We start from the raw sequence: 52,182 nt of genomic DNA on the forward strand, positions 1-52,182 counted from the left end.
TGAGCCAAATTCAATGAGAATAAGGTTGACCCATTCCCTTTTGCCTTCCTATTCTTCCCTTCCATTGCAACCATTTTCCCTTTCCTCTTCTGTATGAGATAGTTTACCCCATTCTGTCTCTCCCAATCTCCTCTCATTATATTCCTATTTCACCTCTTTATTTCACCTTTTAGGTATCATTCCTTCCTATTAAATTGGTCCTGTGCCCTCTATCTATGTATACTTGTACACATATATACATATATTCACATATGTATTCATACACCCATATACCCTCCCATATATATATAGATATATATATATACACATATATTCCCTTCAACTATTTTCTTACTGAGAAAAGTTTCATCAGTTACAAAGATAGTTTTTCCATGTAGGAATGTTAATAGTTCAATTTTGATAAGTTCCTTATGATTTCTTTTCCCTATTTACCTTCTCATGCTTCTCTTGCTTGTTGTATCTGAATGTCAAATTTTCTATTCAACTCTGTGTTTTTTTCAGCAAGAATGTTTGAAAGTCCTCTATTCCACTGAATGACCATATTTTCCCCTGAAACATGATACTCAGTTTTGCAGAGTGGGTGATTCTTGGTTTTAATCCCAGCTCCTTTGCCTTCCAGAATATCATATTCCAAGCCCTTCAATCCCTCAGTGTAGAAGCTGCCAGATCCTGAGTTATCCTGATTGTGTTTCCACAGTATTCAAATTGTTTCTTCCTGGCTGCTTGTAATATTCTCTCCTTAATCTGGGAATTTTAGAACCTGGCTATAATATTCCTAGGAGTTTTCTTTTTTGGGATCTTTTTCAGGAGGTGATCAGTGGATTCTTTCAACCTCTATTTTGCCCTCTGGTTCTAAAACATCAGGGCAGTTTTCCTTGAGAATTTCTTAGAGGATGATTTCTAGGTTCTTTCTTAGATTATGGCTTTCAGGTAGTCTAATAATTTTTAAATTATCTCTCCTGGATCTATTTTCCAGGTCAGTGGTTTTTCCCATGAGATATTTCACATTGCCTTCTATTCTTTCATTTGTTTGGATCTGTTTAACAGCATCTTGATTTCTCATAGAGTCATTAGCTTCCATTTGCTCCTATTTAATTCTGAAGGAATGATTCTCCTCAGTGAGCTTTTGAGATTCTTTTTTTCCATCTGGCAAATTTGGCTTTTTAAGGCATTCTTCTCCTTGTTGCATCTTTGAGCCTCTTTTGCCATTTGAGTTAGTCTATTTTTTAGGGTGTTATTTTCCTCAGTCAGGCTGTTGATTCTCATTTCTTAATTTTCTTGCATTGTTCTCATTTCTCATCCCATTTTTTCCTCCACTTCTCTTATCTGCTTCTCAAGGTCTTCTATAACCTATAACCATCTCGTGTTTTCCTTTGAAGGTTTTGGTGCAGGAGTTCTGACTTCACTGTCTTCCTCCTGTTCCATGCTTTGATCTTTTTTGTCCCCAAAATAGGAGTCTAATATTGGATTCTTCTGTTTGTTTTGCTTCCTTTGCCTGGTCATGTTGCCACTCAATTACTTGACTTTTAGGCTTTTTGCCACAGTAGGACTCTTCTACCAGACAGGGGAGCTTCGTACCAAATGCTGGGGTTTTCTCAGCTGCCAGAGGTATTAGTTGGGTGCTCTCTCTGAAGCCTCCACATGCTCTGGCAAGCTGGTCGCACACCCCAGGACCTCCACCCTAGAGAGCAATCCAGATCTAAGCAGGTTAAAGCAAGAGTGATTACCCCTCAGACTGGTGCTTGGTCCCCCTACAGTCTGCAGGCCAGGAGCTGAAGCTGCCATGTGGTGGTGGCTGTGCCACCACCCTCCCCAGCTTCTCATTCCAGGGGCAAAAGCCACCACACTCCCAACTACAGGGTCCCAAAGTCCAGGCTGCACTGATCTCTCACTTTGTCCTTCGTATCTATGTGTTGATAATTCTGGAAAAGGCCACAGCTGCTGCTGATCTGAAGTCCCTCCAGCCAGCAGCTGGTCAGGCCCCCCCTGTGGCTAAAACCTCAGGGCGTGGAGCTGGGCTGGGCTCCCAGAGCCCTTCACTGGCTGCTTCCTGATGGCCTGCCGGGCTGTCCTCAGTGGGAGGTTAGTTTTTCTGTGTCATTTTGTGGGTTCTGTAGCTCCGAAGTTTGTTCAGAGTCCCCTTTTACATGGATTGGAGGTGGTGAGAGCCTGAGGTGTGGAGGTCTTGTTTCTACTGAGCAGGTATAAATTGTAAAGAGATTTACACTCAATGAATAGAAAAGGCAACTGTCTGATAATTAATAATGCTATCCCCCAGTAGGATAGTTGAGTTCAGGAGGTTATAAATTCCCCATCACTTGAGATATTTAAGCAGACCCTGAGTAACCCCTAATTAGGATGTTGTGGAAGGAATTTCTGTCTGGATGAGGGGTATATTAAATGTCCTCTCAGATCTCTTCTTCTTCTTGGCTTTCATGATTCTATGTTATGCCATATGTACTCCCTGCCTCTTCTATTTCTCCAGACTGAAATGTCTGTGTCCTTTTCTCTCTTGTCCAAATATTACCATTTCTTTAAGGTCCATCTCAAGTCCTTTCCCACCTAGTCCAGACACTCTGAACTCTACCTTCCCCAACCTTTTATTCCCTTCAGTGTCAACATCATCTAGCACCTAATTATATGCTGTCTTGTACTGTTCTAAACTACTTTGCATGCATGAGTTAGAGGCAGCTAGTATCAGAAAGTTATTGTTGTTGTTTAGTGAAGTACACTTTTTCATGACCCCATCCACCATATTGTCCATGGGATTTTCTTGGCAAGGATACCAGAATGGTTTGCCATTCCTCCATTAAAGCCATTAAAGCAATTTGCTATTAAAGCAAACAGAGGTTAAGTGACTTGCCCAGAGTAACACAATGAATAAGTAGTTGGGTCAGATTTGAACTCAGGTCTTCCTGACTTTAGACCTAGTGTCATCTCACTGCCCCTGAGTCCAGAAGACTTGAGGTCAAATTTGACTTTCTAGCAGTGTGACTCTGGGAGAGTCACCTAAGATCTGTCTAACTCAAATGGAAATAATATCACCCACCTCGCTGGGTTGTTGTGAGCACCAAATGAAGTTATATTTATCAAGTATTTCTCAAACTTTAAAGTGACACATTATTGTTATTCTTAATCTTGTTCACTCCAATCGTCTTGAAAACTGAGCCTGGGGCATATCCTCTCTGTTTCTCCTCCCCCATGCCTAGTATTGCACATGGTAGGCACTCAAATCAATACTTGTTGGCTTTGGTGGGGCCTGCTTAGGATGTTATCAAGTCGCAGACACAGTCTATCACACCATGCATCCTACAGGATGAAGCCCAGACTCCTCCAATGGGCACTGGAGGCTCTCCATTTAACTCTGACCTGTAGCAGTACTGCCTTTTACCAGGTACAGATGACCCCATACATAATTATTTCTCAATTTCCTCTATTCTTATTCCCAGCCTTTGTGACCACTATGAAAAAGGCAAGGCAGTCTGTGTAGCTGCTTCCAATAGTCCTAATGAGGACATCAGCCTCTCTCCCATTCCAAGGCTGCCCTGAAACCTGCCCTACTCCCTACTTTGCTAAGCTGGGTCCAGGTAACACAGGCTTCTGGGCTAGGCCTTATGCTGCATAGCTGCAAATGTTAACAGGAAGGCTAACAACAGATAACCAGGGTGAGGTTTCTATTAGGCAGGTTAGTTCAGCTCTAGGGAATCTTGTTATCTGGCTGTCTCTGGGTGTCCCTGAAGAGAGTGACTCCAGGCTTAAACAGCACTCCTCAGAGCAACAGGCAGCATTGAGTTGTGAGTACCAAACCTGAAACAGCAGCATCCTGAAAACTCCCTGTGAGTCCTTCCCCCATGGTCTTGGGTATACCTGGATCCAAGGTCACAGGCATCTGGCAATTAAGGGTCACAGAACCCTGGCAATTCCCTTACCAAGAAGGAGCTCCTAATAAATGGATGTTGAAACTTGGTACAGAACATCCTGGGTCATGGTAAAACAAAGCAAAACAAAAAACAAAACCAAATCACTTCTGCTCAAATCATGGTGCTAGAAATTTATTAAAAGAACACAGGAAACACAAACACACCCAAGGTGAATCTCCTTAAGAAAGCAACCCCCATTCTCACAGAATGAATATATCTTTTACTGTCCTTTAGGAATAATGGTTAGACTGTTGACCAGGGTCTAGCCAGTGAGTTAATCTATATTTCAGCCTTGCTGTAGACTCTGTCACTATAGACTAAAGCCAGGATTCTCTGTTACATTAGCCTGGGAGCAAAGATAAGCAGAGAAAGGTTTGAAAATGACAAGGATAAGGAACATGCCTCTTCCTTTTGGTTTTGGAGGATACTGTCTAAGATGAAATGATGTTAAAAGAGGAAGAGACAGGACTATTACTACCATCCCCTTCTATACCTTACACATATGATTACAACAAACAAGAAGACAGAGACCAACATCATATCTTTATGATAGCCTCTCATTGCCTTACTTTATGAATCTCTGTTGAATTAAAGGGAATTAAAATGACTTGTGCCTCATGACTTCCAGCACCTGATTGGAGATTTTCCCTGAGTTGGGCCATAACACACAGGAACAAAATAAGAGACCCACAGGGAAGCCACTCAGGTAACCAGTCTCACTAGAACTACTCATTTTTTATGCTCTCCCTGCTGTCCACACAGTCAACTCTTTAGTATAAAATCCAGTTTAGAAACACTTGCCTAGAAACCTGACTTTTTTTTTTGACTGGAACCAGAAGGCATTTATTCCTTATCAAAACAACTCAACTGAGTCAGATCATGCTTTCCTTCTGTACAGATAAATGTCAGGCAGACCCTTGACCAGGGTCCCTCAATGCCCCCGATGCATTGTACTATTAGTAGCAGAGGCAAAAACATTCTATTGATGAGTTTTCTTTGGAGCAGAAATAGCTTAACTGTAGCAGACACAAAAGGGCAGGAGGTCTCAGGACTGAGATGGTGAGAGGGTTCCTAGCCCAAGTACTGTGACACCTTCCCCCACAAAAAATGGTAGCCAGAGGCCTTGTTGCTCCAGACCAGTACAATTACGTATGTGAACCAACAGTGCGTCCTAACCTCTGAAGCAATAATTACACACAAGAAATCCCAGGGACTTCAATGTCAAGTACAAATTAGATATCCAGTGCTTTCTTGATTGCAAAGATGATGTCCTTAACTTGAGGTATGCAGTTTTCTTCCAGAATCTTTGCATAAGGCATAGGAACATCAGCCCCTGTGACTCAGACAGCAGGTGCATGGAGGAAGTTACATGTGGGACCTTCCATGATCCTCGCACAGATCTCAGCTCCCACCCCAAACTGGGGCCAGTCCCCTTCAACAGTCACCAGGTGATTGGTCTTCATCACACTGAGCTCAATGGTCTCAATGTCCATTGGTCTAATGGTACGCAGGTTGATCACCTCACATTCTACTCCCTCTTTAGACAGTATAGCAGCTGTTTCCAAACAATGGCCAACAGGTTGTGAGTGGGAAACCAGTGTAATATGGGTTCCTGCCCTTTCTAATTCAGCTTTTCCAATAGGAATCAGGAAATCTTTTGACTGAGCTTCCTCTGGAAATTCAAAAGGAACTCCATACATGAGTTCTCTTTCCAGTACCACAACTGGATCATCATCCCAGATTGCTGATTTCATAAATCCTTTTGAATCTTCTGCACTCCAAGGACTGATAACTTTTAATCCAGGACAGTGCCCATACCAAGCTGTAAAACACTGTGAATGTTGGGCAGCCACACCAGCAGAAGCACCATTAGGTCCCCTGAAGACAATGGGCACAGGCTGAAGTCCACCTGGCATATAGTAAGTCTTGGCAGCTGAGTTTATAACCTGGTCAATTGCTTGCATAGAAAAATTGAAGGTCATAAATTCACAAATAGGCCTCAATCCAGCCATGGCTGTCCCAACAGCAATCCCGGCAAAGCCCATCTCCAAAATGGGGGTGTTGATTATTCTCTTGTCTCCATACTTCTTCCACAGGCCTCTGCTGACCTTGTAGGCCCCATCATACTGAGCAACTTCTCCGGGCGAAAAGACCTTCTCATCCTGTTCCAATTCTTCCTCCATCGTCTGATTCAAAGCATCTCGAACCATCACCTCAGGGGGTCCTTGGCTGTCATTGTGCCCATTGCAGAGAGAAGCAGAAACCTGACTTTTAACACTATATATAGATTTGTTTGGGCAGCTAGGTGATACAATAGGAGGAAGACTTGAGTTCAAATTGGGCTTCACACAGTTACTTGTTGTATGACCTTGGGCAAGTCACTTAACCCTATTTGCCTCAGTTTTCTCATCTGTAAAATGAGCTGAAAAAGGAAATAGCAAACCACTACAGTATCTTTGCCATGAAAACCCAAAATGGGGTCACAAAGTAAAATATGGGGACACATAAGTAGAATAATTCAATAACAAAGATTTGTTCAGAGGGAGTAAAAAGCTCTTCCCCTTCTTATAATTATGAATAACTGCTGTTTCCTTAGGTCAATTGCCTCACCTTCCTCATTTAACTGATAATAATCATGCTCCTAACCCGGGGAACTATGGGACACCTGGAAGTGTTGCCTCATCTATAAAATGGGCATAATAAATACCTGATGTACCTTCTTGGGCTTTTTGTTGGGAAAATGCATTGCAAACCTTAAAACACAGGACAAGGATGAGTTCTAAAACCTCCAGGATGGGGCATTTTTTCTCAAGGGGGAGACACAATGTGTCTTAGGGACCCAAGAATTTAATAAAGAGCAAATTGTCTTTTTTGAGACTTAACTATAATTTCCTAATTGATTGAGTGACCTAACTGAACTAAGTTACAGTTGCTTCTCTCTTACTCAAATTATACATTTTTTAAAAATGAGCAACATCTCTGTTTATACTTTGTTTCAGTTCTTTCCCTCACTCTCCTTTTCTCTTAAGTATCTGATAATATACAGGGATTCCAGGAAAGTCAGGCTGATCTTTAAAAAACTGTTCTTTAGTCTCACACAGCATTTTTAAGGGTATCTTCTTATTTACTCTGGTTTCTCATTGTATTTTTTTGTTTCTTTGTTTGAATGCTAACCTGGCTTCTTCTACTTTTAACCTCAGAAAGACTGAGGAACCTGAACCTTCTAGAACCCAGGGACAACTCTCTATTCCTTTTTAAGGAAGAATAGCAGAGGACAGAAAAACTGTCTACTCGGTGGATGAAGGCTCAGGGTTATGTAATTCTTGCTTTACCCATGAGGCAATGGGGGAGGGTGTCACAAAGTTGTTTTATACCTTGACAAAGTGCTGACATTTTTGAAAGGGAGCCTCTCCTTTTGTGTTCTTTGTGTGAGTCTTATTGATGATGCTATCCCAGAAATTGATAGTTTACAGGGAGTAAAATGCAGAGAAAGGAAAGGGGTGTTAGTGTAGTGTGGTATGTTCTTCCTTCCCCTTTGCTTTCTCACCCTTACCCACAAACTAGGTATTAGCAACTGTGAGAACTTTGGGAAGTGCTACATCGTCTCTTTAGGTTTCTATTTCAGTGACTCCCCTTCAGGATCACTTCCTCAATGAAACTATGAGCTATCCTGTGCAGGGTTACCTAAAATGGAAGGTTAAAGTGGGAAGTTCAGACAAAAAGTGATCCTCTGCAGGAGATGGCAAAGCAATCCAGTATCTTTGCCAATACTGGCCTGATATGATATGATATGGTATGATATCAGAATGGCATACTATGTGTGGTCCATAGGGCCATGAAAAATCAGATACTGAACAACAATATTCAAGTTAAGTCTAAAGGTGTTTTTTTTTTTTTAAGGTGTGGTTGTTTTATCTAAAGGTGCTTGTCTTCACTTTAAGGTATTTGTTTTGTAAGTTTCCTGTTAATTTCCCCCCCTGCATTTTCTATTTCCATAATAATTTTTTGTTTTCTTATTATTTTGTTTCTGTAGCTTCTCTGAAAATTTGTTCTAGCTTACCTTTTTTTCATGCTTCATTTTTTTAATTTTTTAAATTTAATTTTATATATATATATATAAATATATAATTTTTTATTTATTAAATTTAAATTCACTAGTAATAGTGAATTTATCTTTTGTATTAAGGTCCTATGCTCTTTTTGATGGATCACCTAGTGGGGATATATTCTTGGAGATGGACTCATAAATTGCTGAAGATCCACATTTGGAAAACCACTTTTGCCCTTAAATGGTTATTAACTTTAGGTGTTGGTGGTGATACATTCAACTTCTACAATGCAAGTTTACCTAATTCTTTATAAAGGTGTCAAGGACAGAAGCTTTCTTTAGCTGCATAGGGTGCCAAGTTATTTTTTATATCTGAAAGGAATGTACAGAGCACCCATTAAGGAAAAATGAGAGTTTGAATTATATCTTCTATTGAATCACTTATCTAAAATACTGGAACACCACTGATTTTTGATAGCTCCCTCAGCATCTTTAGATAACTTTCTACTCTTCCCTCATCTCTCTCTCTCTCTTTTTTTTTTTTTTTTTGGTCTTTTTGGAGGGGAAGGAGGAAGGCAAGGCAATTGGGGTTAAGTGACTTGCCCAAGGTCACATAACTAGTAAGTGTTAAGTGTTTTGAGGTCAAATTTGAATTCAGGTCCTCCTGACATTAAGGCCTGTGCTCTTTTCACTGAACCACCTAGCTATCCTTTCCCTCATCTCTTTTGGAAGAATTGTTTCTTGGTGTAGTGTTCCTAGTCAGGAAACATGGATTTAGGTAATAATATTAACACCACCTGTAGCTGTCTTTACAGATATATTCCCTAAGGACAAGGAACAGTCACAACTACAGACATGAGAGGGGTTGGATGCCACAGAAATTTTATGGGATCAGAATGCTGGAGAGATGTGTGTGACTGGTATAGTACCTAGTCATTGCTGCTATATAAGAATCCACAAAATAAATAAGACAGTTTGGGAAGAAGAGGATTCCTAAGTGGTGGGGCTCAGGAAAGGTTTAATGGAGGGGGTACTTGAACTGAGTCTTGAAGGAAACCAAGAATTTTAAGAGGCAGAAGGGAGGAGGGTAGGAATGTGCTCTGGGCATGGGGGACAGCCAAAGCATAGAGATAGGAGAAGTATCATGTGTGAAAAGTAGTAAGGTGAGTGTGGTTGACCTGTCATCAAAAAGACAGTAATGTGTAGTGAGACTAGAGAGGTACAATGTGATCATGGTTTTAAATGTTACACAAAGGAGATGATTGTTGATAGTATAGTGAAGGACAGAGTCACTGGAGTAGAAGAATGACTTGTTTTTAGGAAAATCACTGACAGCTGTGTGGAGAATTTCCCAATTGGGAAATTATTGTGCAATAGTGTAGGGGAGATATGTTGAGAACCTGAACTGATTGGTGCTTCCCTGAATGCAAAATGTTTGTGATAAGGAGAAGTATTGGGGAGGTATAAATGACAAGATATGCCAACTAACTGAATAGGTGGTGTGTGTGTGTGTGTGTATGTGTGTGTGTGTGTGTGTGTGTGTAGGAAGGAGTCAAGAAAATGCTAGGGTTGCCTTCCAAGGAGATTGAAAGGATAGCATATTCACCCACATTGTCAGTAATATTTCTATTGAGTGAAGTCAGTAACAGACACTTAAGTATTCAAATACAGCCATTTATTTGTGCCAATCTTCACCTATCCTCATTCTTATTAAATTGTGTTTTAATAACTCTTGGATTTCCAGACTATTGTGTCTAATTTCATTAAGAATGTTCAGGGGGGCGGCTAGGTGGCACAGTGAATAGAGCATTGGCCCTGGAGTCAGGAGGACCTGAGTTTGTCTTTTTGGAGGAGGGAAGGCAGGGCAATTAGGGCTAAGTAACTTGCCCAAGGTCACACAGCTAGTAAGAGTTAAGAGTCTGAGGCTGGATTTGAATTCAGGTCCTTCTGACTCCAGGACCAGTGCTCTATTCACTGTACCACCTAGCTGTCCCTTGATTGACTTTTAAAAACTGATTACTACTGCTGTCAATTTGTCACTTGCATGATTACTTCTCTGCTATTGCCAAAGTATATTTGCTAATATATTACCTGATAATTACCTTGTATGTTAGGATGTGGAGCTGTTTTCTTTTTTCTTTTTTAATTTTTTTTCAAAGCAATCAGGGTTAAGTAACTTGCTCAAGTTTCCACGTCCAGTTATGTGTGTGTGTGTGTGTGTGTGTGTGTGTGTGTGTGTGTTAATGGAGCTGTTTTCAATAGGTATTGTCTTTATTTCACAGTTAATTTCTTCTGGTCCCTCCTGAAAGACCTGCTTGGTAGCACCCTTTGTTGTACCAGTTAGCTTATATTTCGTCTCTGGACCATCCATTTCTGTGGAACTTGCCTACCTTTGTCACCTGCTTACATCACCTGGATCTTCTTCCACCCTCTTCCCTTCAACATCCAGCCAGTCTTCTTTGAAGACTCTCTGACTTTGTTGGTAATCCTGCTTCTTGAATAGAGGATTCTGTTATTCAGTGGCTCCAAAGGAAAAGGAAAGGGGTCCAGTTAATAATTCCTTTGCTGAAAGGGAAGGACTCTTCCCTAGCTATTGAATCAGCTACTAATTTTTTTTTTTGGCTTTTTGGAGGGCAGTTGGGGTTAAATGACTTGCCCAAGGTCACATGGCTAGTAAGTTTCTGGGGCCAGATTTGAACTCAGGTCCTCCTGACTCCAGGGCCAGTGCTCTATTCACTGTGCCACCTAGCCACCCAAGCTACTAATTTTCAATGTCGTAACCTAGAGAAACAATACTGGACCAGAGAAGGTTAGGAGAGTCAAATGGTGATGTCAAACCAGACTACCAAAAACAAAAAAACCAAACGGGCTACTATTCTCTTCTCCCTCCCTCTGGAATTCTCAACCAGAAACTCAATGGAATGCATGCTCCTGTATTTATCAGCTCCCCAACTCCTTCTACCTGTTATTTCTTTTAATTCACTCAAGTTGAATTTTCCTTATTTCCTTAGATTTATTTCTCCCTTTCTCCCCTTTAGATCCTTCTATTTGTTCTCAGGTAAGTGAATTTTAATTGTAATATGTTATCAGAGGTGTATACCCTCACCAGCATACACATGGATTACTTTGGAGGCAGTTAGCAAATTATTTGGGATCAGTGACATGTGCTGTACTCTGGTTAACTCAGAAATGAATGGTTTGAATGAAGATTGTGTTGAGATTATCTATGGATTTTTCATACTGGTTTTACCCTAACTCTTAACACATATATCAGCATATGACAGAGTTGTCTTATACAATATCCTTTACTAGATAAACATTTTCATTGTTACAATGTGGTAAAGTGATTAAAATTGATTGCTGCAACGCAGCAGTCCTATAATCCAGTTTATAATGTATAGAATAATGGTATCTATTGAGGATTGTTGTCACTGCAAATACAGGCCTTCCTAATCTGGTTGGTATTTCATGGACATATGGCAATATTGTTCAATTTAGGGCTATTCTCTTTAATGTTCAAATTCGTGCCAAGTCCCTACCTACATTTGTATTTTCCTTATGTTGAGTGTGCTTTCGCCCCCCCATGAGATAGAAAGCTCTTTGAAAAAGGTACCATATTTCATATATCTTTGTATTATTCTCCCTTTTGTTTCTTTAGTGAGACTTGCTACTCTGGCTTCAATTTTTTTTCTATTCTTTCCATTATTTCTGCTGCAGAGGCCATGATTTATGTTTTCACCATGACTGTTTTTCTTTTAAACCATTCAGGAGCATCTTGTTTTTGTTCCATGCTCTCTGTTAAATCCATATGATCCTCTGTTTATCAAGTATTGGCTTTTTTTTCCTTTGTCTTGTGCTATTTATTCATCAATGTCTGGACTCCTTTGGCTGATCTTGAAGCCACCTTCCCCTCTCTTATTCATACAGTCACTGTTAGGACATCTACTTATCCTCTGGGTCTATAACTTAGTTTTCTTCCTCCTGGGATCTCTGGTCATTTCTCTTTCTTTTCATTATGTTCTATGGTACACTTTCTCTTTCCCTTTTGATTTCAGTCATATGGGGACTGGACCTCAAAGCCATATCAGACTCATCCCAGGATTCACTGGCCTCTGCCCCAGTTAACTTCTGGGAGACAGAATAGGCCCTAGTTAGATCCTGGGTCTTTTCCCTCAGGCTTAGTGGAGGGTGACAAATGTGTCCTGCCCCAGTTTTCTCCATTCCTCGGTTCTCTGGCTGATCTCCTTTGAAGGACATGGCACTACCATGCTGCTTTTTCAGCCAGGACAAATTCTTGCCTTTTGGTTTCTGCCTTAACTCTGAAGAGATAGGGGTAGAGCCTTCAAGTATACATTTGCAGCCCTGCTCTCTTGGGGAGTGGTGTATGTATATGTGGAGAGGGTGATGAGTGAGCAAATTAAGGGTTAGGGCAGATGTGGGGATCCTGCAGCCTTGAGGCCACATGTGACCTTTTATGTCCTCAAGTGCAGCCCTTTGATTGAGTCCGAGTTTTACAGAACAAATCCTTTTACTAAGTGGATTTGTTCTATGAAGTCTGCATTGAGCCAAAGGGCAGCACTTGAGGACCTAGAGGGCCATGTTTGGCCCCAAGGCTGCAGGTTGTCCAAACTTGGTTTAGGGATTATAGGCATGTCTTATTTTATTACATTTTGCTTTATTTAACTTCATAGATATTGTGGCTTTTTTTAAAATTGAAGATTTGTGGCAACCCTGCATCAAGCAAGTCTGTTGGCACCATTTTTCCTACATGTGCTCACATCATGTCTTTGTGTTACATTTTGGTAATTCTTACAATATTTAAAAGTTTTTCATTATAATTATCTCAGTTACAGTGATCTGTGATCTTTGGTGTTATTGTAATTGTTTTGGGGCACCATATAAGATAGTGAACTTAATAAATATTGTGTGTTCAGACTGCTCCAACTGACTGGCAGTTCCCTATCTTTCTCCCACTCCTGGGGCCTCCCTATTCCCTGAGACACAACAATGTTGAAGAATATTACACAAACTTAGTTGATAAAGTAGCAGTAGGGTTTGAGATGATCGACTCTGATTCTGAAAGAAGTTCTATTGTGGATAAAAATGCTACTAAAGAGTACTGTATTCTACAGAGAGGTCTTTTGTGAAAGGAAAAGTCAATCAATGTGGCAAAATTCATTGTCTTATTTTATGAAATTGCCACAACCACTGAGCCACCACCCCAATTGGTCAGCAGTCATCAGTGTCAAGACAAGGCCCTCCACCAGCAAAAAGATTATGACTTGATGAAGGCTCAGATGATGGTTAACACTTTTAGCAATAAAGCATTTTTTAAAATTAAGGTATATACATTTTTTAGACATAATACGACTTGCACATTTAATAGACTACAGTATAGTATAAATAGAACTTTTATTTGCATTAGGAAACCAAAAAATTCATGTGACTCAATTTGTTGCAAAATTTATTTCTTTGTAGTGTTCTGGAACTGAACCCACAAGATCCCCAAGGTATGCCTGCAACCTTCTCTGCAGTTAGTTAGTTCAATGGTTTTTTATCCTGTTTGGTTGCTTAGTGTCCTAGACAATGGAGAAAGTAGAAATTGCTTTATCTCTTGCATTACTGGTTTCATCTCGTAACCAAGAAATGTTTAATTATTTACTGTTCATAAGGATATTGAGCTACTATTCTTGTTAATTGTTTACTATTTATCCTGTTTATCTTGTTTTGTATAGACTTATTTATATGTTGTTTCCCCCATTAGATTGTAAGCTCCTTGAGGACAGGGACTATCTTGCCTCTTTTTGCATCCCCAGCACTTAACACAGTGGCTGGTGCATAATTGGCACTTAAAAGGTGTTTATGGATGATTGTTTTTATATCCTGTTTTTGTTAGATATTAAATATATGGTTTATTTCATTGGTAATTTCGAAAGAATAAAAATTTTGGATTTATATTATTGTAATATGGTGATAGTCATATATTTGCTTTTAAAAATATTAATTGTAAAAATTCTGCATAATACCTTTTCTTATCAGATTAATACTAGATAAGTTTTCTATGTGAAGACAATATATTAAAGGGAGTTTCAAAACAGGGAGATGTAATAGGGGCTTGTTCTCTCCACATGTCAATCTCAGTATCAAAGTACTTCTGGAAATGGTTTATCTCCCCCTGGGGAGTAAGTTTTCTGTTTAATAAGAAGATATGGCCTTCTTTTTTCAGGGCTTGTATCTCTCGGAAGCTCTGACTTTCCCATTAAGTATGCAAAAATATACTCTGTGCCTAGTGGAGGTGGGGAAGCAGAGGCCTTATGCCATCAGTATTTTAGGGAAAAGGGAGAAGGAAAGTTTTTGTTTTATATTGCCTATTGACTGATATTACATGTAGAGGGCTAGCTATTAAATACTGTTCAAATTTGCCCCAGAAGACATTTTTCAGCAAGTGGAAAAGACATGATAAGTTTGGTAGCCTTTGGTAGGGATAAATCTGATACACAGCATTTGCAAAATAAAACAAAACAAAACCTTCAAATAGGGATATCTGATTTTGTCTGAAGGGTGCAATAGGATATTAGTAATGCTATTTGCAGAGAAATCTGAAGAACAGGCTGGAAATACTAAATCCTGCAGAAGAAATTACTTTGTGGTGGTTGGTGAAGAGAACCCATTTTTGAGTTCTATGTTCTATCCTAGAATCAGGCTCAGACTGTTGTTGCTGCTGCTGTTGTCATTCAGTCACATCCAACTCTGTGACTCCATAAAACATAGTGTGTCAGTACTGTCCATAGGTTTTCTTGGCAAAGACACTGGAGTGATTTACCATTTCCTTCTCCAGTGGCTTAAGACCATCAGAGGTTAAATGACTTGCCCAGGGTCACACAGCTAGCGAGGCCAATTTTGAACTCGGGTCTTCCTGACTCCAGGTCCAGTGCCCTATCCACTTAACAACCTTGCTGCTTGCACACTGTTGTTAAGCAACTCTAAAGCTGAAAATTGATTTTAATTCTATTTTGATAAAACTTAAGTGTGGGTATTTTCAAAATTGTCCAATCTACAAGAAAAACCACTGAGGCAGAGCTCTGAGTCAATGGCACTTTATGAATGAATGGTTCCATTGTCTCTTCTAATGAAGTGGAACTCAGATCTTCCTCACAATCTGAGAAGCCCTCTTCCTCCAGGGCCTTAGTTTTATAGTGTTTCATACCTAGACAATACAGGTGAGGCTGACCAAAAATACAGAATCTCATTGGTTGGCAAATGGACTAGTGAGCAGACCATAACAGACCTATCTTGACCTTTCAGGAGGTCCTACCAAACTGAAGAGCAGGCTCATGGAGTTGGGCTGATAAGCAGATGTGAAAACATGTACATGGGCCAACAGATCCATAGAAGGGTAGGCCACAGGCCAGCAACCAGGGTCACTCACTGGCTATAATGCCCATGGTCATCTTTTCGTGTTGTGCAATAGAGGGATGACAAGGGATGGAGAGGCAACAAAAAATATCTAAGACTTTCCACAAAATAAAACCTTAGAATGTACTGCCAAAATATACTTGAAGCCTGAATTTTCATGCCAGATAAATATGGAAACCCACATATAGTTATTAGAGAAAATAGCCTGATCCTGTTGCTTTTCTCAAAATTTGCTATTGCTATTGATTCAAAAATTTTTTTTTTACATTATATCTTTGTCTTATTGCCTTCTTTAATTGCACCTAGGGAGCCTCCTCAGCCTGAAAGTTCACTCTGCTTCCAGATTTCTCACACTGGAAATATGCTCTGCCACAGAGGTCCATTTCCCACTGGCTGGTTCCTCCTAGAACCTCTGTTTTAAGGAAAGTGCCCCATCTTAATTCCTTTCCAGGACCCACTCCTAACTCCCTGGGCTTTCTCTACATGCCCCTTCACAGATACCCCTTCTCTCTTCCAACCCACCCTGGACTTTTCAGTTTCCTTTTATGTATTGTCTTGTCCATTAGGAAGTAAGATCCTTGAAGGCAGGGACTGTCTTCTTTGTCGTTGTATTTGTATTCCTAGCATTTAATCTAGTGCCAGAGTCACAGAACCATAGGAAGCATATAAATATAAATATAAATGCTTGTTCACTTGATCTGACTATATTTGGGCAATAGAAACTCTATCTACCAATAGAAACTCCAACTACCAATGATGACTTTTCCCTAAATATTGATATTTGCATAGACATTTTAAAATTTATTGTGGAACTTGTGACTTGAGTTGTGTAGATGACAGTTCTGGGCTTTGATCTACTTGGCAGGAAAAGAGAGATCCTGGCCTATGAAGAAAATCTAGCTATGGTGGTTGACACCTCTGAATCAATCCTAAGAATGTTGAATAATGTGAGTGAAGTTGTTCCAGGGTCAAAGATGAAATGTGCCATCCCTAAGTATTGATGGCAAATAAAACAGTGTACTCCCTACCCAATATGAGAACCAAAACTAAGGTATTTCCATGACTACAGAGAACACATTCTTCTAGCTAGGACTCACCATGGAGTACCATACCACAAATTCAGCCCAGATGCAATACTGTGACACCTGACCTAGAATATCCAAATCTAGCACCCTGACAGAAATGCAGGTTCAGTTAACATTTTTATTTAACCCTGTGTTTCCTTTCACCTTATGGATGGTGTGCTCCCAAAGAGCACCCTGAGCCTCTTGAATTGAATAAAGAAAAGCAAGAGCTAGTATTGAACCTCTGTATTTCTATTCTGGGGCAGCTAGGTGCTGTAGTGGATAGAGTGCTGAGCCTGGAGTCAGGAGGATCTGAGTTCAAATTCTGCCTCAGACACTTCCTCAGCTGTGACCCTGGGCAAGTCACTTCACCCTGTTTGCCTCAGTTTCCTCATCTATAAAATGAGCTGGAGAAGGAAAGGGCAAACCACTCTAGTATCTTTGCCAAGAAAACCCCAAATGAGGTCACAAAGAGTTGGACAGGACTGAACAACAACACAATCTCTTCTGGGAGTGTGGGGAAAGGATTGTAAACTTGCTGCCCCTGGTTATAACCATAGGTTTCCACAGGTGATTCATAAGGTGGGCTGACTTGCTTCAGTGGACTTGGGACAGCTCTCTCACCATTTCCTCACTGATACTGTGAGTCACAGAGTTATACCCTACCCAGAGCCAGAGGGCCTTCTGTACACCTGAATGAGCTGAACGATCTGGAGCACACATTCTGTTCAAGTCCAATAAGCATTTACTTACCTTGTGGCCTAATGAAGGTGGAGTCTGGCAATGAGGGCACAAGTGCATCCAAGGCACAGGCCTGATTTTGTGTCAAAGTTGACTAGAAGGCACCCAACTGGGTTTCAGCCTTGTGGCTCAATGATTGGCTCCTATGGTGATGAAAGAGCTTTCACAGTGAATGTTTTGTTAGTTTAACAAGCAGCAGTTAGTTGGCAGACTAGACCAAGGTAATGTGAATTCTGTCTCCTCTCTGGCTTTAGCCTCAAATGTTTATGTGAGGAAAGGGATCCTTTACCTGGTTAGTGCACTTGAGTTTTATTCAGAGCCAAGTTAGTTTCCCTTTGATTGGTGCCAGGAGATTGGGCTCTGGAGACAAAAACTGTCATCAGTTTGGCACATTCTGGGCCACTGTAAACATCATTAGAGCTGGACTATCACCCTGCAAAATGTCATTTAAACACACCAGTAAAAACCATGACAATGCCAAAGATCACCAAGGTTTGGGCAAACTTAACTTCCTGAGGACAGGGACCTAAATGTTAAGATCATGTCATATGAGGATTGGAGCTGAAGGAAATGAACATTTCGTTGAATGTGGTGGGAGAGATTGGGGGACAGGGGAGGGCTGGATATGATAACTGTCATCTGGAGAGCTGTTAAGTGCAATTGGGATTATAGTAATTTTGCTTGGCTCCAATGGGCAGAATATGTAGAAACTTTAGAGAGGCAGATTTCAATTCAATATCTTTAAGAGTCAGAATTGCTGCTTCAAGAAGTGTGTGTGTGTGTGTGTGTGTGTGTGTGTGTGTGTGTGTGTGTTCCTGTTTTGGGGTGTGGGAAAGAGGTTCTGTAGATTTCCTCCTCATCACTGGAAGATTGTCACACTGCTCCTTACCTACTCTTTGATGGGGACTGCCCACTCCTCTCATATCATCCTATTGTCTTTTCTGTCAGTAACCAAAGTGAGGTTGGTGTCTTCCATCTTGTCTCTGGAAGCTGGAAGCCAATGAGATGTTGCACTGGAAAAAGATTCTTGTTTGAAGAGCCCCTAAAGGTGAAGAATACCAAAAGGACCCTCACATGGGAGTCCCATAAAGGTACCCACTGAGAATTCTCACCTCTTGCTAGTTCTGCCCTGACCCTCACATAGGCGTCAATCTCCACCAATAAGGAGGGAGTCCCATACCAACAGGCTTTGGGGCAGGGGTTGCACTAAATTAATAAAGAGCAAGAAGGAGGGAAGTATGAAGGAGGAAGGGAGAGGTAAGGGCTTTCATGCTAACACTATCCTCTCAGCCAGAGGCTGAAAAGTGGGGGAACAGGCACGCCCCGCATCTGCCTCTATAGCAGCTTCAGTTACCGTTCCTCGAAAGGCTCCCTGTTCAGGAAGGAGCCGGACTAGCCGGACCCAGGGTCAGGCTCCTCCTGCCCGCAGACCTCCCGACCTGTCCCCAGCGCGGTGGGCGCCCGGAGCAGCGCCTTCCCTCCCAGCGCGGCCCGACCCGCGGCCGCCGGTGTGCAAGGGTCTGAAACGCCCCCGGCCGGAGAGCGAGAGTCTCACTTCCCGAGACGGTGAAATGAGAGGCGCTGGAAAGCCTCCGAGATCCCTCCCGGCTCGGACTCGGCGATCGCTAGGGTCCTTCGCCCTTCGGAAAGAGGGTGCAGAGACGTTCGGGGGCTAGGGCCGAGGAGAGAGGCGTGTTCCGCGGCCAGGTCTGCGGGGCCGGCGGCCGGGCGAGGGTGCGAGCGAGGGTCTGCTGCTCTGGCATAGCGCCGCCAAAGCAGCCGGGCCTTTGAAGAAGCCCAGGGACCCGCACCCTGCCAGTGAGCGCCCCGCCAACGGGACGCGTCGGGGGCGCCGTCCTCCAGCGTGCGTCTCCGCGGCTGGGGAGGCTGCAAAGGTGGGGCTGGAGCTGGGCTGGACCGGGAGGAGGAAGGCTGATCCAGCGAGGGGCCAAACTCACGCGGAGGTGCGAGTTCTGACAGGCTCGGTTCCAAGCAAGGACAAGGACAAGGACTAGTAGCACCAGAGCCTGGTAGTTGGTCTGATCTCTTTAGGCTGAGGAAATAAATGTTTGAGGCTCGCGCGGGTTCCAGTTCCTTCCCTTGTAAAAAGTTCCTCTGAACAGCCATTAGATGGCGGTGTCCATTCGTTCAGGCTTGGCGGGTGACGTCAGGAAGACGCAGGGCGTATGCAGATGAGTAGACTTCTGGTCCCGGTTTCTCCGACCCGTTCCTGCGTCTGGAAAAAAAGAGATTTGGGGGAGATCTGAGAGGCCTAGCGCCTTTTTCCTGTTTGAAATGCTGGAAGAGTGTGTAGTTTGTGTGTGTTTGTGGTGTTGCGTGGGACGCGGAAGAGCTGCGTAAGTGGGCGTGAGTTTGGAGTGTGTTTGTGGTGGGGGAGTGAGCGCATGTGGGGGATTCTAGCATACTTACCTGGCAGGGGTGATTCCATGATCACGAAGGTGGTTTCCCCAGGGCGAGGCTTATCCATTGCACTCCGGATGGGCTGACCCCTGCGATTTCCCCAAATGCGGGAAACTCGACTGCATAATTTGTGGTAGTGGGGGACTGCGTTCGCGCTCTCCCCTGATGTTGTGGTTTTAAAAACAGAGCAATGTTCCTTGCGTTACCTTTTCCCGGGGTATCTCGGGTGGCTATGCCGAGGTTATTCTCTCTCTAAGTAAGACGTGTGCGTGTCACGTTAGTGAGGAAACTTTCGGCAAACTGAGAGCGCAGAAACTTTATTTAGTCTGTTGAGCTGTTCTCTTCTTTCAAAGCCAACCTCGGAGCTTATCAAAATCGGAACGTGTTACTCGGGTCTTTCCAAACCGAGTGCCATGATTTCGAACGTCAGGCTTTTTACTTCTTTGCCGCTTGAGGATGGTTAAACATAGACGTTAGAAAGCAAGCAAGGGCTTAAGTGTTATCATGTTATCAGTCAAGAATTAAAGTGAAGAGAGGACTTACCTTGCCGCAAGCCAGTTGTGGAAGAGCTGGAAAATTGATTGGCACTGTTTTAATAAACGACATTTCAGAGCATTCTAGGTACTATGCACCCATTTGAAACTGCTACATTGTAAAGAAAACAACTTCGAAGGATTTAAGAACTCTGATCAATGCTCTCTCTGAGATCTTAGGATGAAATGGGTTCCTCATTTTTTATCAATCACCTACTGAGGCAGCTAAGTAGCTCAGGAAGTAGAGCCTTAAGTCAGGAAGACCTGAGTTCAAATGTAGACTCAGACATTTACTAGCTGTGCAGCCCTGGATATGTTTTGGTAGTCCCCTAAGGGGATTGTGCTGACCTGGTTTAAAGAATACTATTACTACTAATAATTAATAACATTTTTTTCATGTAAGTAAACAGAACTTAACCAGTGCTTTATAAGTCTTTAATGATTTCCTTATATTTCTTCTGGATTATTTTATATCTAATTTTCCATTGAGTTCTGGTCTTTTTGTTACAAATAGTCGAAAGTCTTTCAGTTAATCAGATGTCTTCCCCCCCCCTCCCCCAATTCAGGATTATACTTAACTTTGCTGAGTAAATTATTCTTGGATGCAACCCCCACATCCTTTGCTATTCAAAATATAGTGTTCCAAGACTTACAGTCTTTTAGTATAGAAGCTGCTAGGTCTTGTGAAATCCTGATTCTTTTCCCACAGTATTTAATTTTTTTCCCCTCTTGTTGTCTGAAATATTACCTTTAACTTGGGAATTTCGAAACTTGCCTATGACATTTCTGTAAGTTTTCTTCCTCAGATCTCTCTCAGGTTGTCAGGTTTGACTTTTATGCTTCCTGGAATGTACAGGATGTATCCTAGTAGAGATTTCAACAGCAACTACATGGCAAAAAGGCAAAGTAAGTAAAAGTAAGAGCTAATTGTATGTTTTCCCTGTTCCCTTGTGTAATGCCAAGCAAAGGCAACTTCCCAAGGTTCAAAATACCAGCATAGGTGCTCTCCATTTTATTCAGTGAAAAATTAAGAACAGAGAAAATAAAAATATAACATCATTCAAAATACAGCATTCACCAAGTATAATTCAATAATCTCCAAGTACTACTCCACCCCTGGACATTATATTTCATTTAGTCAATCCCAAAGACCATTTCTAAGTACTACTCCACCCCTAGGCTGTACATTCATTTAGTCAATCCCAAAGCCCCTCTTCTCAAATGGAGATTAGTTTCCAAATCCAAGTAAAGTACATTCATTTGTTCAATCAGAGCACAAAAAAGTCAAAAGTTTCCCACCCTTGGATTACAACTGAATAGGCCATCTACCCCAGAGTTACAACAAGCTTAAGCACAGCATTTAATACCCAAAGAGAGGTCTTTTCTTCATCTTAACCCCAGGCAAGTTCTCAGCAATCATTGTTCCTGGGGAGACAAAGCTTAGCAAGGCCACAAGATACATTGCCAGTGTCTTCATTAATTCATTCTCTGTCTGCAGAACATTCCTGGGACCCCTGAAAACATTAGCAAAACCCTCTTCCAGGATTTCTGTAGACATACAACAAGAAAATCCTTCTTTAGGGCTTCTGAACCAACAGCATTGGCCTTCACCAGTGGGCACAATTCAATCCACTCTCTGTCTGCAGAACAGTCTCAAGAGCTCTGAACCAACAGCCAGGTTTCAGAGCCTCTGCAACAACAGGACTGTCTTTCACCAGTGAACAAATCTGGCAAAACAACATCAGAACAGACAAAGTACCAGCATAACAGCCATGTCTCCTCAGTCCTTGGCAGCTCTGGGTGGAAGCTCTCAAAAGTCCTAGGCAATTCAAACTGGCCCTTAGCAATTCTCTCCATCTCTCTCTGCCTCCAAGATGCTGCTTCCAAAAAAGTTCTTCTGCCCCTCTTTTCTTGTGTCTCTCTAAATTTTACATCACCAGCTCCTCACAGTTCAGCCTTCTCTTTTCACATCAACAAGTCCATCCCACAAGTGGGATTCACAAGCTCTGGGTTTTAACACAAATCAATCCAAAAAATAATTTCAGATTTTCAATTTGTTCTTTTTCTAGCTTTTTCAATTGCATGGCTAAGTCATTGACCTCCCTTTTCTCTAATTTATTCATGTGTGCACTCAGGGATATAAACTTCCCCTAAGAACTGCCTTTGCTGCATCCCACAAATTTTGGTATGTCGCCTCATTATTGTCATTCTCTTGAATGAAGTTACTGATTGTTTCTATAATTTCTTGTTTGACCCACTCATTCTTTAGGATTAAATTGTTTAATTTCCAATTAGTTTTTAGTCTATCTTTCCATGGCCCTTTATTGCATATGATTTTTATTGAATAATGATCTGAGAATGACGCATTTAATATTTCTGCCTTTCTGCACTGAATTGGGAGGTTTTTATGTCCTAGTACATGGTCAATTTTTGTGTATGTGCCATGTACTGCTGAGAAGAAGGTATATTCCTTTTTATCCCCACTTGGGGATATCCCCACTTTATACCACTTGGTGCATATATGTTAAGTAATGATATTGCTTCATTCTTGATGGTACCTTTTAACAGGATATAGTTTCCTTTCTTATCTCTTTTAATTAGATCAATTTTTGCTTTTGTTTTATCTGAGATAAGGATTGCTACCACTGCTTTTTTTACTTTAGCTGAGGCATGATATATTTTATTCCAGCCTTTGACCTTTACCCTGTGTGTATCCCTCTGTTTCAGATGTGTTTCTTGTAAACATTATATTGTAAGATTATGGTTTTTAATCCATTCTGCTATCCACCTCTGTTTTATGGGAGAGTTCATCCCATTCACATTCATAGTTATGATTACTATCTTTCTCTTTCCCTCTATCCTATTCCCTCCCCTGTTTATGCTTTTATTTTTGTCCCTTTCTCCCTTCCCCTCCTTAGGAGTTTTCTTTTTGACCACCACCTCCCTCAGTATTCCCTTTTTATCAGCCCCCCTCACTTTTCCTCCCCTTTCCCCTTACTTCTTCCCTTTCTTCTAGCTATCCACCCTTTCCTAGCCCTTCCCCCCTCCTACTGCCTGTAGGATATGATAGATTTTTATACTTAATGTAGTATGTTATTTCTTCTTCAAACCAATATTGACAGGAACAGGTCTCATGCAAAGCTCCTCTCCCTCCCCTCTTTCTCTCTATTATGATACATTTTGTGTCTCTTCTAGATAGAGTTCTATGCTTAACTGGTTGTGTTATTCCCTCCTTGCACCAGAACCAATGAGGGAAAAGCCCATATAATGCTTATCTCCCTCCCTTCTTTCCCTCTACTGTATTGTTTTTATGAGTCTTTGTGTGGCATAATTTGCCCTTTTCCACTTAATTCTTTCCTCTTCTTCCATTACAATCCCTTTGTAGCCCTTAATAAGGTTTTTTTAATCGTCATTTTGTGTAATTTATACCCATACCCTCTACTTGTCTATAAACAGTTTGCTCTTATTAAATAACAGGGTGTGCACGTGTGTGTGTTTTCCTTGTTTACCTTTCTATGTCTCTCTTTCCTCTTGTAATTGGAGGTTGAATTTTCCATTGAGCTCTTGCTTTTTCATCAGGAAGGTCTGGAAATCCATTATATCATTGAATGACCATCTCCTTGCCTGGAAGAATATGTTCAGTTTTGCTGGGTAGGTGATCCTTGGTTGTAACACAAGCTCTTTTGCTTTGGGAAAAATTGTATTCCACTTCCTCCAATCTTTCAGTGTAGAGGCTGCCAGGTCCTATTTGATCCTCACTGTGGTTCCTCAATATTTGAATTGTTTCTTTCTGGCTGCTTATAATATTTTCTCCTTTACCTGGTAATTCTGGAGTTTGGCCACAACATTTCTCGAACTTTTCAATTTGGGATCTCTTTTCAGGAGGTGACTGGTGGATTCTCTCAATTTCTATTTTACCCTCTGGTTCTAGTATCTCAAGGCAGTTTTCCTTGATGAGCTCTTGGAAGATGTTGTCCAAACTCATTTTTTCATGGTGATTTTTTGTTAGGCCTATGATTCTCAGATTATCTCTCCTGGATCTGTTTTCCAGGTCAGTTATTTTTCCATTGAGATATTTTACCTCTTTTTCTAATTTTTCATTCTTGATGTTTTATTTGACTAATTCTTGGTTCCTCATAGAGTTATTTGCTTCAATTTGGTTGATTCTAGTTTTTAGCAAATTATGTTCCTTGGTTAGTTTTTGGAGCTCCTTTTCCATATCACACATTTTTCTTCTTAAGGAGCTGTTTTCTTCATTGTAATGTTTTTCTAATTTGACCATTTTGATTTTAAAAGAATTATTCATTTTATCTTCTATCTCTCTAATTTGGTTTTCAAAGTTCCTTTTGAGCTCATCTAAGAATGCTTTCTGTGCTTGAGACAAGTTCCCTGTTGATGCTTCAGCTGTGGGTGTGGAGTCAACACTGTCTTCCTCTGAATTTGGTTCCTCTCTCTCAAGATAGTAGGACTCCAGGGTCTTTGTAGTCTGCTTTTTACCCATTATGAGGCAGGGTACTAACCACACCCTTCCTCTAGGGTTCTCAAGCCTTTACAATTTAAGGTTTTGCCCTGGGGCAATAATTACTAAGTTTTCAGGGTCAGAGGTGGGGGATTGGAGCATCCAGGGTTCACTCCACCATCCTGGTCCCTGGAAGTTCGGATGGGGCTTTTTAAATTTCTAGGCTGTGGATTGGTAGTCCCAGGAGTAGCTGCTGCCCCTGCCAGGGGCCCTGAATTTCACTCTTACCCTGCTCTGTCCAGTCCCAGCCCTGCCTGGCAGTGGCCCTTGTGGTTGGTGGATCAACTTGCCGCCACATTGATCAGGCCTTGTCTGGGTCTCTGTCTGCATACTACCATGTCAGTGTCTGGGCCTCTGTCTCTCTTAACTTCTTTCTAAGTTAGAGGGACAAGATCTGGTTTGGTTCTCCACTAATGCTGTACCCACTAGGCTTCCCTGTTGCTAAACTGAATTTCTATTAAAAAAAAAATGTAACTCTTAAGGTCCAAAATTGATTGGTAGCCTATGGAGCCAAAGAAAGGTTGAGATTTTGCTGTTACTTGATGTCAGTGGGCATCATAATGAATGAGAGGTGAACCTAGCTATGCTAAATATTTATTTCATGAAGCATACAAATTACTCCGCATCTTTTAGGGCAAAGACTATCTAGAGAGGAGAAGGGGACAGAGTACAGGCCTGCATGTCTTTGTAACCTCTAATACTAGGCATGGAGAATTTCATTCCATTGCATTGAACTGATTTGCACCCTTGTGGTTTTGGAGACTTTTTTTTTAAACTGCAGAAACTAAATCACTTTTGCTTTGTCTGCATTCTGTTGTTCTCCAACAGTGGAAAGATTATTCCAGGAACTTTTTGTCTCTGCCTAGTGGGGACAGTGAAAGAAGGGGGTGTCCCCATAACAAGAGAAAGATTACTTTATTGGAAGTGTAGAAATGGCAGGAAAGCAGCCCAAGGCCAGTCCCAGGCAGCACATGCACCAGAATAGTTGACAGAGGTGAAAGCATGCTCAAAAGATTCCTTTTCTTCACTTTGTGTATTTTCTTAGAAAACATCAAATAGCCTTTTCATACACACAGAAGAAAAACAACAAGCATTTGTTAAGTGCTTGTGTCAGGCACTGCACTGAGTGGTTGTAATGGGAATAAGAATTTGAAGATCTTCCCTGCCCTTTAATAGACCTAGGGGAAATTGAAGACCTCCTTGCTTTGAAAGTAAACTCTGCCCCCTAATAGGCTGAGTATAATCACATGGAGCCTGTGATGGAGGTAATTTGCTGAAAGGTGGAGCAGAGCCCACAGGAAGCTCCCCTGCTGTGAAGATAACTCTGACAGGAAGCTTCCCTGCTGTGAAGATAACTCTGCCCCCCCTAATAGGCTGAATATAGTCACATGGAGCCTGTGGTGGGAGGAGTTTGCTGAAGGGAAGCAGACCCCACAGGAAGCTGGGAGTCAGAGCTAGCCAGACAGTAGGAGAGAGAGGTACTCAGGCAAGAGAGAAAGAGTTTTGTGAGTAAATATTGATCTAATACTGGTTTGTTGGAAGGCTAAAGGATGCTATGGCTCTCAGTGTTATGGCTTCTGAATATCTTTGGTACTTATGATGGCTTACTGGTTTTGGGATTGGGTTTTCTGGTGTCTAAATAAATGTTTCGGTTCTGTCCTCTACCTGGAGAATTTGTTATATTTTGCAATCGAACATCATGTGATATTTATAGTGATCCTGGGCCCTGTAAATATGGCATTGGTGCTATAGTGCTTTACAGGTATCATCTCATTTGATCCTCACAATAACCCTGGGAAACAGATGCTATTATAATCCCTGTTTTACAGTTGATAAACTGAAGCAGAAGTCAAGTGACTTGCCTAGGGTCACACAGTTGTTACGTCTAAGGCTGGATTTGAATTCAGTTCATCCATTGTACTATCTATGTGTCGGGGAAAAGCCAAAAATTGGGATTATAAATGAAACTATAAATCTTAATTTCATACTGCTTGTTTTAAACAAAAAAATGCTACAATTCTACACTTATCTCAAAACTACTTTTCTTATATATGCTTCCTCCTGAACTTCTAATTTTCTTTTGTGCATTAAAAAAAGGTTACAATGTCTCTTTTTTTGGACAATGTTATTAACTCTCCCCTTCCCTTATCCCCATCCTAATTAAAAACAAAAAGAAAGAGGAAAAAACTACCCTTGTAACAAAAAGCATCATCAAGCAAAACGAATCTACACAGTGGCAACTTCCAAAAATTTGTATCTCTAAACCTCGTATCTATCACCTCTTTGTTTGTCGCTCCCATTAGACTGTGAACTCTTTAATGGCTTGTCTTTTGTCTCTTTATTATTCCCGGTGTTTAGGGTAGTGTTTGTTGGTATTTGTTGTGTTCAGTCCCCTGGGGTTTTCTTGGCAAAGACAGATGCTACTTCCTTCTCCAATGGATTAAAACAAACAAGTTATGACATATCCAGGGCTGCACAGCTAGTAAATGTCTGAGTCTACATTTGAACTCAGGTCTTCCTGACTTAAGGCTCTACTTCCTGAGCTACTTAGCTGCCTCAGTAGGTGATTGATAAAAAATGAGGAACCCATTTCATCCTAAGATCTCAGAGAGAGCATTGATCAGAGTTCTTAAATCCTTCGAAGTTGTTTTCTTTACAATGTAGCAGTTTCAAATGGGTGCATAGTACCTAGAATGCTCTGAAATGTCGTTTATTAAAACAGTGCCAATCAATTTTCCAGCTCTTCCACAACTGGCTTGCGGCAAGGTAAGTCCTCTCTTCACTTTAATTCTTGACTGATAACATGATAACACTTAAGCCCTTGCTTGCTTTCTAACGTCTATGTTTAACCATCCTCAAGCGGCAAAGAAGTAAAAAGCCTGACGTTCGAAATCATGGCACTCGGTTTGGAAAGACCCGAGTAACACGTTCCGATTTTGATAAGCTCCGAGGTTGGCTTTGAAAGAAGAGAACAGCTCAACAGACTAAATAAAGTTTCTGCGCTCTCAGTTTGCCGAAAGTTTCCTCACTAACGTGACACGCACACGTCTTACTTAGAGAGAGAATAACCTCGGCATAGCCACCCGAGATACCCCGGGAAAAGGTAACGCAAGGAACATTGCTCTGTTTTTAAAACCACAACATCAGGGGAGAGCGCGAACGCAGTCCCCCACTACCACAAATTATGCAGTCGAGTTTCCCGCATTTGGGGAAATCGCAGGGGTCAGCCCATCCGGAGTGCAATGGATAAGCCTCGCCCTGGGGAAACCACCTTCGTGATCATGGAATCACCCCTGCCAGGTAAGTATGCTAGAATCCCCCACATGCGCTCACTCCCCCACCACAAACACACTCCAAACTCACGCCCACTTACGCAGCTCTTCCGCGTCCCACGCAACACCACAAACACACACAAACTACACACTCTTCCAGCATTTCAAACAGGAAAAAGGCGCTAGGCCTCTCAGATCTCCCCCAAATCTCTTTTTTTCCAGACGCAGGAACGGGTCGGAGAAACCGGGACCAGAAGTCTACTCATCTGCATACGCCCTGCGTCTTCCTGACGTCACCCGCCAAGCCTGAACGAATGGACACCGCCATCTAATGGCTGTTCAGAGGAACTTTTTACAAGGGAAGGAACTGGAACCCGCGCGAGCCTCAAACATTTATTTCCTCAGCCTAAAGAGATCAGACCAACTACCAGGCTCTGGTGCTACTAGTCCTTGTCCTTGTCCTTGCTTGGAACCGAGCCTGTCAGAACTCGCACCTCCGCGTGAGTTTGGCCCCTCGCTGGATCAGCCTTCCTCCTCCCGGTCCAGCCCAGCTCCAGCCCCACCTTTGCAGCCTCCCCAGCCGCGGAGACGCACGCTGGAGGACGGCGCCCCCGACGCGTCCCGTTGGCGGGGCGCTCACTGGCAGGGTGCGGGTCCCTGGGCTTCTTCAAAGGCCCGGCTGCTTTGGCGGCGCTATGCCAGAGCAGCAGACCCTCGCTCGCACCCTCGCCCGGCCGCCGGCCCCGCAGACCTGGCCGCGGAACACGCCTCTCTCCTCGGCCCTAGCCCCCGAACGTCTCTGCACCCTCTTTCCGAAGGGCGAAGGACCCTAGCGATCGCCGAGTCCGAGCCGGGAGGGATCTCGGAGGCTTTCCAGCGCCTCTCATTTCACCGTCTCGGGAAGTGAGACTCTCGCTCTCCGGCCGGGGGCGTTTCAGACCCTTGCACACCGGCGGCCGCGGGTCGGGCTACTCTCCTGCACTACACATATCGAGCTCGAAAGTTCCTTGATCTTATTTCAGCCTCACAACTATGAAAATAATCAATAAACATTTAAGTTCCTACTATGGGCCAGCACCAGATTAGGCTCGGGGGCACAAAAAGAGGCAAAACAAACAACAAACAAGTTTTTCCAGTAAGGGAGCTTGCAATCGAACAGAGAAGTTTAAAATCTAATGGAAAGTAGAAAGTATAATATAAATAGCCATTGGACCTCTGTGCAAGATAAGTGTACCTATCCAGGGAACTATCAATATGAAGTATTAAGATTTTACTACATGTCAGGCACTGTGCTAAACCCTGGAGATACCAAGAAATCCAAAAGCCTTGTCCCCATCTTCCAGGCGCTCTCAGTCTAATGAGGAAAACACATGGAAACATATATGTCCATACCACATATATACAGTGTAAAACCAAGGCAATCTCAGAAAGAAGGCACTGGGGAAGAGAGTGGCGAGGAAGTATCAAGGAAGCTTAGAAAGGCATATTGTGCAAGTGGGATTTGAGCTCTCTTGAAGGAAGTCAGGGAAGCCAGAAGAGAGGAAGCAAAACAGTCTAGGCAAGGGGAAAAAAAAAACAGGAAAAAGGTACAGTAAGGAGATGGGCTGTCCTGTGTGACAAACAGCAGGGAGGCTGTGTGTCATGAGACACAAGCATTTAGTAACAACAGATTGGAGTTCTGGAGAAAGGTTAAGATTGGATAAAGAGGTCTTAGGATCCTCTACCTGAAGAACCAAGGGTGCTAATGAGATTATCAAGCCAGATAATATGGAGAAAGAAGAAGAAAAGCATCAAAGACTGACCCTTGGGAGACACCCCTTCTTAGTGGGAGGGCCTCGTTGCAGTCTCAACAAAAAGAGATTGTGAAGGAGGGGTGAGACAGTAGGAAGTGAGAGAGAGGGAGGAGGGGAGAGGAGAGAGAGAGAGAGAGAGAGAGAGAGAGAGAGAGAGAGAGAGAGAGAGAGAAAGAGAGAGAGAGAGAGAGAGAGAGAGAGAGAGAGAGAGACAAAAACCAAAAGAGGAAAGGGCATTTAGGAGAAAAGGGTGATGTCAGGGGCTGCAGAGAGGTCAAAGATGAGGACTGTTTCAACAAAGACTGTTAAGATTGAACAATTAAGAGATCAATGATCATTTCAGAAGGTACAGGTTCAGTGAATAATGAGGCAGGTAGCCACATTACATATGGTAGGAAAGAGAATGAGAGGGGAAGAGGTGGAGGAGCCAAATTGCACATGGCTTTCTCAAAGACGTTAGACTTGAAAATGAGAATTAAAGCAGTAAACTGCCCATTATTGGGGACGCACAGACTAAGTGAATGTTTCTTGAGGATGCAGCAGACAGGGATGTGTTGGTAGGCAGTGGTGAAACCCATTAGATAGGGAGAGATTGAAGATTAGCGAGAAGGTGTGGACAATAGGGCAGCTAGGTGGTCAGGTGGATAGAGTGCTGGCTTTGAAATCAGGAAGATGAGTCTTTCAGACTTCAAATCCAGTATCAGACACTAGCTGTGTGATTCTGGGCAAGTCACTTAACCCTGTTTACCTCAGTGTGAAATGAGCTGGAGAAGTGAATGGCAAACCACTCTGGTATCTTTGCCAAGAAAACCCAAAATGGGACCATGAAGAGTTGGACACAACAATAACCAGAAGGAACAACAATAACAAGGCTCTTTCTATGGAATCTATAGTCTTAGAAAGTTGCCTAGACATGAAAAGGGTTAAGTGAGAAGAGAAATGAATGTCTTTCCTCATCAAGACAAAGCAGTTGGGGTCATAGATTTGGAACAGAGACTTTGACTCTTCTGGGTTCAATGGCTTTAACCATCATCCCTCTCTGTCATAATTCTTCAGTGCCTGCTAATTCTGAAATATGTCCATGTAGAGATAAACCTTGACATATAGTCAATAAGATTAATTTTGATAATAGTACATACAAAGACATAGAAAAGAAATTATAGTCCTAGACTCTGAGATCTATCAGAAGACTGTCACAGGGTGTAAACCATCCATATATAAAAGTAAACAGAACATTTCTTTATTTTTAAAAGAACACAATACATAAGTCATGAATTCAGGATTCAAATGTTCTAAATCTGAAGAAAATCATGAAAACATTAGGCATTTTGAAAGACTAGCACTACAGTAAGAAAAAAAAAGCAATTATAAAACACAACACCCTAACCACAAACACCAAAAACAAAGCCAACAACCCTTTAATTCTCATGATTTGGCCTTCACAGGTTCATAGAAGTACCCTTGAACACCTTTGAAGAGTTACCACCATTTCACATAGCAGTTATTCTGGGACAGTCTAAAATTTGGCTTTCAGAAATTGAAAATATAACAAATTGTTTCCATAAACTTCAACTTCTTAAAAGTTTCCAAAAACCATGAGAGTTTCCAAACAAAAGTTTCCAAAAACCTCTAGAAGAAAAGTCAGTGTTTCCCAAGCTTGATGGGGTTCCCTCATATCCATCCTACATGCCTCCTTTCCCAGGTCACACACAGTTTCCTATTCTTCCCCAAGTAAAGCTGAAGCCCTGCCTCCTACAGCGGTAATCCCTCCTCTCCCAGGCTTGGACCAAACAGAAATTAGTCTTTGTTTTTTTTTTTTTTTTAATTCTGATTCTGATTCTGGACCTGGGTTACATTATATCCATGTATCTGACATGTTCTCATTCTGATTCAATTTCTGATTCTGATTTATTCCATTAATTTCCACATTTCTAAGAAAATAATTGTTGAAAGTCATGTTGGACAAGTTATTAGCCTCTCTAGACCTCAGTTTCCTCATCTGTCAAATGGGGATAGTATTACTATTATTAAATTAAATTAAAGTTATTAACTATTATTAAATTATTATTATATATAAATATTATTACCTATTATTAAAATTAAAATTAAAGTTATTAACACCTAACTTACAGAGTTGTTGTGAAGATCAAATGAAATAATATATCTAAAGGATTTGTAAACATTAAAGTGACACATACATGCTGATTGATTACTTATTATTGTTTAATCATTTTTGGTTTGGTCTGACTCTTTGTGACCCCATTTGGGGGTTTCTTTTTTCCCCCCCGTATCTTTATATTGGAGTGGTTTGCCATTGCCTTTTCCAGCTCATTTGACAGATGAGGAAACTAAGGCAAACAGGATGAAGAGACTTGCCCTGGGTCACATATTAAGTGTCTGAGGCTGGATTTGATCTCAGCTCCTCAAGGGCCAGTGCTCTATCCATTGCACCACCTAGCTGCCCCCAAAATCAGTCTTTAGAAGAACCAGGAGGGACCCAACTATTCCCTCTCTCTCAGTTTTTCATTGCAGATGGAGTGGAATCCACAGCAGACTCCTGCCTGGCTTCTCTCCTACAGGGCATAGAGAGAGGTCCTTCCCCTAAGTGTTGGTAGAATATTAACTATTGTGAGAGGAAAAGGGGAGATTCTATGAGAGCAGAGTAGAGACTTAAAATCGCTGGCCAAATCCTAAAACTCTAGACACAATTATAATTTGTTTCCTCCTTCTCTTATTCCATCAATAGTTCATTCTGAGGTCTTAACATAACCTAATTGTTATTTTTACTTGTGTGGTGAAAAGAATGTTTTAGGCCATATCACATTTTCTGAAAACACTTCAGGAGATTTGGACAGAAGTGATAGGATTTTTGTCATGGGAACAACAGATTCCTATTAACAGTATACATATGTGTGTATGTGTGTATTTGACATATATACATGTCAGATACATTGATAGAATGTAACCTAGGTCCAGAAGAAAAGTCTTTGATTTATTATTTTAAAAATTAAATTTAACTTCTATTATTTATTTCTCTTCAAATCTCATTCTTGCACTTAGAGAAGAGTTCTCTTGATATATATGTAAGCACCATGTAAATTGTGCCATTATTAAAATCTGACCATTTTATTATGTGAGTAAAGGATATACTGATTTGGGGGAGATTTAAACCCACAACCTTTGAATGACTTTTTCCTCACCAGAAGTTGTAGATATATAATGAAGGCTAAATGATTTGCCCAGAATTGCAAAGCTGGTAAGTATATGAGGCAAGATTTGAACCCATACTTTTTTGACAAGAATAAATACCTTTAAGGGTGTGTGAGTGTGTGTGTGTGTGCACGTGCACACGTGTATGTATACATGTATATACATTGTTATATATCGTGTATGTGCATGTGGATGTTCATATGTACATATACTATATACATATACACACATGCCCACACAAGTGTAATGTGGTACCATCCTACTAAACAGAGATTAAAGGGGGAAAAAAGTATGAAATAAAACCAAACCATTCAACACCTCTATGGGTAGAAATGAAAGAAAGAAGGGAGAACTCAAAACACAGGTGCAATTGTGAGATCAACCAGATAGCACTTTTGGAAAACTATTTTCTTGAAAATGGTACCTCTAAAGGGAAGTAGAAATTCTCCCAGCTACCTCCACACCTCACTCTGTAAATACAAGGTAACTTTTAGCCTACAGGACGAGAACAACCTTTGACCTCCAGACTAGATCCACTGTAAGCCCTGTTCAGTAATGAAAAGCCACTAACCCTGACATAGGAAAAATCTTTTCTTGTTCACTCACCATTGTTCATGTATACACTTCACACTCCTGACAGTTCTTGCCTGAGTTTACATTTCTTCATCTTTTTGAGATAAAGCAGAGTTAGAAAAGTCAGAGTACTATCTGATTCTTCAACTTAAAAAATTTTTTATCTTATTCTTCAGGCTCATTATTCTTCCACCAGTAATAAGAAAGAAAAATGGGGGAGGGGGGAAGTAACAGAATTTCCAGCTGGTTTCACTAAAGACAGTGAAAATTAGTGCATTCCCCTTTGCGTCCAGAAGATCTGGGTTCAGATTCTGCCTCAGACACTTACTAGTTTTGAAATTCTGGGCAGATCATTTAGCCTTTCTAAGCTTCAATTTCCTGATTTGTTAGTTGAGGAAAATAATGCCAACTACCTCACACCGTTGTTAAAAGGACCAAATTGAAATAACATATATCAAAGGCTTCATAAACCTTAAAACATTTTATAAATTGTGCCATTACTAAAATATGATTATTTTCTTACATGAGTAAAGGATCCACCAATAACAGGTGAGTTTTGAGTGGCTTTCTCCTCTCCAGAAGTTCAATGTGCCACAGAGCCCCCTGATATCAAGATTCAGTAACACATACACCAGGGAGATGTATGCTTCCTAAAAGTGATCATTGTGGACGTTGTGTCGTACAGTTTAATACTCTTCAGATGGAGATGTCCTAGAGAAGCTCCCATTTGTGACTGATAGATACAGAGGACAGACCACTGGTCCTGGAGTAAAAAAGACTTGAGTTCAAATCTGACCTCATATGCTTACTAGCTGTGTGACTTTGAGCAAGTCACTTCATCTCTGCTTCAGTTTCCTCATCTGTATAATGGGGATAATAAAACTACCTACCTTCCAGAGTTGTTGTGAAGATCAAATAAAGATAATATTTGTAAAGCGCTTGGCACAATACCTGTCCCACAGCAGAAGCTATGTAAGTGCTAGTAATACTTTATGTGGGGTGGGCAACTTCATTGATCTAATTGGCCCCACCCTTACATCTCATATGGATCGGTGATTAGATTAATTTGGAAGTTCCCTTGGAAATGTAGAATGAAATCAGTGCAGGCCTGCCCATCCTTGGGGATTCTTGTCCATGTTCTCCTAAAAGCTCATGTGAGTGAGTGTGTGTGTGTGTGTGTGTGTGTGTGTGAGAGAGAGAGAGAGAGAGAGAGAGAGAGAGAGAGAGAGAGAGAGAGAGAGAGAGAGAGAGAATCCAAAATGCTGGAAGTCTTTCTTGCCTTCTCCCATTGCCAAGTGGGGCACTCTGGCTGCCCATCTCTTTTTTTCTTCCTATAGGATCAGCTCATCTTTTAGTATAAAGAGATCTTAACAAGGAAATATGTGATCAGAAAAAGTGGCAGCTTAGTCATCTATCAAGATGAAGGCATAATAGATTAACTGATTGAGTATTGCAGAGAATGATAAGAATCCCAAGGCCCTCAGCCTGTGGGCGACCTGTATCAGGATCTCTGGGAGGATGGATGAGAACTGTATGGGACGAGAAGTTGTGGTGTGACAGCAGCAATATCTACCAGGTAAGTGAGGCTGGCTTGCCTCCTAGAGAGCAGGGAAACTGTCCCTGACACTACCTTGGTCCAGGGGATTAGGGGTCTGCCTCCTGGTCACCTTCGGCATAACAGGGCAGTCTTGAGGAGTCAGTGCCTTTCAGGCTGGCACTTGTCCTAGTGTTAAGGGAGTCATGATGCCCCATATACCCTGATGACTAGACCTTGTTTCATGGAGATAAGGAGGGTTACAGACCTGAACTAGATCAGTATCTTTGGCAAATTGCCATCTCCAGACTCTCCCTATGTGTGTGTCTCTGTCTCTTCCCTCTTCTCCATTCCCTCCAATGTTATTGCTTAAGTAACCCATTGTTTTTCTTTCTTTCTTCTTTTTCTTAAGGGTGATCTGTCATTTGGTTCCAACATTTGGCTGGGTTACTAAGCCGGGTTGATAGAGGGAGTAGCCAACATTAATTAGATCCTTTAACATATTGAGCTTTGTTGTTATTGTTGTTCAGTCATATCCAAATCTTTATGATCCCATGGACCATAGCACCCCAGGCCCATCTATCCTCCAGTAACTCTTGAAGTCTGTCCAAGTACAAGTTCATTGTTTCTGTAATACTATCTATCCATCTCATCTTCTGCTGCCCCCTTTTCCTTTTGCCTTCAATCTTTCCCTACATCAGTATCTTCTCTAATGAGTCCCATCTTTTCATTATGTGGCCAAAGTATTTAAGCTTCAGCTTTAGTATTTGACCTTCCAACGAATAGCCTGAATTAATATCTTTAAGTATTGGCTGACTTGATCTTCTTGCTTTCCAAGGGACTCTCAAAAGTCTTTTCCAGCCCCACAATTCAAAAGTGTTGATCCTGTGGCACTCAGCTGTCCTTATAGTGCAACTCTCATGGCCATCCCTTTCTACCGGAAAAACCATGGCTTTGACCATACAGACCTTTGTTGACAAAATGATGTCTCTGATTTCTAGTTTGCTGCCCGGATTTGCCATAGCTTTCCTTCTAAAGAGCAAGCATCTTTTAATGTCATGGCTGCAGTTGCGATCTGCAGTGATCTTTGAGCCCAAGAATATAAAGTCTGACACTGCTTCCATTTCTTCTCATTCTATTTGCCAGGAAGTGAGGGGACCAGTGGCCAAGATGTTAGTTTTTTTTTATGTTAAGCTTCAAGCCAGCTTTACATTTTCCTCTTTCACCTTTGTCAAGAGGCTTCCTAATTCTTCTTCACTGTCTACCATCAAAATCTGTCTTATAGAACTAAAAGGAAAAATATCATCCTATCCCAACCATTTCATCTGAACAATTTTGAGTTTTGTAAAGCTTATGTGTATGTGTGTGTACATATATATATATACATATATATACATATATATATATTCATTTGCTCTTAATGTCAGCCATGTAAGGTAGGGATTATTATTATTATTCCCATTCAACAAATGAGGAAACTGAGGCCCAGAGAAGTTCATGGATTTGCTAAGGTTCATAGGGCTAGTGAGTGTCAGAGGAAGGATTTGAACTCGGGATTTTCTGATTCCGAAAACAGCTCTCTACTTACTAAAAAATAACTACTTACCGCTAAATGCTGCATGGTCTATGAGTATCTATTCTCATTCCAATCCTTAGCCTATACTTGAAGACTAAACATTTTCAGGATTGGCCCAGAAAATGTGTAAACAGTATTAAGGGTGAGCTGGACTTAATAGCCTGTAATATCCATCCCATCAGTCTAAATCTATGATGTTATGAATGGAAATGATTTTCAAACTCTTTGGAGTTTTGACATCCTATTGTTTTCTTTGTTCGAGAAACTCTGCTCGAAATTAAAAGAGAAAAAGGGATTGTATGGTATAAATTTTACATTAATTTGCTTTTGAAACACAGTGGTACATCTCAAAACCTGAGAGGTGGGGACCCAATTACTTTCATGGCTATGCTGCTGAAGTCCATGCTTCCTCAAGCCAAACACATGTTTAGAATTTCAGAGTTCTGGTTTGGAAGGGTTAGTATGTGCGTATGTGTGTATGTGTGTGTGTGTGTGTGTGATCTCACATTTGTGTCAAGACTGTATTACTTAACTCTCTCGAGTGAGCTCAATTCTACCATACCTACCCTATGGAAAACCTGCTAGAATCACATTTTCTAGAACCTTCACAAGGACCAGCTGATTCCTGCAGACCCTTGGGTAGCAAAATTCCATTTTAAAGAACTTGCCTATAGGTCAAATAGGGATGAATAAATATCCTGACTCCTTCCCTTGCTGGGGACTTCTATCACTAAGAATTTTGATCCAGGAATCTTTAGGAGAATCTTCAAGGGAAACTTCTACTAGCCTTTACAAGCCACCATCAGAAAAATGTAGGGAGACCAAGAGAAAGATATATGCATTTAACAATAAGTTTAGGGCCCCATAGACGTTTTCTCATCAGATAAAGTACTTCCAAAGACCAGGCTTGGCTCAGGCTTTCTTTTAATACATATAGGCTTTATCAACCCCATTTTCTCAGGTCAAATACATAAATATAATGTAACCCAAGTCCAAAAGAAAAGTCTTTAATTAATTTTTTGTTTTGCTTTTTTGGAGGGAGGAGGGCAGGGCAACAGGGGCCAAGTGACTTGCCCAAGGTCACATGGCCAGCAAGTGCTAAGTGTCTGAGGCGGACCTGAACCCAGGTCCTCCTGACTCCAGGGCCAGCATTCCACCCACTGCTCCACCCAGCCACCCCTAATTAATTTATTTTTAAAATTTAACTTTTATTTATTTCTCTCTGACTCTCTCATTCTTGCATTTTGAAAAGTGAGAGGTCTCTTGAGAGAAGTTCTGGATCATAGATTTAGAGCTGGAAAAGGTGTTGTTAAGTGAGGCAGAGCTGAAAAAAGTTGTCAGCCTTACTCTTTTTTCCAGTCATCAAAGTCCAGTGACAAGATAAAAGTCAAGACGACTGATGATGGCTGGAAAGAATCTTAAAAGTCATTGAATTGTAAAGATCTCCTGTTTTACATATTACTGCTAAGTAATCATAAGTAATTAGGCACAGCTAATATAATAGCCCAGTGGATAGAGTGCCAGGCTTGGAGTCAGGAAGACTAATTTTCCTAAGTTAAAATCTGGCCTCAGTTACTTACTAGCTGTGTGACCTTGGGCAAGTCACTTAATCCTATTTGCCTCAGTTTCTTCATTTGTAAAATGATCTAGAGAAGGAAATGGCAAAACACTGCACTATGTATCTCTGCCAAGAAAACCCCAAAGGACTCATGATGAAAAATGCTATCCAAAGAAAGAACCGATAAGAGTCTGAATGTGAATCAAAGTACACTATTTTTTTTACTTTTTTCGTTTTCAGAGTTTTTTTTTGTCTGTATCTTCTTTCACAATGTGACAAATACAGAAATATATTTTGCATGATACACATGTATAACCTATATCAAATTGCTTACCATCTCAAGGAGATGGTAGGGCAGGGAGGGAAGGAGGAGGAGAGTTTGGAACTCAAAATTTTAAAAAATGAATGTCAAAAATTGTCTTTACATGTAATTGTGAAAAAAGCAAAATATTATTAACATGGTTTTTAAGGAAAAAAAAAAACAAATCAAAAGTCCAAAACAAAACAAGGGGTAAAATCTTGCCCCTAAACTCTTGCTCTTACAAGATGGAATGGAACAAATCAATAAACAACAAACACACAAAATATTTTTGTTCTGTGACCTTTTCTAGATTTCTTGAAGTTTTGCCACTTTTGGCACTGTTTCTCTTCCTTCTTGCCTAGAAGACTTCTTTTTTAATTAATTAGCTAATTTTAAAAGGACACTTCTTAAGGGAAAGGGCCCATGGGCAGGAAAATGCTACATTTTATTACTGAAGGTCTGAAGTAAGAAGCTTGTTAATGCCAGGCTCTGCCAACCCTCAGCATCACATTTAAATGGTAACAAGAACCAAGACAATTATCTTGCCAAGACATTGCAACACTTACTGTCTATCTTCTAGATGAAAACCAAAAAAAAAAAAAATAGAGAAAACTGCCAAGACTACTAAGATTAGCCACATTTTTCAGGATTATAAAGTAGATCCAGTTGGGTCCTCAGATTCTGTTCTATTCAGAATAAAACTGAATCAAATTCTTCCAGTTGATGTCAAATAATACATTTTGATTAATGTATATTTAAACCATGCTTTGTATTATAATTGCAAAATGACCTACAGTTTATATAACTTTTCTTTCTACAATTATAATTTTTTCTTTCAATAATTATTCTTTTAAAATGAGAAAATTATATAAATTATTAAATTAAGGTAAGTAGGAGGAGAAGTGAGAATCAGAACTACGCTTTTGTCAGGGAGACTAATGGATAACCCACAGTATTTGGAGACAAAGGACATGGTTTCACATCCCAGTCACTTGCTACTGTGTGACCTGGGCAGATCACTTAACCACCCTAAGTTTCAATTTTCTCATTTGTAAAATGAAGGAACTGGATGTCTAAGGTCATTTTTATCTCTAAATTTATGGCCCTATGTTTCCACTGTTCTCAAAAGCGAATGATGCTTTCCCAAACTAGACATAGTACATTAAAAAAAATATTGAACCATGGAATTACCTTGGACCTATGCTCAAGAACGGTCATCTCAGCTCCTAAAGAAATAGTATTCTCTAGAGTTTTTACCAAGAAGCAGACTCAATTGTATGAAATAGCCAGAACACATATAATGTAAACTACAGTTTGACAAAATTAGTTTCCTAACATATATTTTATAAATGGTGATGAAGTTTGATGAAGATAATTACTCCCATCTATTGGTATATATAGATCAATCCATCTATACCTTCTCATTTTGTGTTATTCTTTCTGCATTCTATGGCTCTACCACAGATTTCCACTCAATTTGTTGGAAGCTTCCCTATAGGTCTTTTAGACAAAATAAATGTAAATTTCTTTGTAGAAGTGCAGAATATAATCTGCCCACCCAAGATTCTCTCTTCCTTGCTACATGGCTGACCAATCTCTGTTTCTTGTAATATATTTCTTGTACCATGTAGGCTGTAAAGTGGAACCCAAAGTTTTAATTTTCATTGTTGTGATTATCAGTGAGCTTAAGGCTCTTTTAGAAATTTGTTTTCAATTAAGCAAGTGTTTCTTTCTCTCCCTTCCATCTGTCCCCCCATTGAAAAAAAGTAAGTCAAATCCCTTGTAACAAATAAACACAGTCAAACAGAACAAATTCCCATAAGGAATTTAGGTTAAACAGAAGAAAGAATTGATAATCAGAATTTGAACAGCAGCTAGGTGGCGCTGTGAGTAGAGCAGCAGGCCTGGAGTCAGGAAGTTCAAATGTGACCTCAGATTTGGACTAAATGTGTGGCCCTGGACAAGTCACTTAACCCTGTTTGCCTCAGTTCCCTCATCTGTAAAATGAGTTGGAGAAGGAACTGGCAAACCACTCCAGCATCTTTGCCAAGAAAACTCCAAATGGCATCATAAAGAGTCAAGACAAGTCTCAAATAATTGTGCAACAAAGAATTTGAAAACTAGAAAACGTTCTGGAGATTACCTAGTCAACCCCTCTAATACAGATGGCCCAACTGCATAGATGAGGTTCAGATTAGTTTAGTGACTTGCTTAATTCTTTAAAAATAAAAACCATTATGATATCTTCTGATTTTATATCATTTTAATTATTTAATATATTCCTACCCTTTTACACAGAGATCTATCCCTTTTAACAAATGCGGCCAGGTGTGCCAGGCCTGCTACATATTGCTCAGGGGCCTAGGCCTTGTATGAGGGAAGGTGTCTGTGTACTCTCCTGGGTTCAAACCCCCACAGTTTACATTTCTCTTAAGTTGTTGGGGGAGAGGACTGGTCAGTGCTGCAGTTCCATTTAACCACTTAACATACACTTTTTTTTTGCTTTTTGGAGGACAATTGGGATTAAGTGACTTGCCCAAGGTCACATGGCTAGTATTTGTGTTATGTGTCTGAGGCTGGATTTGAACTCAGGTCCTCCTGACTTCAGGGCCAGTGCTCTATTCACTGTACCACCTCGCTGCCCCGATACACTAACTTTTACAAGGGATAAATACTTCAAAGATATAGCAAGGAGAAGTATATAAGCATTTTCCCCAATACCTCTGGTGCATACTCTCCCCTCTATTGCCTCAGTCTCTGGGGGAGGAGGTGGGACTCAGTTCCTATATACATTTCCCACCAAGTTCATATACAAAGGTGGCCTATGATGGAGGAGTCCTTCCATTGGGTTAGAGTCACAGAGGTCACTCCAAAGATTCAGAACATCATCAATGGGCTGGCTGCAACACCAGTACTCAATACAGTGTTTGGCATATAATAGGTGTTTAATAAATGCTTGTTGACACCTTGCCTGAATTCCAACTCCTGGATTTCCTGTGGCTCATCCATCCTTGGTCAGAGACTCTACTCCCCGCACCTAGAATGGAAAAGAACCAATTAAGAAGCCAAGAAGGTTCTGTTTTGGGGGTGCCCATATGTCCCAGAAGGAAAGAAGGCCCTGGGACCTTTCCCCTTACAGCATGGTGACCCTGAATGAGTCACTTTACTTCCCCAGACTCAAATGCAGTAAAAAGAGACTACATCCTCTTTTACTTGTTAGCTGTTTATATTTGTTGACCATTTATTTTTTTCAGGGCCATACTTCTTCTGATATAAGATTATAAAAAAATTTGAGCCACATTTTATTTATTGGATGATAATTCTTTTGAGGTAATTGGTTTAGGAGCAGGCGGTTTAGATACCCCCAGGCCTGATCATCTGCCTTGATTCAGGACAAATATTCTTTCTTTCCATTCTTTTTTTTTTTTTTACTTTTGGAGGGCAATTGGGGTTAAGTAACTTGCCCAAAGTTACACAGCTAGTTTTTTTTGTGTGTGTGGATATTAAGTGTCTGAGGCCAGAACTGAACTCCTCCTAACTCTGGGGCCCCCTTTCTTTTCCATTGTTATGTTAAAAAGAGATATGAAGAGAAATATACTTGAGAAAGTTTATCATTAGCTCATATGGATATATTAGCTCACTGGATACTGAACACAGTTGGTGCTTAATAATTGTTTGTTGTTGACTCATACCACCCTTTAGAATGAATTAGTAATAATAGAATGAAAGTAACTTACTCTATAATGTTGCTGTGAAGACAGATGAAGTTAATGTATGTAAAGTGCTTTATAAATGTCCATTATAATTGCATGAAGAGACAATGGAAAAGGATACAGAGGAAGGAACTAATAAAAACTGTAGTGGAAACAGTATTGTGTGTAGAAACTAATTTTTGTCAGTTAGAGTTAAGTGCTTAATACGTTAAAATGAAATGCTTTTAACGGAGATGGGGAGGGTGGCAACAATATGCTGAATGAAGGCTTTTGCCAGATGCTTCCCAATGTGATCAGTCTAAAGGAAGGTAGGGCAAAGTGCAGAGATGGTCTCACATGGACCAGGTAGGATACAGCCAAGCCTTCCTCCCAAGGAAGGAGGAAATGCATATATGTCTCAGTCTAGGAAATATGTTTTCCTTTCTTATTACTATCTTGGGAAGCATTTAGTACAAAGTAGGACTTTCTTGGTCCCCATTCACTCTTCCACTGTCTTCCACTACCACCAAAAGTTGGGTCTGGGACAATGTACATAGTTCCTTCTGGGTCTAGGTTGGCAGCTAGGTGACTGAGTGAATAGTGCATAGGGCTGGGGTCAGGAGGACCTAAGTTCAAATCTGACCTCAGATACTAGCTGTGTGATCCCGGGCAAGTCACCTAACCTCTGCCTACTTCAGTTTCCTCACCTGAAAAATGGGGATAATAATAGCCCCTGTTAACCAGAGGTGTAAGGAAGCACTTAGCACAATGCCTGGCACATAGTAGGTGCTAAATAAATATTTGTTTCCTTCTTCCTAGGTTGGAACATTACTTTTAAATGTGTTATTTGCTTGCAGTACTCGCTACTGTTTTCATTGCTCTTTGCATTCTCCTACCTTTTGCTGTTGAGATAATTGGTATTAATACCTTTTCTAGTTATAATGAACAAATAACATGCAAATAAGCATTATTAAATATTTATTCTTTTCAGCAAATTTATACACTGATATTAACACAATAGTGAGTTGTGACTCACTATTGGGTACCAGAGAAGTAAAATTGTTTAGATCTCTCTCTCTTTTTCAAAATTTTTTTTTAGCTTTTTGGAGGGCAATTGGGGTCAAGTGACTTGCCCAAGGTCACACAGCTAGTTTTTGTGTTAAGTGTCTGAGGCCAAATTTGAACTCAGGTCCTCCTGATTGCAGGGCCTACCCGCCCCCTAGATCTCTTTGGAGAAAAGAGAAATTCTATTTAACCTTTCCCATTTCTGGTGCTTCAGAGAGAAAGCTAAGACATTCCTGGAATCATCCTTTATCTACTTCCATCCCTTCATAATAACAACAATAACAATAATAGCATTTACACAGAGCTTACATGCCAGATACTGTTAAGTGCTTTACAAATATTTGATCCTCACAACAATGCTGGGAGGTACCTCAATGCTGTTATGATTCCCATTTTACAGATAAGGAAACTGAGGTAGATAGCAGTTAGGTGACTTGCCCAGGGTCTGAGGCTGAATTTGAACTCAAGTCTTCCTGACTCTAGACCAAGCACTCTCTCTATCCACCATGACACCTACTTGCCTTCAATCACATTGAGAAAAACCTGGATTCAAGTCCTGTCTCTGAACATACTGGCTGTATGACTGTAGGGAACTTGTTCAACCTCAAAGTACTTCAGGAAACTCTCAGGTTACAAGTTAAAGAGAAGGTGCTGACCTTTGTGGATAGGAGGCTTTTTTACCCAGGAGTTCCCTAATCATAATAAAAAATTTTTTAAATTCTGTTTCTATTATTCTTGATGAATTCACTCATTGATATTAATATATTTTGTTTTACATAGTGAACTGTGACTTAGGGTATCTGAGCCAGAGGACTGAAGCACTTTAGGTCCATTTAGGGAGAAAAGCAGTTCCTTCTGGCCTCTTCCATTCATGTTGCTTCAAGGAGAGGACTAAACCATTCCTCCCATCATCTCTCTACACTTTTCATTCCTTCAGCTACTGTGGTCATTCAAAAATCTATTTTTTAAAAAAATGTACAGTAATGCGGAATGAAGCAGCAATATGCAAGTTGGTGGAACTTGTTCTTTTCTTTTCTTTCTTTTTTTTTCTTTTTTGGAGGGGGAAAAGCAGGGCAGTTGGGGTTAAGTGAGTTGCCCAAGGTCACACAGCTAGTAAGTGTTAAGTGTCTAAGGTCAGATTCGAACTCAGGTATTCCTGACTCCAGGGTCTGTGATCTATTCATTGTACTGCCTAGCTGCCCTTGCTCTTTTTCTTAGTATTTCTTTGGACTAATTAAAGGAGAAAACATCTAACAAGTGGCACTTTGATTAACTATCAAGTTCTGTCCAAGTTAATGCAAACATTTATTAAGCAGCTAACAAGGAACCTTCCATCACAGAAAATGCCTTCTTGGGTTTCTTATGATGGTGATTCCCTAGTCTTGCTCATTGAGACTATGTGGAAAACTGGTTGTCATGTAGGTTTGGAAGAACTTAATTTTGGATACCTTATGTCTTATCTGTAAAGCTCTGCTTTGGACAGATCCTCCTCCTCCTCTCATTCATTCTGAATGCTCTGTACTTGGCCTCCTGAAATACACTCTCAGATTTTCTGAGGATCTACACTCAAACATTTCCTGCCCTCCTAATCACAATTTCTCTGTTTTTGTTTCTCTTCCACTCTTTGTTTCTCTCTTTTAGTTTCTCTCTCTCTGTGTCTGTCTCTGTCTGTCTGTCTGTCTCTCTCACACACACACCCCACCCCAAAATAATGTACTAGAGACTGGAGTATTGAACTTAGAGTATGATCAGTAGCAAGACTGGCTAACTGTTGTCAGAAAATACTGGCAAATGACTTCTTAAATATTTCCTCCCTTCCCTCTTGAGTCTGAGGAAGGCTAGGCTTATGAGTGGAGGTTAAATGGGGTCAGTGTCTAGATAAAAAGAATGGGAAGGCAATGAGTTGGTAGACCATAGCCGTTTGATTGGATTAATGTTTTCAGTTCAGTCCATCAGACTTTTTATTGAGTGTCTACTTTATGAGTAAAATATGTTTGTGGTGGTTGTTGAAATATAAAGACGGCATGCCTCACATGTGGTATGGAGAGATATCTCATTTGAGATTTGGCCCAACCTTCTCTAAGGGAGACTGTGATTTTCCCCTTTGTGGGGAGAAGAAAGAGCACCATGGCTGGGAGTGTGGTCCTTTCTCTCACCTAACTCTTACAAGGAGTATTGGACTAATGTTATACTTATCCCCCACATCTCGAATGTTTTTTAGTCTAGGGGTATGAGACTTTGGAGAGCCATTTCCCCCTATCACTCTCAAGGGGAATTTGACTATTTATAATTGCCAGTCTACCTCCCTCCCACCATATTGGTTACACAGAAAACCATCAGGAATAGCTAGCAAAGTAAATACTAAAAAGAACATTATGAAGTTATGCAGATTAGAATAGGTCCAAGAATATACAGTGGGCTCTTTTGGAGTGAAATAAGATCTCGGCTCTAACGAGAGGACAGAGAAATCTCCTTAATGGGAAGTTTGCTCTCAGAAGTCTCTAGGGTCCTAAGTGCTGGAGATCAAGAGACATATTGGGGCTCAGCTCTAAATGTGTTTGTGATTCTCAAGTCTCTTGTTAGCTATTCAAAAGTCGGTACTTTTTCTCACACATCCAATTCTTGTAAAGTCCTCCAACTCTCTTCAAAGTGTGTCCTTTAACTATCTCTAGAAATCCCTTCACCCGCACAGGTATACAGGATTGCCGCTCATCTCCCTCTCAACCATTCAGGAAACAATGTCTCCTTCCACATACACATTTCATGGGGTTATCCTATAGAAAATCTGTCCAACCTGGAAGAGTGGAGAGGTTACATATGCAAGGCCTGTACAGTGCTAGATGTTGTAAGAGACAAAAAGGTGAGCATAATAGGATCCTGGTCCTCGAAGAAGCTAGAAGAGGAGAGACCACAAGGATACGAATGGCTAGACCAAGGCAGAAATTGGAAAGGAGGTTCTATGATTGATAATTATACTTATCCTAGAGGCAAGTATCCTAGCATAAAATGCAAAGTATGATGGGAGCACAGAGGAGGCAGAGATGGTTTCTGGCTAGGAGAATTAGAGAAGACTTAACAAAGGAGATGGTGTTTAAGCTACATTTTGGAAGTTGGGTAGAATTTTAATAGGCAGAGATTTGGGGAAGGCTCAATTTCAGGTAGAAGAAATAGCATCAATGGTAGGAAAGTGAGCAGCATGTTTTACAGCAAGTGTAATAGCTATAGTGTGAGGCACATGAGGGTAAGGAATAAGACGTGAAGTCCAAAAAGTAAGTTGGAGCTAGATCACAGAAGGCTTTGAATGTCTACTGGAAAAGGAATTTTCTTTCTGTTCTATAGCTATTATTTAGAGCAAAACACAATCTGGCTTCTGACCCATCACTCAACTAAAACAGCTTCCACTAAAGTTACCAGTGATCTCGTGCCCTCTCTGTATCCTTTAGCACTGCTGACCACCCCTTCCTCCTCATTATTCTCTCCTTTCTGGGTTTTTGTGACATTGCTCTGCTGGCTCTTCTCTCATATCTCTGGCTCCTTCTTTGCTAGATCATCTACAATTCACCCCCTAACTATGGGTATTCCCCACTCTGTTCTAGGTCTCCTTATCTTCTCTCTAGGCCCGTATTCAATGATCTCATCCATTCCCATGGACTGTAAGCCTCTCTACGCAGATGTCTCCTAGCTCTGTATATCCAGCCCTCATGTCTCTCCTGAGAATCAGTTCATTATCATCAATGGACTATTGGACATGTATGTCCCATAGGCACCTTAAATTCAAATATCCAAAACAGCACTATTCTTTTTTTAACTTTATTTTTTTTTGGTCAAGGGCACCACTGTTCTTTCAGACACACACATTCATCAGTTTGGCACCATCCTTATCTCATCACTCTCTCTCCATCATCTACACCCTGCCGGTCACCACGTTTTGTCAATTCTACCTTCACAATATCACTTGCATCCAGCCCCTTTCCCCGACTCACATGGAGAGCATCCTAATTCAGTCTTTAAAACACTGCACAATTAGCTTGTAATTAATCTCCCTGAACTCAGGCTTGCTCTTCTCTAATCAATCCTCCACAAATTGCCAAATAGTTACACTCCTTTTTTAAAATAGCATTTTATCTTTTCCAATTATATGTAAAGACAATTTTTTTTGAGTAAATAAAGTGAGATATTTATTCAAGGTCAAAGAATTGCAATTCAGGATAACATACTGCTCTATTCAGACAGAGATGCCCAGGGAGAAAGAGGAGAATGGAGTTCTCATTAGGCACAGAACATTTCTCATTAGATACACAGAACAGCTGATTTGGAGGAGGAGAATGTTAAGAAGTTACAGAAACAGTCACAGAAATGAACCTGGGTTAGCTTTGCCAGGTGTTCCAGGACTAGGGGCTATTGGAAACTGCCGGGTGTGTGTGGGTTTTCTTGGGAGCTGTTAGAAACTGTGGGTAGGTCCCAGGGTCTTCCCAGAGTTTGCCACTAGCATGGGTCTTTTTTTCTATTCATGCATTCTCTTACCTCCTTTAGGCCCTCATCTCTTGGACTACTGAAATAGCCTCCTAAATTGTTTTTCATGTCCCATTTCACTTCAATCCAATCCATCCTCTACACAGCAGCAAAAGTTATTTTCCTAAAGTGTTGGTCTAACCATGTTCAGGGGAGTTTCTGGGCCCCGAATTCCTGAATCTAGCCATGGAGAGGTAGTGGTATATATACCACTTGCAAATGCCCAAGAGATGGCAACAGTGGAGAGGAGGGAGTCATGGAGCCAAGAGATTGGAACTGCCTCTTTTCTCCCTAGAAAATAATATTCAAGGATCTTTTATGGAAGAGAATAAGGAGTAGGAACTCTCCCAACTTAGTCACAAACTCTCTCTCACCATGGTTGCCATCTCTCAGACTGAGAGGTTATCCAGAGCTGGGTTCAAGAGCTTGGGGTCCTTGATCAAGCCCCTAATGTAATTTGGTATATTATAACCACCTATACTAGACTCCTATTCTCCTACAAGATTTCTTTAGGGCAGGGACCATATCCTACTTTGTAGCTTCCTCAGCATCCAACACAGGACTATGTATACAATAGATACCTAAAAAATGTTTATTGTATAGTACCAGTGACTAATTGGATATGGGGACAAGGGAAAAGGTAGGTAAGTGTGACTATGAAGCTTATTTGTTGGGTGACTAGAAGAATGATATCCTTATATAAGGTGATATCCTTACCAGAAAGAAGAAAGTCAATAGTTGGTACAGATTTGGGGAGGAAGATAAGTTCAATTTTGGATATATTGGATTTCAGATACTGGTGGGACATCTACATGGAAGTGTCCACTGATGACTGGAAAGGAGAATCTAGAGTTTAGGGTAGGACTAGCAATAGAGATTTAGGAATCATTAGGTGATAGGTGAAGTTATGGACATCCATGAAAACACCAAGGGAGACAATGTATGAGAGAAGGTTTAATAAGTTAGTTTTGTGAAATGCCTACTTTTAAGATGTGGAAATAGGAAGAAGAGCTATAAAGAAGAGAGAGAATGACTGGAGAAGGAGCGAGATTAGAAGAGAATAGGAGGATCTGGCATGACTATATTCAAGGGAAGAATTCTTGGCTAAACAAGGAATAGAAATGATCACAAAAGGTAAAATAGACAATTTTGATTGCATAAAATTAAAAAACTTTTCTGGGCACTTAGGTGGAACAATGGATAGAATGCATGGCCTGGAGTCAGGATGATTGTCTTTGTGAATTCAAATCTGATCTCAGAAACCTATTAGCTGTGTGATCCTGAGTAAGTCACTTAACTTTGCCTCAGTTTCTTCATCTGGAAAACGATCTAGTAAAAGGAAATGGCAAACCACTCCTGTAACTTTGCCAAGAAAACCCCAAATGGGGTCATGAAGAGTCAGATATGACTGAAACAAACACAAACAAACAAAAGGCTTTTTCATAAGCAAAACCAATGCAACTAGAATAAGAAGAGAAGTTATGTGAGGGGAAAAAAATCTCTGGGCAGATACGTCTGATAAAGATATGCTATCCAAGTCATATAGGGAATTGATCTAAATATAGAACAAGAGACATTCTCTAATTGACAAGTAGTTAAAGAATATGAACATGTGGGGCGGCTAGCTGGTGCAGTAAATAAAGCACCAGCCCTGGAGTCAAGAGGACCTGAGTTTGGATCCAGCCTCAGACACTTAACACTTGCTAGCAGTGTGACCTTGGGCACTTAACCCCAATTGCCCAGCCCTCCCCCCTCCAAAAAGAAAAAAGAAAAAAAAAAGAATATGAATAAGTAATTTCTAAAATAAAGAAATGTGAAACATCTACAACTTTGTTAAAAGAATGCATGAAAAACGTGGAAGAATGCTCCAAATAACTAAAAATAACAGGAATACAAATTAAAACTGTTCTGAAGTTTCACTCCATATCCATCAGATTGGTAAAGATGATCAAAGATGAAAAGGGTAAATGCTGAAGGGACTATGAATTACACACACTAATACACTGTTGGTGTGTCTGTGAAATGCCCCAACCATCTGGAAAATCATTTCGAGCTATACTAGAAAAGCCAGTGAACTATATATCTCCTTTGATCCATTGATACCACTGCTAGGCATGTACTCCCGGGAAGTTAAAGGCAGTAGAAGGTCCTGTGTATACAAAAATATTTATGGCAGGACTTTTTGTGGTAGCAAAGATCTGGAAGTGAAGTTTATGCTCATTTATTGGGGAATGCCTGGCATATGAATGCAATGGAATATTATTTTCCCATAAAACATGAATATGATAGATTAATAGAAAATGGGAACTACTTAGTTGAACTGATGCAAACTGAAGTAAGTAGAAGTGGGGGAACAATTGACCTCATATTGAAAAGGAATGTAACATTGAAAGACATTAGATCTCTGATCAATGGATATCTTTCTCCTCTGCACAGAGGGTGTTGGACTATAAATGTGTGAGGAGGCATATCTTGTCAGACATAGCTAATGTGATGATTTGTTTTATTTAGCTGTTTTTCTTTGGTACTAGGGAGGGTTGTATTAACAGAGGGAGGAGGAAAGTCTTTGGGAAAGACAATGAATTTTTTTTAAAGGAACATTTGTGAATAAACAACCAAAGGTAACCAGGATAGTAGATTTTAAAAGAAGCCAAGGGAGGACAGATATCCAAGAAGAAGGGTCTAGCCAAGAGTAACAAATCCTGCAGAGAGGGAAAAGAGGATTAGGACTGAGAAAAGACCATTGATTTGGTAAGAAGGAGTTTATTGATGAACTTGAGAAGAGCAGTTTCAGTACAGTATTTGGGGTGGGAACTAGATTGCAGTGGATTAATCAGAATGAATCCAATACGTATGCTAAGGAGAAAACAGCTTTCGTAATTCAAGTATTTTTCCCCCTAATTGATGCAGGTCACTAGGGAACACTATAATAGTAGAAACGCCTAGTTATCTGGAATCCCTTCGCATGGAAACTGGTATTTTTTTTTAATTTGAGGAGGTTTATTTTGTCTGATGGGAAATGGTGAGGTGATTGCAGCTGCCAGAATCCTTCTGCTCATTAATTCCTGGGTTTCATGCAAATGTGCATGTTTTCAATTCATTATGGAGAAACAGCCCCAGCTTCAATCCTCAAGAATTCAAAGCAAGTACTACATTTGAAAACCTAGGTCTGGGGGTGCTAATCGGAATTCTGGCTACACATCTCAGAGCTGTTCACATTTTGGGAGAAAAAGAACCATTCTTCTGCCAAGTTGATTTTCTTAAGAAAGAGAAAAAGACTCAACTATTTCCCATTAAAACCAGGTGTTGATTTTCCCAGGCCAGTGGACAATGATATTTTATTGTATCTTTGTGAATAAATCCTGGAGGGTGCCAGGTAACTGAGACGATTATTGAGGGGAAGAATGTGTATTTTCAGGTGGTACTTGAAATTCTAGAAACTTTTCCCACTTTGTGCACACACACACACACACACTCACATTCTGCTTTAAAGGAAGTCATTTGATATAGGGAGATCACTAAACAGATGTTGTTCTCAAGTGAGTACTTCTATACAGCTCTCTGGAGAGATTTGTAGAGGACAATGGGATTCATTGTTCCTGAAAACCATCAAAAAATGTCAGCACATTCTTTTTAAAATTTTCTTCTTAATTTAGCGTTCTGGAGTAATTTTCTTTTGGAGATACTATAAATCCTCTGCTGAAACAAAAACATCATATCAGATTTCAGGTATTTCTAGTAGGGTGTCACAGGGAAAATGAGAGAGACATAGAAGAGTTGAAAAAAAGTCACTTCCCTCCCATCCTAACAAAGATGGGAGACTATGGGTGTGGCATACTGTGTATACTGTTGGCCATAATCGTGTATTAATTGGTTTTGCTGGACTGCTTTAGTTTTCCTTCCCAAAGGAAGCAGATCCAGAAAACAGGAAGTGAAATCAGAAAAAGAGGAGATAAAATTCAAGGTGTCAAGATAGCTCAAGATGCCAGAAATCAGAGGCAGAAGGGTTAAGGGAAGTTCCACTATTCATTATTATACCATTTTGCTTCTGTTCATCTTCTGTTCTGTCAAAATCCTGGTAAAAGTGATTCTGAGCATTGAAGGCAATGGGGTAGTCAAGGTGGGGTGATCTGAGCGTGTGTTGGAAGTGGGGAAGTAGTTGTAAAAATATTGTATTAAAGTATTAGGTAAAGAGATACACGAGGTCACAAACATTAAGAGTAATGGGAAGGCTTGTGGGCAAGCATTAATGATGACTTGGAATTGTACAGTTCCCAGTTTTGAGATGGTCACAGTGGGAAAGGTCAGCTGTCATTTGCCATTCAACCTAAGGCTCTTTGCATTCATTAGGGCATATTCCCAGTTGTCTGTTGACATCATGCATTGCTTCTTTCTTTCTTTCTTTCTTTCTTTCTTTCTTTCTTTCTTTCTTTC

General features: G+C 40.7%; 2 non-coding genes and 1 pseudogene across 2 annotated transcripts; 1 reads left to right on the forward strand and 2 right to left on the reverse strand.

Moving 5' to 3' along the window:
- Positions 1-4,734: 4,734 nt before the first annotated feature.
- LOC138176521 (pyruvate dehydrogenase E1 component subunit beta, mitochondrial pseudogene) lies at positions 4,735-6,855 on the reverse strand (annotated as a pseudogene).
- Positions 6,856-19,611: 12,756 nt separating this feature from the next.
- On the forward strand, positions 19,612-19,775 carry LOC138176525 (U1 spliceosomal RNA). Its single transcript, XR_011172322.1, has one exon. It is a non-coding gene; the product is annotated as a U1 spliceosomal RNA (small nuclear RNA).
- An 8,031-nt stretch (positions 19,776-27,806) lies between these two features.
- On the reverse strand, positions 27,807-27,970 carry LOC138176526 (U1 spliceosomal RNA). Its single transcript, XR_011172323.1, has one exon. It is a non-coding gene; the product is annotated as a U1 spliceosomal RNA (small nuclear RNA).
- Between the last annotated feature and the right edge of the window lie 24,212 nt (positions 27,971-52,182).

The sequence above is a fragment of the Petaurus breviceps genome, unplaced genomic scaffold (genome assembly GCF_028583685.1).
Source record: "Petaurus breviceps papuanus isolate PSGF00001 unplaced genomic scaffold, PetGlider_PUasm1.0 89824, whole genome shotgun sequence".
Lineage (NCBI taxonomy): Eukaryota > Metazoa > Chordata > Mammalia > Diprotodontia > Petauridae > Petaurus > Petaurus breviceps.